The following is a 72,089-nucleotide window of genomic DNA, read 5'->3' on the forward strand; positions in this document are numbered from 1 at the left end:
CAGTCAGCTTAATTCTCCTTAAATGCTAAAGAGAACTCTGAAGAAAATAATTTAATTTTGTACTGATAATATTGTAAATGGAGGTCATTAAGTGGCTCAGTGAATGGAGCATTGGGCTAGAGTTAAGAAGACCTGAGTTCAAATCTGAACTCAGACTTTTCCTAGCTGAGCAAGTCACTTAATTTCTTTTTGCCTAAATCCACTGGAGAAGGAAATGGCAAACCACTACAGAATCTTTGTCAAGGAAACCTAATGGACAGTATAGTCCATGGGTTCATGAAGAGTCAGATGTGACCAAATAATTGGACAACAACAATAGTATTGTAAATGGAGAGGGAGAGAATTGTTCCTCCGTTTTAAGTCCCAGCTCACCCAAAGCCGGGATTCCCATCCTTCAAAATCAAGTTCAATCCCTACGTCCTGGAAGACCAGTGGAAGACCAGGGTCAAGTTGCTGCTTCTTTCCTTTGCTTCTCATTTCACTTCACTGATACTTAACTTTTCATCTCTCTCTATGTTCTCTCCCCAAAAAGGTTTTGAACCTCAGTTTATCCCTTTATAAAAAAAAGTGGGGGAAGACTGTAAAATTATAAATCTATTGAAATCTCCTGGAGGGCAATGTAGGACTAAGACTTTAAAATTATCTTTTATATTCCCTGGACTAGGGGAATAGAAATGATCGGTAGTCAAGAGCAGCCAAGTTCAAATCCTGGTTTTTCACTTAAGAGCTGTATGCTTGGACAAGTCACGACCTGAGTCTCATTTCAATCATGTGTTAACTGAGTATAGCACTTATTCCTAATGGGTTTATTGGGAATATGAAAGGAAAGAATGTAGATAAAGTCTTCAATCAATGCCAGCACATAGAATAGAGTTTGGGAATTTGAGGGAAGGAGTAAATGCCAGTTATACTCTTCACATTCCTTTAGTGTGTAAAATTGTGATGACTCATTCATTCACTTATTCACATACTCAGCAAGCATTTATGAAGCAGCCTGCTGTTTCTAAGACCCTGTGCTAGCTCCTGGAGACACAAAGATAGAGATAAGAAACAGACCCTGCTCTATCCTTCTTCCTTCAGACATCCCAAGCCAGACTCATCTCTCTCCTTGTACCTATGACTTCTCTTCTCAAACTACCCTTTTAAATGTCTTATTTTCCATCTGAAACTCCCAAAGAGTTTCAAAATTGAGAGGCCAAAATTGAGTTAAACTTAGAAATGCCAGGCTGTTATTAACTTTGCATTTCTGAAGTCCTTTGCAGAGTCACTTCTCTGAATAATCAACCATTAACATTCCCTTTGGATACCTGATGTGCTACATAGATGTCTCTGAGTTCTTAAGGGTTAAGCCAACAGATGAAAATGGGAAAGATTTTGAATATTATATCAGTAATGAACAGAATTGTCTGTTGTTTGAGGAAGGACTAAATTCAGTGAGGATCATCACCTCCAGGTGATGATTAAAGAAAAATCACAATAACTCATGACATCATCTAGTACAGTGGGGAGAAGACTGGGATTTGCATCTCTGCAGGGAAGACCTTCCTCAGTTGAACATTAAACATAAGAACAGCTATAATTGTTCTACTTAACACCAAGGAGAATTGAAAGTGGGGTGAGATGGAAAGGAACTCACTTGAGACCCAAACATGGGAGGCTGAATCTTATTATTTTAATTAATTATTCTTGCTCACTATGTGCTCTGCTCATTTGTTCTACAATGTTGAAGGATAAGGAGAGCTATACACTCCTTGGAGGTGCCCTCCAAGCTTTGATGTTCTTGAACAAAGTACCTGTCATAAAACCATAGTTATTCTTCTGCCTTGCAGTGTTCCAAGGAAAAAACTTTGAGTTTCATAAAAGCCACTCTTTATCATTGAATAGAATGTCCCAAAAGTCTTATTAAAGTTACAACTGTACTAAAATTTTTGGGACACCCTGGAGTTTCAGAGTTGGAGACATCAATATAGATCAGGAACATAAAGAAGGGCATTGTGGAAGAGCTGATTCAAGTTTGACTTTAAAGGATGGCTAAGAATTTAGCTTAAATTAGGAGAGACCTTCTAGATAGAGAGAACAAAGCAAATAGTTATGTACATAGACCATAAATTGTAATATATTGTGCTTTGATTTCTGTGTAGACTATATGGGAGGAGTCAGAAATGACTGAATGACTCAACAACATCAACAGTAGAAGATGAGATGGGAAAGATAGAATTGTACCAAATAGTACCAAAGAAGACTTTGAAAGCCAGGGCAAAAAGTTTGAACTTCACCTGGAAGGTAATGTGACCCACTGCAAGGTTTAGAGTACAGGGAGGATAGCAAATCCTAAACATAAGGAAGATGAAACTGTCAAAGATGTTTAGGATAATTAGACACGAATAGAGAAAAAAGTCAGGGAAAACTGTTGGAAATGAGATAGGGTGCATGAAAGCTGCTTGGAAAATGTCAGTACTAATAAGACAAAAGTAGTTAAGATCAGAAGGAAAACAGAATCCTCATATAAAGGCAAAATCTTATATTTATGCACATATGTTTGTGTGCCTGGGGTTGATGTGCTCAGTTCAACTCAATTTATTTCGAGGAGAATTCATCCAGTATTTTTTATATGCAAGACAAGAACTTTAACTAGAGTGGAGCCAAATTACGGGTCCTGCTATTTTACTGGTCCTGGAATAAAAACTCTTAATTAAGCTCTAGGCAGGGCTCTAGGGTAGGTGCCACAGGGGTAAATAAACATGGTCTCCTTCTTGAAAATGGGCTTAGAATCTAATAGGGGAAATGAAACTCACCTTCTTGAGACCATTCTAGATTGAAATAATTGCAAATGGTGACAGATTATGGTGCCCAAATGAGTCATATGGATGGTGAGTGGTAGAGAAGCTGTAGAAGCCAAGTAGGAACCATAAGAGGAGGGGTCACTATTCAACACATTTTTATGTGCAAGGTGCTGACTCTGAAGAATGGTTGGGATTTGAATGAATTGACAGAAAGGGGGAAGAGGAGGATGGACATCAAGAACAAATGAAAGAATGGTACCCTAGCAGAAGCTTAGGATCAGAGTTCTAATCTTTTTATGCCACTTATTAGCAGCTATGTGATTTGGGACAAAATCCTTAACTTCTCAAAGGTTTCTTCATCTGTAAGATAGGGAAAATGATTTCATAAACCTACTGATTTCTTTAGTCCCTTTTAGTTATGAAAATCTATGTTTATAAAGCAGGGATTCTTAATCTGGGATTCATAAACTTAAAATTTTTAAAATAATTATTTCAATGTAATTAGTTTTCTTTTTAATCTTACATATTTTATTTTATACATTTAAAAAACATGATTCTGAGAATTGCCAGATTGACTAAGAGATCTAGAACATCCCAAAAGTTAAGAACCCCAGGTCTGGGAGAAGAATATTTTAAGCCCTGAAAGAAATGACATAAGAAAAATCAGAAATGTAGAAATGAGTAAAGAGAAGGGCTAGACTGGACCAGAAGGTTCCTATAGGGGAGTTGCTTAGATTATGGGACTGAGGCAAAGTCATAGGGCAGAAGCCCATGTGAGCTGGTTAGCTCACTCTGTCCCATGGCTATAGTCTGTATCTTTAATCCTGAGCAGTCATCCTACAAATGCATATCTTCAGTCACAACAAACTTGCAGTCAGAGTTGCAGCTGAGAAGAGAGTATGGAGGACAGTATAAACACTTCCCATTTGTGGGAACTGTGGCCAACTGAGGATCAGTGAGTACTCATGGGCTGTTTTCTGCATATAAAACAGACTATGGTGTATGTTCTACTGGGTGAACATAAATTCTTATAACTTCAGACTAGTTTTATCTGTGGAATCCTTGACTTTGGTATATTATTAAAACATTTAAAATCATTCTTTAAAATCATTTTTATTTTTCAAACAGTTCCCAAAGATACAGAGTTACATTCCTTCCTACTTCTCTATTTGATGGCTCTCAAAGGCTCTCTCCTAATAAATGTTGGCTCTAGGGATAGCTAGGTGGCTCAGTGGATAAAGCACCAGCCCTGAAGTCAGGAGGACCTGAGTTCAAAGCTGGTCTTGGACACTTGACACTTCCTAGCTGTTTGACCCTGAGCAAGTTACTTGATCCCAATTGCCTCAGGGGAAAAAAGTTAGCTCTAATGCTCTCATCTGAGTCTCACAACAATCCTGTTTAGTTATAAGGGCTGACATTGTGATTTCCATTCTACAGATGAAGAAATTGAAAGCCAGAAGAGTTAGATGATTTGATAAATGTCTCACTACCAGTAAAGAGCAGAGCCAAGAATAAACCTTGTTTTCTTTCTTTTTTTTTTTTTTTTTGTTTGTTTTTTTTACTTTTAGTACAGAGATGTTACTGGGGAAGCATTAGGCTGTCTGGATTGCTTTGGCGGGGTTATCCCACTCAATCAGAGCCTCCTCATTTTAGAAGGATGCTCCTTGTTCATCTCATCTTATTAGGTCAGGTTCTGACTTGTTTCTTCCAGTTCCTTGGTGCCTTTTCAGGTCTAAACTACTAAGCTTACTCTGGAGCTGGATGAAAGATTTCCTCAGGAAGGCCAATGTCCTTTCCTGCTAAGGACCATGGAATTGACTGCTCCAATTTATATCAGCCCTTCCCTGATTTTCCATCACTGTCCCATATTTTTACTCATCCAGAAGAACTCCTTAGACTAATGCTCTCTCTTTTGGTTGTCCCATTCTCCCCAATCCCTTTCTATTTCCTCATCTTTTTCCTCTTCCACTGTTAAATGAATCCCATTGTTGTCTTGGTTTTTTTATGGCCCAGTTGGCACCTGTGCCTTCTTGGGAGGGAGAGATCACGTTCCTTCCTTCTTCGGTTCTCCTTGGTGCCAAGGACAGGACTCTATTCTATGTGGGAGACTTGACATCTGCTCTCATGCCTTTAGTGAGAATGACGTGGTTTTCCCAAATCATAATGGACATATCTTCATTTCTCCAAGTGATCAGGCAGTTGCACAGATTGTAAATGCCATGCAAGGAAGGGTCAAATCTTATTCATCAATATTTTTCCCAGTTGCCTACTGCAGTGATCTGTACAAAGTTGGGGATCAATGAATGTTGGATTGAATTCATCATCTCCTAGAAATGGACAGAAGATGCAGGTTATCCCATGAGATCTTCATGTCAATTGACATCTGGAGCAGGCTAACCCAGGAGGCCATTCTGATTGTTCCAGGTCACCAGTTGAGCAGTTCATCAGCAGTCTTTCTCCACATTTATGGCTCTGTTCATTTGTAGAAATGACCAGGGAAGGGGGAAACATGAAGCTTTTATTCTCTGCCCCTGGAAGAGATTAGCTGTCAGTCTTGGCAAGAAGCAGGGATTTGGGAAGGTCCCTCATTATAGTTTCAAGCTCCGCCCCAAGCTCTTTGAAATTCATTCTTAATGATTAAAATAAAGACTTCCTTCTTGGCCAATTCAGACTGGGTGAGGTCTCTGGCAATCCTCATGGGATGGATGGAAGTATTGTTCTCTATGGTTCATCTGCCATAAACCAATTGTGCCAAAAGTTTATCAATTTGTTTCTGTATTTCAATGGATTACTATCATGCTGTTAAGAGTACTTATTGGGACCTAAAGAAACCTGAAGATTTAAGTGAAAAGATTTAAGTCTTGCTTAAAGTCAGAATGGCCAATCATCATTGTGGTGTGATTTTTAAAAGGCACCAAAAAGCAATCCTTTCTCTCTCTCTCTCTCTCTCTCTCTCTCTCTCTCTCTCTCTTCTCTTCTCTTCTCTTCTCTTCTCTTCTCTTCTCTTCTCTTCTCTTCTCTTCTCTTCCTTTTCTCTTCTTTTTCTGCTTGAATTAGTTTGAATATTTGAAAGTAATGGGATTACATTTCTTTAAAATTCAAATTCTTTAGCAATTGCATACTCTTAGGTCTTCTCCCCATGTTAGTTTACAATGAGGGATGAACGCTGAATTTGAAGTCAAAGGACTGAAATTTGAGACCCCAGTCAAAGGCTTACTAGCTATGGGACTAGGGAAGCTAATTAATTTCTACAAGTTTCAGTTTTCCCATATGTAAAATGGAAATAATAATGCCTGAGGTTCCTGTCTCACAGGATTGTTGTAAAAAATTGTAAACAGTGAGATGTCATCAGCATAGGAATTATTGCTGAGTATGCAAATTGAGAACAGAAGAAAAATAAGAATGGGGCTAGATGAAGTTAAATGGAGAAAGATTCCTGACGCAGTGAAATTATCCAGTTGGTTTCAGCAGGTCAGAGTGGTAGTGATGAATCCATAGAGATAAAGGGAAGACTTTCTAAATAGAGAGGCCAAAACTCCTGGGAGGGGGTAAAGAGTAAAGAGGGCTATTGGGGTATGTGGGGGCAGAGGAAGGAAAGAGAGAAGACCAGGTATCCCTCAATTTGAGACACTGAATGAGATTGTATTTGAAAAGTGCTTAGCACAGTGCCTGGCACATAGTGGGCACTATATAAATATTTATTCCCTCCTTTATGGAGAAAGTGTCAAAAAATGTATCACATGAAGTGAAAGCCTCATAGTACTTGTAGCAGGGCACTTGTGAATCTGGACTTTTCAGAGCAACCTGCTGAATGAGATGACAGGTGCAGCAAGTCAGGAGATATAAGTGTTTAGTGGTTAGTGACAATTTTTTAAAAAAGTAGAATAGAATAGATGATGAATTCTAATAGAATCCTAATAGAAGATGAATCCTGGAAAGATTTGTTAGAGGTTAGGGACAGTATCTTTGTATGTGTGTGTCCTTAGGGCCAAAGAGAAAAGCATCTTTAGACGTGGGATGGAAGTGTAGGTAAGACAAAGGAAAGAAGAGACTGAGACAATTTCTTGGAGTCACCAAGGAAAGAACTCAATTAGGAAGAAAATAAGTTCTGAGAAGGACTGGGCTGTCCACAAAAGATTAAGTTTCCTGAGGAGCTGGACTTCCCACTTGGTCTGTTCAGATTCAGATAATATCATGTGGACCTTAGAGGGAGTATCTATCATGTCCCATTCTTTACTGTTCATTAAATTTCCTTAAAAACTTCAATCCCTTTTGATATAATAGTTACGTCTCCACAAAATCTCCTTCCTTATTCCTGCTCTCTCACCTCTTAAATTCTTTGAAAACAGTTAAGATAAATTGCTGAAAATAGCCTTTTTTTTAAATGAGGAAAATGAGTCTCAGAAAGGGAGAGACTGGCAGCGCTTGGAAGAAGACTATAGGCCATCTGATGCACTAGTTCTATGGTCCTACACCTACATCTTCTAAAGTGAATGCTGGACTTGTATGTTAGTGATTAGTGAGTTGGGGAGATAGGGTCACCATGAAGGATTAAGAAAACTAGAGAAATGCTGATACATAAATCCCCAAAACCTGGATGTAAGGCATTTTGGGGATTTGGGGATGTGTCAATCTCTGCTGGAATGTCCTTTTTCTAAAACAAGCTTATTTTCATTGAGTAACCTCAGTAACACAAAGCAATTTGGGAATTTTGAGTGATTATCAAGGTGTGTTACTCGTTTTGGATTCCATCTGTTGCTGGCAGGCAAACCCAACCTGTTAATTCCCTCAATTAGGTTGCTAGCTCAGAAGTAGCTAGCCAAGCTCCCTGGCCTCATATATAAAGGGCTATCTCTGGTCCTGAGCTTCAGAAGGTATCTAAGCATCCTCCAGCCTTCCTCTCCCTAGAGCTCTTGAGTTCATCTTTCTTTTGGAGTATATCATCATGAGCCGCCAAGTCAGTTATGGCCAACAATCTTTCAGGACCTCCGGTGGAGGGCAACGCCAAGGATTCAGTGGCCGATCGGCTGTCGTCTCCAGCAAGAGTCACATCAGCTCTGGCAGATCCACATCTGCTTCCCGATATGGAGGAGGTGGTGGCAGTGGCGGCGGCAGTGCTTCATCAGCCTGTGCTGCCATGGGCAGGGGCTTTGGCAGCAGAAGCCTGTACTCCCTTGGGGGGAACAAAAAGATCTCCATCAGTGTAGCTGGGGGTAGCTACCAGGCAGGGGGTGTAGGTGGTGGCCGAAGCTGTGGCTTGGGGGGCAGTGGATTTGGAGCTGGTGGCATGGGAGGGGGAGCTGGTGGATTTAGAGGGGGAGCTGGTGGCTTTGGAGGGGGAGCTGGTGGCTTTGGAGGGGGAGCTGGTGGCTTTGGAGGAGGAGCTGGTGGCTTCGGTGGCCCTGGTGGCTTCGGTGGCCCTGGTGGCTTTGGTGGCTCCGGTGGTCCTGGTGGTTTCCCTGGTGGCATCCATGAAGTGACTGTCAACCAGAGTCTTCTAAAGCCCCTCAATGTGGAGATTGACCCCCAAATTGGGCAGGTGAAGACCCAAGAGAAGGAGCAGATCAAGACCCTCAATAACAAATTTGCTGCCTTTATCGACAAGGTAAGTCAATCTGAACAATGGGGTAATGAAGAAGCCTGTTATAAGATTATGCATTATTATGTAAAATGTGCTTGACTTGGACTCAGGATACTGGTTCATATACTGACTCTGTTACCTGCCATTAATGTAGCTGTTGGGTCAGTCAGTTCTGTACTTCAATTCTTCATCTGTAAAATGAAACCAGATCTAAAGGATCTGGATCTATTTAGATCCAAAGGATTCAGATCTAAGGATCACCTTTGTTATGCCTCAGTTACTTCATATGTAAAATGAAACAATTTGTCTATTAAATTGATAAGGTCCTATTCAATTGTAAAATTCTATCATTCTACGGCTGTCTTTAGATAGAAAACTAACAGTTTAGCTACAACTTTCAGGAATTTCTCAGTGATCAATCAACTCATCTGACAAATTTTGTTTTCCTTTTCTCATTAACCTGGCCACTCTGCTTAAGCTCTTTGTTTATAGTACTGGCTCAGGGTAGCAGCTTTCCTGTGAGTAGAACTTTAGTCATTTTAGGAAGAGAGAATACAATTCTGTTAAAATTGATCTTTGTCTCCGGCAGAGAGATGATTCTATTCCTAGCTTATGGGAAAAGACAGAGGTAGAGCTGGGGCCACAATGGCAAATATGGATTGATAGTAATGGCCCCTACTTCTAGAAACCTTTACTGTTTAACAAAGTAATTCACAAACCTTGTAAAAATAATTACTTAACTTTTACAGTTGAGAAAACTGAGGCTCAGAGATTAAATGACTATGGTCCCTGGGCTAATAAGTATTAAGGCTAGAACTGTAACCCTGGTAATTTTTACTCAAAGAAAAATTTTTCTCCCACTATACACTCCTTCTAAGACAAGTCCTCACAGGACAACATCATTATTTGTTGTAAAGGGTTGATAATGAGCCCAATTCCTTGGACATCTGAGAAAGAAAAAAAAAATTCCAAAGCCAAAGAGAAATGATTTGGGAACTCTGCTAAAAATGTGGTGTTTTTAAAAAAAGTTTTGAGATTATAATTATTATCATTATCATAAACTCCTTTGATCATATATTTATTCCTTGGGCTGAGGAAATTTTTCTTATTAGGAAAAATGTACACAGGAGGGAGAAATGCCTAGTGCCCCCAGATAGCATTATGCCATTTGAAACCTGCCTCTCTGATGACTAGTCCTATCACTTTCTGCAAGTCACTTTATCTCTTTTACCCTCAGTTTGTCATCTGCAATATGGGTGTAAATAATACTTGCACTGATTACCTTATAAGGGTTTTTTAATGAAGATATAATTAGAACTCACTAGAGATATGAGTCATTACTAGTATGATGGCAAAATAAAAAGAGGGCTAGAAAAACTTTTAGGGGACATATACAATTTAATAGAGTTGGCTTTAGACATAACTATGAAGTAGAAATTTGTTCTTATTTCTTTTTCTTTTTCCCCCTCACTCCCTATAAACTACCCAAATCAAATTGCAAACCTTACATAGATTTGGCATTTTCTACTTCAAGGTGGAATAAAGAGAATTCTGGTTTTGCTACTAATCTAAGATCTATGTCCTCGGACAAATTTCTGGGTGGTCAGTTTCTACCTGTATAAACTAGGGTGATGACTGGATTCTTAATTGCTTTCTGGCTCTAACATTCAAATATTGCCATCCTACTTCCCTATTCCCTTCTCAGGTTGCTTGACAAAATTCATTCATGGACAGTTGGTAGATAGGATGGTAGGTAGAGTATTGGAATCAGGAAAACTTGAGTTTAAATCCAGCCTAAGATACTTACTAGCTATGTGACCTTAAGCAAGGCACTTAATCTTTCTCTGTCTCAGTTTCCTCAATTGCAAAACTGGGATTCTAATAGCATACTGACTCCCCGGGTTGTTGTGAAGATCAAATGAGATGATATTTGTAAAGTGCTTAGTACTGTATCTGGCACCTACTAGTGCCATAAATACTTGTTCTCTCCATACTTCTTCCTTCCCAAAGGATCAGCCTAATATTTATATTGTAAAAGATAGTTGAAATGAGGTAATTTAGGGCAAGTCCAATAGACTTGTGATGCAGAGAGCAATCTGCATCCAGAGAGAGGGCTATGGGCACTGAATGTCTTCTGACTCCTTGAACTATATAGTAAGCAATCACAGAACTTGGCTAGCAATGTTTTGGAAGATCCAAGTGGGTACTGAGAGTCTCTCCTTTTTGGTCCACAGGTCAGGTTCCTGGAACAACAGAATCAAGTCCTAGAGACCAAGTGGCAGCTGCTTCAGGACCAAGGATCCACCTCAAACTCTAATGACCGGAACCTTGAGCCCTTCTTTGAGAACTATATCAGTAGCCTCCGGGCTCACTTAGATATGCTGGTTAATGAAAAAAACAAGCTGACTGGAGAACTGAGCAGTATGGAAGACTTGGTTGAAGACTTTAAAAAGAAGTGAGTTTCACTCACTTTAGGCATAGATTTAGATTTGGAAGCTACATTAGAATATTTACCCTCATCTTCCATTTCTATGACTCTTGAGAGGTCTAGGATCAGAATACTGGACATCTGTATTGGTTTAATTTTCCCCTGGTTCTTTTTGGCCATGGATATGTAGGTGGAGAGAGGACCCATTTCTGGTCAGTGTAATTCACACTGCAACTGGTAAAAGACTGTAATCTTTTGAAAGGCTTTTCTATCATCATGGTGAGAGACAGAGAGAATACACTTATGTACCCCCTATTTTTAGGGACTAAGCCAAAGATAAGTAAAAGACAGTTAGGAAAATGGAATTGAACTGAATTGAGCTGGATTACAGGATAAAAACAGCGGGCATAGGCTGGATAGTAAAATATTAACATCACATAGAAGTAAGCTCAGGGGAAGCAAATTAGGATGAACTCAGTTTGGGAGAAGAAAATGAAAGGAAGTACAGGTTGGGGAAGTGATCCTAATTCCAGGTGATGGAGAGTTCTTCCATGATCAATCTAGGAGGGCTTCTTCGGGAAAGACTAGGAGAATGTCCAGTTGTTAATTCATCACCATTTGGATATTTTTCCTTAGGTCCAATCCAAATCCCATTTCTCTGAAGTAGAGACTTACTGCTATTGATCAGCCTGGTTTTCCTAATCTTTATTAGGACTCTTTAGAGATCCTAGAAAGGTTATGAGCTGAAATGTCTTTTTTTTCTCTACAGGTATGAAGATGAGATCAACAAACGCACTGCTGCTGAGAATGACTTTGTGGTTCTTAAGAAGGTGAGTTTCCTCACTCTTACTCCTCGGGGACCTTATAGTGATCCTTGGGAATCTCATAGTGATGTGTATGACTGGGAGGTTGAAGAAATGCCAACTTTGAAACTGGAAAGACAGGAAGGAATATTAGCAGATATCAGACTCTTATAATATTATACCTAGAAGGAAATGCAGATTCACCAATTTGGTCCAACCTCTTATATCTTATCAATGAGATAATTGAAATCTGAGATGAGAGGACTAGCTTAAAGTCACATAGTAATTAGCAGTGTGGACACTAAAACCAAGTCTCCCAGGGTCTTTCCTCTCCATCAGGGGTTCTTAATTTTTGTGTGAGTTAATGGACTCCCAACATGTGAAGTCTATGGACTCCATCTCAAAATAATTCTTCTAAATGTATGAAATTTGTTTGAAAAGCAGAATACAAGGAAAACAAATTCTATTGAAATACAATTATCCAAATATTTTTAAAAATTATGGACTCTTTTGGAAGATCTGCTTTATACTTTATCACCACACCATTTGAATCTGAATATTTTGAATCTGGAGAGTTGGGGAAATCTTTGTGAGGAGGTAAGATTCAGGAAAATATTTGCTTCTTAGGCAGATAAGAGTTTTCCTGAAGAGGTACTACCATAAGGAAGAGTGTCTAGTATTTAGGGTAAAGATAATTTTTTTTGCTCTCCCCATCCCTCAGGAAAAATGGAGTACTGAGTTTCCTCTCTGAGTCATCCCTATATGATAGGCTTATTGAATTTTCAAATATGATTAGATTTTAAGTCATGCCAGAAAAAAGCAGAAAGAGAAAAAAGTTTTGATATTAATTAATTATATGACTGTGAACACGTTACTTTACCTGAAACTCAATTTACTCATCTGAAAAATAGGTATAAAAATACTTTTACTACCTTTCTTACTGAATTGTAGTATGGAAAGCACTTTGTAAATCTTAGGTGCTAAATAAATGGAATCAATTAATAGTAGTGTTACTACTTTTAGTCAATATTCTTTCTTTCTTTATTCTTGGTCTATCAGTTTAAAAGATTTTAAGTCTGAAGAACTTGGAGAGTTAAATGCTTTTAGTTCATCTTAAATTGGGCCATTCCTGTACTTATCTTCTCAAATTCAAATTGCTCATTTGGCTTTAAAGGCCATTGTGCCATTCCTTGGAGAGGCAGCATGGTGCAGTCAAAGAGTCTCAGATGTGGAGCCAGGAGAGACCAAATCTGAACATAAAGAACAGTTGTGTGATCCTGAGCAACTCAATCTCTGGGCCTCAGTTTCCTCATCTGTAGAATGGGGGTTGTTGTGGACATCACATGAGATATATGGAAAGGGCTTAAAGCTAGATTTGAACTTAGGTCTTCCTGACTCTTCCACTTCCATAAAGTATTATATCTGTCTTAGCTGCTACTGTTCTTTTCCCATCTCTTCTCCCCTCATTGTTATTCACTCCCTATAGACTTTATCAGAGCTAGGCAAACATGCCTTACCTGTCCCCTTATTGTCCCCTTACTTTTGTCCCTTACTACCCACAGTCTCTCTCCTTCTCAGAGTCCAGTTTTGTCCATCTCTTTTCCTGTCTGCCAATTCTCCTTTTTCAGGAAGCCATCCTTAATGAATTCCTCTCTCTTTGTCCCTCAAACTTCTGATCCCTCAACTCTGATACGAGTAATTCTAGATGCCTCTAATCTGGTCTTTGGTTTTGTGTTCACTTGGGTCCTGGTTTCCCCATCAACTTCTTGAAGGTTGAAACTATATTTTCTCTAAAGATGCAGAATTGTATAGTAGGAAGAACACCAACTCTGAAATTAGGGACCTTTGTGACTTTGGGATCTTTTTTGAACCTCAGTTTTTCTTACCTATAAAATGGGCAAACTGTTACTAATTGGCCTCTAGGAGTCAATGATCTGCAATCATTTTCTTTCTACACCTTTCATCCCCTGTGTGTTGGGTCACTCAGAGCATAATTCAGACCAATTAAATTCTTTGACAGGATGTAGATGCTGCCTACATGACCAAAGTAGAACTGGAGGCCAAAGTGGAGAGCGTGATGGATGAGATTAACTTCCTCAAGGCCCTGTATGATGCAGTAAGTTCTCTTCTAACTTCCTATCCTTGTCACCTACTTCCTGACTTCTTAAAAAAGGGCTTAGAGACTTCTTCCAGAGAGACTCCATCTCAATTATGCTGCCCAAGGCTGTTCTCCTGGGCAGGATGATCAGTGATGGCCAAACTTGGGAACTTTTTCTAGCTTCTCTTTGGGTGACCTTCAGGACAGTCCTGTTTTATAATTGCAGTCCCTATTGGTGGAATTCTTATTGTCTCCTCCACATCCTACATTTAGGGTCGTTTTCCAGTCATCTCTGAGTCTTCTTTCTGTTTCCTACTTCTGACTTCTCTCTTCCTCCTCCTCCTCTTCTTCTTCCTCCTCCTTATCCTCTTCTTCCTCCTCCTCTTTTTCCTCTTCCTCTTCTTCCTACCCCAATCATCCTTTTTTCTTCTTCTACTCCTTCCTTGTTCTCCTGTTCTTCCTCCTCCTCCTCTTCTTCTTTCTTTTCCTTCTCTTTCTTTCTCCTTTTCTTCTTCTTCTTCCTCATCTGATGATTTCAGTGCCCATAGACCATGTCTGGGAGTGAATGTATCCATGTGGATTTGCAGGAGCTGTCTCAGATGCAATCAGACACCAGCGACACCTCTGTGGTTCTATCCATGGACAACAACAGATGCCTGGACCTGGATAGCATCATTGCTGAAGTCCGAGCACAGTATGAAGACATTGCTCAGAGGAGCAAGGCTGAGGCTGAGGCCCTGTACCAGACAAAAGTAAGTGATAGTTTAAGAAAGCTGCTTGTGTCCTAGGACCCTAGAGCTGGAACAAGGACTTCATTAAGAGCAGATCCCTGCTTCTGACAGTCCATATATTATAACCCCATGTATTATTACTGAGAGTAGTCCACCTAAGTCCTTATTGAATTCCTAGCATACTTCCTTTAGCATCTGCTCTTGATTCAGAATACAAAAATGCCCTCTCTACCATGTAGCCAGGGGAAATGGGGTAAACCCAGACTTTCTCTGTTGGCAGAAAGAACTCCATGCAGATTCTCCCCAGTTTACCATACCACAACAGTCAGAAATTCCCCATCTTTGATAATTGCACCAATCTGGAATTGAATCTGGTTCTGGGTTCTGAAACCATCAGACTGAGGTGCTATAGGGGTGACATGATATAAATGGTTGTGAGAACCAAGAGATACCAACTTTGAATATAAAGGATATCTTTGCTCTGGGCAACTCACTTCTCTGAGTTGCCCCTGTTTTCTCATCTCTAGAATGGGAGTTATTGTAGAGGTCACATGAAATATATGGAAAGGGCTTTGAGAACCTTAAAGTATTCTATATATTGTTGTTATTTAGTTAATTTGTGCATGGGGTTCAGTCCTGGCTCTGCTGTGGGACTTTGGACAAGTCACCTTCCTTCTTTGAGCCTTAGTTTCTGCATCTAAAAATGGGGGAGTGGGATTTGACCAGAAGATCTCTAAGGTACCTTCTAGTGCTCTGAATATGGGTTTTTTTCTGACTATTAGCTGGGAGAGCTGGAAAACACAGCTGGCAGGCATGGGGATGACCTGAAAAGCATCAAGAGTGAGATCTCTGAGCTCAACAGGATGATCCAGAGGCTTCGAGCTGAAATTGAGAATGTCAAGAAGCAGGTGAGTATATGGAGGTGATAGAGGCTAGACTTGGAGCCTTTGGTTCAAGTCTAGCTTCTGATACTCTGTGACTCTAAGTTACTCTATCAGTCTCAGTTTCTTCATCTATAAAATGGGAAGGCTGTATGAGAAAAAGTATGTAAGAGGCTTTGCACATTTTAAGTATCAGCTATTATAACAATAGCTATTATTATTATTATTATGGCTTAAGCTTAAGTCATAAAACATGGTTATTGAAAGTCAAAATGCAAATACACAATTATCTGTATGGGAAGCTCTTGGTTCAATGCTAGGTACATAGTAAGTATTCAATAAATGCTTGTTAATGGATTTATTGATTGATTATCCAATTGTGTGTAATTCTGTCTGGGGAGCTTCTCCAGCTTAGTACCCACACTCAGGCACTGCCCCATGGAAGCCTGAGGCAGTCTAATATTAGAAATATTACCAAAACATAAAAGGTCATGCAAACATTGAGATAGCAAAGCCAAGATTTAAGGATGTGTGTTGGAGGAACACCCAGAATGGGTGGGTGAAGTGAGATTTTCTTATAAGTTCATGTAAGCTTCTTAGCAGAGAGAGTTTTTTCTTAGTAGAAAGACCATTGTACCCCTAGATCAGCAGATCTAGATTCCAATTCTGCTTCTGATGTTGATTAGTTATATGGAAAATATGAATAAAAAACTTTTATTTACCTGACAGAGTTGTTATGAGAACTGATTTTGGTAAACCATAAAGGAACATATGAACATGAATTGATCATTCCCCTGTTGTACTTTTCCAGACATGAGAAGCATCCATCTGAAGAATAGGATACCACTAACTTCATTATTTTACTTTTCTCTACTCTCTCATTGCCATTCCCACTACTCTCTCCCCCTCAGAACGCCAACCTTCAAGCAGCCATTGCTGATGCTGAACAGCGTGGGGAGATGGCTCTCAAGGATGCTAATGCCAAGATGGTAGAACTCAAGGCTGCCCTGCAGCAGGCCAAGGATGAACTGGCCCGCCTACTTCGTGATTATCAGGAGCTCATGACAGTCAAACTGGCCCTGGACATGGAGATTGCCACATATAGGAAGCTGTTGGAGGGAGAGGAATGCAGGTGGGTCCATAGAAGTTACTGAAGCCTGGTTTGATCCAAGGAAATATAGGCCAGAAGGAGATTTTTAACACTTTGAGTTTGGGGGAGGTGGGGGTAAAGGAAGAGCATTCTGCTTTTAAGGATTCAGAATCACCAGGGTATAGTCTCAAGAGAGGCTACAGAATGTCCTGCTCTGAGGATGTTTATGAAAAGGGAGATGATTTAGATCTAACTCGGCCTAGAGAAAGGTCCTTCTAGGCTATGTAGAATTCCTTCTTCCTAAGAAAGAGGGAGGTCATGGGAAGGTAGAGAATTTAAACATCTGCTCGGGATCAGTAATGTACAGCTGGAGGTTTTTCCATAACAGGATGTCTGGAGAGTGCCAGAACACCGTGAGCATCGGTAAGCACTGGTTTGTTACTTTGGGAAGTTGTGGGAGAGGTAATGAGTAACTACATTTGAAACTAGAGGAATTGTTTGATGTAGATCCATAATTCAGACAAAGAGATCAGAACTTTTTGACCCAGGGCACCTAAATTTTGGAAGAGCGAATATTTAACACATGAACACCTTTAAAAGGTAGAAATTCAGCATAATAACTAATTTCTTTTTCATACGTGCATCATTTTCACAGCATGAATTATAAAATTGGTTTTAGGGCTGCTTACCTTTGGCACCAACATTTCTAGTTATAGCTCTATTGTAGGGTGTGTGTGTGTGTGTGTGTGTGTGTGTTTGTAGATGAATGATGGAAGTGGTTAATGAAAAGCCATGCCAGGTTCCTGATCTCATATGTATTTGTATTTTTTTTCTTTAGAAATGGTCCACAGCAGCAGTAGCAGTAGTGGTGGTTCCATGGGAGGAGGAGCCGGTGGACATGGCCGAGGTGGCACCAGTGGTGGCACTTGTGGCAGTGGGGGCACAGGTGGCAAGGGAATAGGCTCTGGGGGAAGTTATGGCAGAGGAGGAACAGGCAGGAAGGGAATGGGCAGTGGGAGCCATGGTGGAAGTTCTAGTGGGGGGGGCTTTAGCTCTGGGGGGAGCGGTAGTGTTGGAGGCGGGTACTCTAGCCAGTCTGGAGGCTCTGGGGTTGTCAGTGGGGGTGGTAGCAGCTCTATCCAAGTCTCACAGAGCTCTACCCGGAGCCAGAGATCCAACAGCAAATTTTAAAGTACACATGAGTAAACTACCAAAAGCCCAACTGTGCTCATTCCTACTCTACACTAGCCTAGTTTAACCAAATTCTGCATAACACTACATAGTTATAGCTACAAATATAGCTTCCAGTCCTCTTCTTGCTTTTTCCCTTTGCTCTGGCATCCTTCAGCTGTTGAGACCACAACCATGGAAGTTAGAGGGTTTGCAATTTTGGGAAGTATCTCCATAGCAGCTGGGAACATCCCTAGGATATGAGATCCCTAGGCAATGTCCCAAGCCTGCCCTCTTCTTCAGATGACTTCGTTGGAGAGACTCAGCTTTGTGACTCTAATCCTTGGGGGATTCTTTGGTCTCTACTTTATACAGATGTTTTGATTCCCTGTTGAGTGATACTGGACCAGGGGAAACATGCTCTGTTATTCCTCTTCAATAAACTGCATTGTTTAAGACATTTCCGTTCTGGTTTTCATGTTGTCCTGCTGGTTTTCTTCTCCTCCATCTTAGCTTTCCCAGGGGAGATTCTAGCATCATAAGGTCTTTCCAAGGTCATTGTGCCTGATCTATGCTAGAGCCTTCTGAACTCCTACTGGACTGATTTATCGCAGTCAAACAAACACATTGTAACTTGACCCTAACATCATGATGTCCTGGAACTTGGGACCCAGATGGCTGCTTCCTCACCAAAACAAATGGGTTCAAAGTACTCTACAACTTAACAATGAATAGCTTTTGAATTCAGAATTCTGAATTCCAGTGTTGGATCTGCTTCTTACTACTGTGTAACTCTAAGCGTCATTTAATTTCCCTGAGTCTCAGCTTTCTCATCTGTAAAATGGGAGAAGCTGAACTTAATGATCTCTAAAAACCCTTTTCAGAAATAATTTCTATGAATTATCTCCTTGAATCTATTCTATCATAGTACCTCTTCATTCTCTTGGAAAGGAAAGCGTGTCAGAATTTGCTGGCCATAGTCACTTGTAAAAATAAATGAACTACAGTTCGAGCTGTAGTAAAAACCATTGTGATGTCATTGGTTCTCTTCAAGGATGAAGGATGAATAATAACAACAAATTAGAGAATATCAGATATGGAGTCAAGAGCCATAGATCTGAATCCTGCCTCTGACATTTTCTAGTTGTATGACCCTTAAGATGCATTCCTTCTTACGCCTTAATGCACAGAGTGCCATGTTTGGCATCAGGAAAACGTGAGTTCAAATCCAGTTTAAAACAATTCCTAGCCCTGTGATCTAGGGCCAATCACAGCACCTCTGTTTGCCTTAGTTTTCTAAACTGTAAAATGGGGATAATAATAGCACCTATTTCTTAAGGCTGTTGTGTGAGATTGAAATGAGATGTCTGTAAAGTACTTAGTACACTGCCTGGCATATATTCGGTGCTTAATAAATGCTTTATCCTTTTCCCTTCTTTGAATCTAGACCACAAATTTGCACAACTTCACTTATAGGCTGCTGTGTGGAAAGTGCTTCAAACACCTTGAAAGGGCATAGAGGTTGAAGTTGTTATTGTTGCTGCCACATGCCACCCACATGGAGCACATTTTTTCCATGTTCAGTGCCCTGCCCTGAGTGATTAGGCATGGGTGTGGGAGATACAGAGAAGAGCAGGAAGACCGGCCCCTGCCCTCAGGGAGTTTCCAGTGTAATGGGAATATAAGGCCCAGGTTCCAACACAGACACAGAACAGCTGGACAGAACTCTGGAAGTTTTTTTAGTGGAGGTTGGGAAGAAAAATGGTGAGAAAAATGAGGAAGCATGGAAGTGAAGGAATAGACTTACACAATGGTATGGAAGAATCATTTAGAAATTTAGATGCTTCCTGGATTCATAGGATTTTAATAGTGGAAAGAACTTTCAGAGGTTTTCTGGTTCAATCCTTTCATTTTTTTTTCAGGTGAATAAGCTTAGGTCCAGGGAGGTAAAAATAAAGGAAAGAACCTTCTGAGCTTTGAGATGGCCTGGGCATTGAGGTTACTACCTACAGGGAGTTGCTGGAGGTCAATATACTGGGCTCTCACACCTGAAGGGCATCTAGTCTCAGAGAGTACCATTGAGGGTGGCAAGAGATCACAAAGAGACCCTTTTATTGACTTTGGAATGCTCCTTGCCTGACAAGACTAAGTTTGAAAACATAAGAATGCTTTTTCATTGGGTGGACTCCTCCAGAGCTGAAGAAAATGAGACAGAGGACCAAAAGAGAAATCAAGGGATGGATACTGGTGAAAATGGAATCATTTCCTATTTTAGTAGTATGGCCTCCTACAGTTCTTAGGATACAGAAAGTAATTGGGAATTTATCTGATTTCTAAACAAGCCTTCCCCTTTTACCGGAGAAAGGCAACAGCTTCAGAAGACTAAATTCCATCCTCTCCAGTGACCTAGCACAGGATGTTACTGTAAACTGTGACTGCTGAGAGTCATCTCAATTTCAGGGTGACTGATTTGTGGTTCTAATTCTCATTCCGTGTAATAAGGAGTTGTTTGAATTTTGTAACTCATAGAGCTATCCTTTCTCTGTGGAATATGAAGGATTTGACACTGTTTCCTAGAAAACAGATACATGTCAGCACATTTTTATTCATGGATACATTAATGATTGAAATCTATCACCCCTTAGTATGTTTGTATATTGAGGGACTCCACAAGTCCCTAGCTGAATTAAGATTCCAAGTCAAATCCCAAGGGGAAACATGATCATTTTTGATCTCATGCTTTGAAAACACTCTGAAGTCATCCTTTTTGGCACTGGGAAAGGAATCACTCGTTGCTTTCTTTTTCTAAAATCTGTGGCATTCTCTTCCTATTTCTCTAAATATAACTTCATAAATAAGGATCTATCTGAGTCCACATTAACACCTGGGACCCCTGAGAAGATTCTCCATACCTTTCTTCTCAACCAACTTTGGGCAAACAAACACTCTTATATTCTTATGTCCCTCAATCAATTACTTCAATCAAAGATTTAAAGGAAGAGATAAAGGATTGAAGATAATAAATAATACCCAGTTCCCCACTGATCACCCTCATGGAATCCTTGAAAAGGAAGCTAACACACAGTAAAAAATGAGACAAAAAAGAAACCTAGGAAGCTATGGTGCCACAATTCTAGTCTGGATGCAGACCCAGATGACTGCAGTATCCCTCCTTCTACCTCCAGCTGGTTGTTGAGAATATCCTCTAAAAAATCTTTTACACCCTTAAGTCTTTTCTTCTATAGTGCAGACTTTGAGCTATCCTATAGTCCCACAAATGTAGGAAATGAAATGGAAGTGGGGTGGGACTGATTAATTAATTACTAATTTCTTCATTTAAAAATTCCTTGAACTAAAGAGAACCTTTATTTGAAATAGTGCAGTGAATAGCCCTTATTTAGATGTTATCAATTCAATTCACTCATTTCCTTTTTGTGTGGCTCTGTACAAGTCACTTAAAACAACTGGGTTCCAGTTTCCTTATATGTAAAATGAAGGAGCGGGACTAGATGACCTTTAAAGTCTTTTTAATTCTAACCCTATGAAATTTCCTAAACAAACATTTGTTAAATACCTACTATGTTTAGAACACTAGAACACTGAACTAAGCGCAGAGGGCAATGTGCAGTTTTGAAAATATAAAAAACACCCTCAAAACATCCTGCCTTTATGATGCTTACAGTTAATAAGCAAGAACCATGGAACCATTTCTTAGCAATTCTCAAATCTTTATCACCATACGCCTATTACTCTAGTCAGGTTCCTGGCATTCTGGGAACTTGCCCAACCTACCGTAGTGTCTTAATCCCACAAGATCTAGGTGTCTGTCTAGACTCTGCTTATGCACCATTTCTTCTCTACATATATTTAATTTCCTCATCTTTCAAATGAATATAATGATAACAATAATAGTAATAGGGTTGTTGTGATGGTTAAATGAGATAACATCTATAAATTGTTTTGAAAATCTTAAAGTGTTATTTATAAATACTGTGAGGATGACAATGCTGCTGCTGCTGTACTATCTAACTGCCTAAGCAGTGACTTCCCATCACTTCAAGTGTTTGTGCAGAGAGTGAGTACATGATCACTCAGGACAGATATAAGAGAAGATTTCTTATTTAGGTAGAGACTAGAGCCGATGATGTACTTTGTAACTCTGAGATTCAATTCAATTTAACAAGAATTTATTATTTGCCTGTTATGGATCAGATCCTGTGTTGGAAATGCAAAGACAAAACAATCCATGATCATGGGAATTTACATTCTATTTATGATATACCGTGTACTCAAATGTAATAGAAGGTGATTTGAAAAAGAAAGTCCTTACTACTGGGGAGGGAAAAAAGATCAGAGAGGGTTTCAAGAGATTATAATTAGAATGTGAGTTGATCCTTGGAGGACTCAGAGAAGCAGAAGAGAAGGAAGTCTATGCTGAGTCTGGGGCAGGCTTGTTTGAACATAGGGACAGAGGATATAGGTGGAGCAGTGAATAGAGTTCTGGGCATGGAATCAGGAAGACAGTTCAAATCCAACCTCAGGCACTTACTAGCTGTGTATCTCCAGGTAAGCCTCTATTTGCCTCAGTCACCTCAACTATAAAATGTAAAATTATATCACCTTTCTCCCATTATTGTTGTTAGGAACAAATGTGATGGACAAAATTTGTAAAGTCTTTAGCACAATGCCTGACGCATAAGAGGTGGCTAATAAATGTTAATTTATTTCCTTCTGGTTAGCAGTCCCATTTGGTTTTAATGTGTTGACTGTTAAGGGAAGTAATAGGAAGCAAGACTGGAAAAGTATTAGAGCCAGATGGTGAAGGACCAAATGCCAGGCTGAAGAATTTGTATTTTAATTCTATAGGAAATGAGGAGGTAGGGAAAGTTTTGAACAGGGGAATAACAGTTAGATCTGTACTTCAAGATTATTTTGGCAGCAATGTGGAAGATAGATTGGAGAAAGGAGATTGGAAGTGGGGAGATAAATAGAAAGTGCTTAAGGTAATCCAGGTGAGAGGTGATGAAGTACCTGTTTGAGTAAACAGAAGAGGAAGCATTGAGAGATGTTATGATAGTGGAATCAACAAGATTTTGCACCTGATTGGATATTGGATATTAGGAGAAGGCTAGAGTCAAAGGTGACTTTAATTAGGGTACAGGTGGATTAAAATAATGGTGGTGCCCTCAAAAGAAGCAAGAAAGTTTGGAGGATGAGGGAAGACAATGACAAAATGATGGCAGCGGAGTGGAGACATTGTCAGGGGTCCTCAAACTATGGGCCAGATGCAGCAGCTGAGGACGTTTCTTTATTTAAAGGTCCACAAAACAAAGCTTTTGTTTTTACTATACTCCAGCCCTCCAACAGTCTAAGGGACAGTAAATTGGCCCCTTATTTAAAAAGTTTGAAGACTCCTGTGTAGGTGATGAAGAATAGGTTTGGGAGGAGGGAAGCATCAAGAAAATTGAAATGATAGGAGACTGATCTGATAAAGGAATTTCAGAACTCTTGATCATGGAAATGGAGTACTTGTGGGTTAGATGGCAAGCTCAAAGGTGGGACAATTTCTGTTTGCAGCTGAGGTGGAGTGAAGCAGTAGGTCATAGGAGCTGAGCCAATTGAGAAACTGGAAGGCTAGCATATTTTGTGGCTTTTGCCAGATCTTGAGTTTTTGAGAATTCCAGATTATCTCCACAGTATAATGAAGTTTTGAAGTAGTATATTATCATTATAGTTGTTGTCATTGTCATCATCATCACCATCATCCTAAGCATGACTTCATCAGTAGGTAATTCTCCTGAAGTAATTCCTTCTATCAATGCAATTGAGACTTAACAGCCTTAAAGAGCTGTCTAGAAAACTGGAAAGTTAAATGACTTGACCAGGGTCATGCAGCCAATAATGTTTTTAAAACAGGACTTGAACCCAGGTGTTCTTGACTCCAAGACTAAATCTCTAGCCATCTACTGACTTGTTGACTTTCTTTATTGTTACTTTGGCTAATAATACTTTAATTTATCTAGATTATTTTTCATTTTCAAAGGACTGGCATACCTGCCATTTCATCTGATTTGGGGTTGGAGAGATCTTCAACTGGTATGGGATGATCTCACATAACTTCACTGATCTATGGAAATTCTAGAGTCCAACTCCCTCATGTTGCAGGACATTAAGACTCAGAACAGTTAAGTGATTTTCTGAAGGTCACACATAACTACTAAATGTCTGAGGTGGTATTTGAATTCTGTTTTTTTCTAACTTCATGTCTAACTCTAAAAGACTTTTTCCTGGGAGTTTGGGAGTGAGAATATATCCCCTTTAGCCTTCTCATGAACCCCTGGAAATTCTCTCTCTGGAGATCAAGCTCTAACACTATCTCACCAGTCAATTTTGGGAAGGTACTCTCATTATGTCTATAACTTAAGAAATCAAATTGGGATATTGAGATTCCCCCTCCTAAATTTTCTATTTTCCAAGTCCTGATTGAAAATATTTACAGCTCCAAGAAAATGGACATTCTTGCTATAGGGATTAATACTTTACTGGAAATCTGACTGAATATATTCCTTTGCTGGATATTCTTTTGATCCCCTGCTTTCCAGTTGATCTGGCTTCCAAAGTGATGACAGTGAACTAGTGGGGTTATATGTTACTATATGAATAGAAATGGCTTGAGGCATATTTGCAGAAAAGAGGCTTGATCTGCTGAGATAAATGAAGTCATCCTGGCCACTGCATTTTTTAGGTCTTGATAGGGCTTTACTAATGATCTAGCAGCGGAGCCAAAGCTCTCAAATTAAGAAGGAGAAAGAGTTTAACTTTCCATTTTAATAATAAGTTTTTAGATCTTGGTGGAAGAGTGACAATGATATAAAGAGAATGATTAGGATGAATGTGTTATCATCAGATGTCAATTGGGTTAGGGACTGGGAGAGAAGGGTAGATGCTTTTAAAACATTTTCTCATTTCTATTTTTTTTTTTTTTAGAATGGATGCTTCCTGAAGCCTGGAAGCCAGGACAGAAGACTATTATGACTCTTCCTGCCCAATTCTTTGGCTATGCAAAAGTCATTTATCAGAAATGAGAGGGGGTAACCTCCTCCCCATCCTTTAAGGTTCTTTTCCCCTGCAGGTGCCCCTTTCCCTCTATCACACTGTAAATTCTTGAGAATAGAACACTTGTCTATCTTTGCTCTGGATTCTCCCCTGCCTCCCAATGCTTGAGCTTGAACACCATCATGGGTGTTGGCTGCCTAACTCTGCTATTGTTGGCTGGGGACAATGTTTGGGGCCCAGGGCACCTGTGCATTGTTAACAGGGTGGTGGGTCGCTTTGGGGGTACTTGCCCAGACATGCTACAGTTTGTGGGTGTTCTACAAGAAAGGCAGGTTTGAACATGGGAATTTGTGGCTTTGGGGACACAAATCTGTCCCATAGATTTCTGAGGATAATGAGGAGAAAGAACTGGATCTCCCGATTAGTGGGAAGTTCTAAAGGCAAAGGGGGCTGATAGATTAGGCATCTCCTGACCATCACTGTGGGGATGACTCCCAAAAATTACCTAGCTGCCCCTTTCAACAAAAGAAATTTTTCTTTGGAGGAAGACACTGCTCTTGTCAAATATTTTTATGTGTTGGGTAAGGTGTTTCCTTTTTTTTTCTGGAAAGAGTACAACAACTTAAAAGCTGAACTTTCTACATGTTTATGTCATATGAAGACTAGATGAAAGTACTAGGAATATTTAGATTGGAGAGGAGAAGCCTTTGTGGAAGCATGACAGCTATTTTAAAATATGTGAAGGGCTATTACATGCAAGAGGGATTAGAAGAAAAAATAGTTCTGTCACTAGAAGAAGAAACAGTGAGAGCTGAGGAGGTAATTTTAGGTTTCAGGGAAGGAAAGCTTCTGAAAAAAACAGAACTATTAAAAAATGAAATGGGCCCCCTTGAAAGACAGTGAGTTCCTTTTTGGAAATCTTTAGGTGTAGGTTAGAAGACCAATTGTTAGGTATGTTATAGAGTTGATCTGTTTTCTAGGCATGGGTTAGACTGGATGGCCAAATTTCAGATTATTTGATTCATAAATTGGATATTTTTTACAATAGGTATTACTTTGTCTACTTGCCTTACTACTGTAATACCTCAAGAAAAGAATATTTTTATTAAAGCTTTTTATTTCCAAAACATGTGCACAGATAATTTTTTAATATTGATTCTTTCATAGTCTTGTGTTCCAAATTTTCCACTCCTTCCTCCCCCCACCCCCACCCTAGATTCCAAGTTATCCAATATATGTTACACATGTTAAAATATGTTAAACCAAATATATGTAAACATATTTATACATATAAGATCAAAAAAGAAAGAAAACAAGTAAGAAAACAAAAAAGTAAGCAACCACAACAAAAAGAGTGAGAATGATATGTTGTGGTCCATATTCAGTTCCCACAGTCCTCTCTCTGGGTTTAGATGGCTCTCTTTATCACTGAACAATTGGAACTGGCTTGAATATCTTATTCCCATGTCTATCAGAATTGATCATTGGATAATATTGCTGTTGCTGTGTAAAACTATCTCCTAGTTCTGCTTATTTCACTTAGCATCAGTTCATGTAAGTCTCTCCTATGAAATCATCCTGCTGGTCATTTCTTATAGAGCAAGAATATTCCATAACAGTCATATACCATAAGTAATTCAGTCATTCTCCAATTGATGGGCATCCACTCAGTTTCCAGTTTCTTTCCACTACAAAGGGGGCTGCCACAAACATTTTTGCACATGTAGATCTCTTTGCCTCCTTTAAGATCTCTCTGGGATATAGGCCTAGTAGAAACACTGCTGGATCAAAGGGTATGCACAGTTTCGTAACTTTTTGAGCATAGTTCCAAATTGCTCTCCAGAATAGCTGGTTCCATTCACAATTCCTCCAAAAATGAATTAATGTCCCAGTGTCCCCACATCCTCTTCAACATTCATCATTATTTTTAAGGAAAGAATATTTAAAGGACTTTACCCTCCACTTTGTGGGAGCCCCAAATTAGGTCTTTGATATTCTTTTCTTTTTTCCCCCTTTCAATCTTCTTTTCTCCTATGATTTCTTGAGATTTGCCTTTCCTCCCTCTTCCTTCCTTCCTTTCTTCCTTTTTTCCTTCCTCCTTCCCTTCCTAGGCTCCTGACTGTCTTTCTATGTCTCGGTCTCTTGGATTCTGTCTCCCTCTTGCCTTCCTCACTATTTTCCTTCTCTCCCACTTCTTTTTCTCTCCCTAGTTTTCCCCAGGTTCCAGATAATCCAGCTCTGGGCATTACCTTTCCCTGATCTCATTCTGTCTCCTGAGAGCACCAGTACATCTTTAGACTTTAGAGCTTTTGTCTTTCACTATTTTCAGGCTCTCTGGTTACTGAATCACCACTATCTGTAAGTACCAGTTTCCTGTCTCTTCTTGGCCTCTTGAAAATGTCTGGATCTCCGGAGTCAGAGATCCCTTGTATCTAGACTCTGATCATCTTTTTCCTCTTCTTTTGTCTGCTGCCACTACTATTTAACACTAGGTTTCATCTCCCATTTCCCCTTTCACTCTTTGCCTACTGTTATTAAGCCTACCAGAGGGTAGGGAAGTGTGTTATATTGAAAAAAGGATGGATTTGGCATTCTTAGACCTAGTTTTGAATCTCATTTGGGCCACTCACCTGTGTGAGCTCAAAGAAGTCAATTTATCCCCCTCCTACCTTTTCCAGTCTTTTTACACCTTATTCCCTACCATTCACTCTTTTTTTTTTTTTTTTTTTTGGCTGAGGCAATTGGGGTTAAGTGATTCGCCCAGGCTCACACAGCTAGGAAGTATTAAGTGTCTTTCACATTTGAACTCAGGACCTCCTAACTTCACTGCGCCACCTACCTGCCCCCTACCATTTACTCTTTAGAGTAACACTGGTTTCTTGACTTCCATGAACAAAATAGTCCATCTCTCAGCTACAGGTATCTTCTCTGGCTGTCCCCCATGATCTCTCTGCTTTCTTTAAGTACTGACTAAAATTTCATCTTTTGCTGGAAGCCTGTTTTAAGCATGGGTGTTCCCTTTGTTAATCATTTCCTATTTACTTGGCACATAACTCCTCTCTCCTATTATATTGCAATTACACTCTTTGAGGCTAAAGACTGTCTTTTGCTTATTTTAGTATTTCTAGTACTTAGCACAGTGCCTGGCACATAGTAGGTGCTTAATAAATGTTTATTGATTGATTTTCGTTATCTATAATTTTCTTGGTCTAACCATATTTATCTACCATCCTGGCCCCCAAAGAGAAAGGAATCTTCTGCCTTAGAACACATTGATTTGAGATTTGTCCAGTTAAGAAAGAGCTTTGGAATGAGCTCTTTGGTCCATTGAATTGGTCCATTCAAGATAATCAAGATATAATTTGATTTCTGGCCAGGTTTTTGGTACCTCCCCCACATTGTAGCCTAATCATTTTCCTTAACTGCATGTCTTCCCTTCTCCACCCCAAAGAAGGAGGGGAGAATAAGAGTTATCACAAACAATGAATTTTTCTTATCACTTCAGAATTAGAATACAGTGTCACTGGGAAACTTGAGCTATCTGTCACTTTCTCTCCTTTCTTTCACTTTTCTAATTTTTCTTCCTTGTTCTGACCATGGCTCTGTTGCTTATTAAGTGTGACTTGTAGGCAACCATTTCATTTTTCTGACCTTTGGTTTTCTCATTTGAGAGTTGTTTTTCTTTTTCTGCCAACATTGAAGCCCACTTTCTTCAATCCCTCTCCCTTGTCCTTTTTGCAAATTAGAGCTCCATGCCAATATGGCTCCTAGGCCTTGAATGCACTTCCTCTTCACCTCTCTTTCTTAGAATCATTTGGCTTCCTTGAAGATTTAGCTCAGATGCTATCTCCTAAGGAAGCCTTTAATACCTAAGGCTCTCTCTCTTTTCTCAAGTACTTTGTACTTAGGTATCTTTTTGCATGCTGCATCCTTGTGTAGAATGTAAGCTTCTGGAGGTCAGTCTTTTTTATCTTTATGTGGCCAGAACCTCATACTTTGTAAAATGTTTTTGGTTGGAACTGGTCCTGTGCAGTTCCCTCCCCTGATCCAGATTGATTCAGAAAGCCTGCTGGCAGAGGTGGACTTGTAAAATGTGTTGGATGAATGATAGTTAATCACATCATCAGCTTATCCTGAACCCCACCACCTCCTGCCACCTGAGAGTGTGATCTGGGTGAATGATAGCTGCCTAGGGCCTCACCCACTTGGCAATTCTAGGTTTAGGACTTGGGAGACGGGCTGGACAAGTTTGGGCTCTTAACTGACTCTTAACTGGTCTCTTATCTTTTCTCTTTTCTATGGTGAGAGTTTGAGGTGAGGCAGGGGAGAGGGTGTCTATATAGGAGCTAGTGAGTTGGGTTTCAATAGCCATCCATAAGCCACATCATTATAACTGCTTCTATCTTTGACCTGAAACGAATCTTATGGGATTACCTCAGATCTGGTACTCACTAACTCTGTGACCTCTTCTTCGAAGAATTGTTGTGGAGGAAGTGCTTTATAAATTAGAAAGTACCATGTCACTTTGAGTTACTATTATTATTATGCCTGTTATACCTTACCTCCACTGTCAGCCCAAATGGATAGCTCTGAACTTAAATATTTCTATTCTGTTCCTTTCTGTTATAAATTCTTAGCAACAACAACAACAACAACAAAAAGTTGTCTCTCCTATTATAAACACATAGAAATCTCCTTTGTGAGATTTGATCTCACATAGAATTGATCTCTGATGAAATTCTTCCTTCGATCCAATTTAAATCCCATGTGCTACTTCCCATTCCAGCTTATTTTCTTGTGGAGATGGAGAATGACTTTTCCAAACTGGTCAGATTATAGTTATGCTGGTAGCTCTCTTATATGTCACTTTATGAGTGACAGCAAAAATGTGGATATTTTCTTCTTCCCTCCCTATCCTCTGTCCCTTCCCACATAGGAGATTAAGGGCAGTGAGTGTGGTATATGGAATCTTAAAGGTGAGAAGATCTCCCACTAAGCAGAGAGCAGGTTAATATCAAATAGGTTTGTTCTTTGTAACTTTTACTCTTTTATACTCCAGGCTAGAGCCCGAATTCTGGATAAGGGTGACCTCCAAAGTTTCTCTTAGCCCTGCTTTATTTGTTTAACCCTGTCACCTGACATATGATGTCCTAGGAATGTTCAAGCATTGATATAAAACAGTGTAGTTACATAATATTTTCATGATGACAAAAATTAATATCTATATAATTCTTAATATGTGCCAGGCATTATTCTAAGTACTTTACAAATATTATCTCACTCAGTCCTCATAATGACCCTAAAAGATAGTTTCTATTATTATTCCCATCTTACAGATGAGGAAACAAAAGTAAAAAGATGTTAAGTGACTTACTCTGACTAACACAACTAGTAAACATCTGAGTCCAGATTTGAATTCAGGACAGCATTATCTTTAATCCTGAGACTAATGCCAAGTATCAGACTATGCAGAACTCCCCTTTCTCTAAACTTTCTGAGAGTTGAAAAGTGACAATTGAGTATTTTCTGTTTCATGAATCTTCTCTTCAGTTTCTATAAGGGTACAAGTGAATTATTATTGTGAGGGAAGGTGGAGTTAATGATGTGGTCATTTAGAGGAGCATTTCTTACCTAGAGTTATTTTTAGCAGAGTAGATCATGTCTATAAGGAAATAAAAATGTTTATTATTGATCAGTCAATAGCTGAAAGTTGGTTGTGCAACGAGACATTGTTTCCCAGATTTGTGGCGTTTATTAACTTCAATGAAGGAATATTAGACAATAAAAATAGTAGCCTCTATTCATGGGGAAAATATACCCCAGGTTAAAAATACCAATGTTTGAAAGACCATGTAATTAACTACATATGGACTCCATAGTTACATGATTCATGTTGGAAGAGTACAGTAGATTACATGGATAAAATCTGAACTTTTGAGGACAGGAGGAAACAAAGGTATAGTGGAAAGAATAACACTAGGGTCAGGATGTCTAAACACTAATTCTGGCTCTGGTACTAATTTATAGTGGAGTGAACTTGTGTTATGCCCTGCCCCCCTCCCCCCTTCCTTGCCATTAGGACTGGGAGAATTGAGTCAGGAAAAACCTTGAAGCTCTGACCACTTTATATACCATTATGTCATAACCTCCAGGTGTATTATCTTGGATAATTTGAGTTTTGCCCCTTGCCTCAATGTCTCCTGCCCTTGACCTTCTTATCTTAACCTCTATCCTCTCAGGATCAAGTTATGATCCTTTCCTGGAATTATGGCTTATCCACCCACCCCCTGTCCTCCCCCCCCCCCCCCCCCTTATCTGCCTTTGTTTGGCAGATTGTATACTCAGGTTATGTATTCTGTTTGTAAACCCTAGTTAGCTAAAACCCTATATAAGTTCCCTGCCTCCTCAGGGCTGGAATGATTTGTATAAGAGTCCCATCTGGTCAGCTAGCCTAAACGCTCCACATTAAAAGATTAAAAACCAATCTCTGTCTTGCCTCAGTTTCTCTGGTATTACCCTTGGAATAGTCATTTCACTTCTTCAAGCCTGAGTTTTCTCATTTGTAGAAAGATTACCTATAAGTTAACTTTGAACTTGAAAATTCTAACATCTATGATTTGTCTCTTTTTTTTAGAAAAAAAAAAACTAAAAAATACTACATCTGTCTGCTGCATCTGGGGGCCATCTTATTAATTGTAACTCAGTGCAAACATCAGAGTGACTCTGTCCATGGAAGCTTGGAATTCTGGAGCTAAAGAGACATGGCTCCTTTTCAAGATTTAAGGATAGAACATTTGGAAGACAGAGACAGGAGGTCAGAAAGACATCTGAAATCTCATTTGCCTTCTTGCCTGGGATACTATTACCTTCACTCTCCCCACCCCCAATTCTGCCTTCCTATTCATTTCTATCTCTGGAAAGAATTCTGTCCAGCTATTCTCAGGATGCTCATCTGGGTAATCAGGGCATGTCCTTTTATTGCTCTCTAAATTTTTCCTTTTCTTTCCTAGTCCAGCATTCAAGAATAGCTTTATATACATGGAATCACAAGGATATACTTGATTTGAAGAAATTGCTACAGAGCAAGGTAAGCAAGTCCAGTGTTAAAAAAGAAAATGACAATTTAGTATTGCCCATTGGTACAGACCTCTCCTTTTCCTAGGATTATGTCCCCTTTTCACCTGTGTTTAACCATCAAGATTCCTTCTTTCCTGAAGTCTGCCCTTTATCTCCCTTCTGCATCTTTGCTCAATAAATCCTAGAATCTTAGCATATTAGAATTGGAAAGCACATTTTACTTTTTTTTCAGGATTTTTTTAAATGTGGGAAGTAATATAAAACAAATTTCTATATTATATGTGTTGCACAAAAGCAAGAAAAATAAAAAGGTGAAAAAATATGTTTTGATCTGCATTCAGATTTACAAATATTTTAGATCATTGTATTGATTAGAGTAGCTAAGTCTTTTACATTTGATTATCATTACAAGATTGCTATTTCTGTATACATCATTCTGGTTCTTTCCACTATATTTTGCATCACTTCATATAAGTTCTCCCAGATTTTTCAGAAATTATCCTCTTTATAAATTTTTATAGTGTAATAGTACTCTATCACAATCACAATTTATTTGTAAAATTGATGGACATGCTCTCAATTTTCAGTTCTTTGCAAATAAATTTTTTTATGTATGGGTCATTTTTCTCTTTCTTTGATCCTTTTGGGATACAGACCTAATAGTGGTATTGCTGAGTTAAAGGATATGCTTGGTTTTATAGTCCTTTGGTCATAATTCCAGATTGTTCTTCAGAATGGTTGGAGCCGTTCACAATTATGCCAATAGTGCATTAGTGTCCCTATTTTTCCACATGCCCTCCAGCATTTATTATTTTCCTTTTCTATCATGGTATCTAATCTTATAAAAATTAGGCGGTATGTCAGAGTTGTTTTAACTTGTATTTGTCTAATAAGTAGTTAGAATATTTTTTTCATGTAAATATTTAAAGCTCTGTTTTCTTTTTAGAAAACTGCCTGTTCATTTTCTTTGACCACCTGTTTACCTAGGGAGTGGCTTTTTTTTTTAAACAAATTTGGTTCAGTTATCTACATATTTGAAACATAATGCCTTTAGCAGAGAAATTTGCTCTAAAATTCTCCTGCCCCTACGTTTTGTGCTTTCCTTCCAATTTTGACTACACTGATTTTGTTTGTGCAAACCCTTTATGATTTCAGGTAATCAAAATTATCCATTTTACCTTCTCCACCCTTTGTTTGATCATAAACTCTTATCTATAGATCTCTCAGGTAATTTTTTTCCATGCTCCTCTAATTTGCTTATCTTTTATGTCTAAATCATGTGTCCATTTTGACTTTATCTTGGATTATGGTATGAGATGTTGGTCTATGCCTAGTTTCTGTCAGTCTGCTTGGAAAGTAGATGTTGGTCCAAGCCTCTGACTCCTTTTCTAGTTTTATAGATGAGGAAAAAAAAGGTCCAGAAAGGCACACTAATTAGCCCCAAATTTACTGACGACTTTTCCAGTCTTCTTATACTTTATTCTCCTCCATGAACTTTGTAATCTAGTTAAATTGATATGTTTGCTGTTCCCTGAACACAACATTCCAACTCCCATTGCTGTGATTTTGCATTGGAATTTTTTTTCTTTCTCACCATTGCCTCATGGAACCATTGTATTTCTTCAGCATTTAGCTCAAATATCACTTTCTGCGGGAAGCCTTTCCTGGTCCGCTTAGCTGCCAGAATCTTTTCTTCTAAAGTTACCTTTTGTCTACTCTGTATGTTTTTTGGAACATTCCTGTTTATATACATGTTATCTCCCTCATTAGAATGCAAACTCCTAGAGAACAGGGTCTTTTGCTTGTAGCAAAAGACCCTGTTCTCTAGGAGTTTGCATTCTAATTTATTTTTAATATTTATTTTTTTTAATAACTTGAGGATTGCTTGATTGACTTCTATGATCTATGCTAATGGAAATGCAAAACAGTGAATAATCAAAAAGAGATTTCTTTTTGGTTTGAAAACAATCTACTTGATTTTTCTACTAGCAGACTGACCTTCCTAATTTGATTTGGCTCATGTGGATTCTAGCATAAACTTGTATTTCCTTGAATTTATACTGGCTGATAACCCACTAATAATGGTTAAGGTTTCAGATAAGTGATATATGGATCTTACTGCATGTTAAAGGGAGACAATGAATTTATAAGGACTTCTTTACTCAGCATTCTGAACAGTTTATCATATGTAACAGTTTCTTATTGAAACTGACTGAGTGGAAATGGAGATTGGTGGTTGGACTTAATGAGAACAACAATCTTAGAGACATCAAGAGCTATTCTAAAGCTTATAAAGAGACGTCCACATAGAGCTGTGTCTGGTTACAAAGTATATTCATGCATATTAAATAATTTTACCTTTCCAATAACCCTGTGGGAAGGGACAAGATGTTTTTATCCTTATTTTGGGAATGAGATGACTGAGGGTCTGAGAAATTAATTACTTGCTCCAAATCATATAGTTAGTGAGGGAGCTTAGGGTTGATTCCTCCCTCTGTTCCACTACCCTACTTCTAACTCATCTTGTTCAGGACTCCCTATCTTTTATGGGATAAAAATCTAAAGCTTTGGCAGTAATAACAACACAGGACAGGAGTGGTGTGGGAAGGAGAGCAGAGAGGACCTACCAAATAGCTCCAGGATTCTTGTTCCAGAAACTGCCCTCCAATCCCAGCCTTAGCCATCACAATGTGTTGGAGGATGACCAGGCACCCCCAGAATTTGCCCCAGATTTCAAGGCGCATCTCTAAACAAACAACTCTCTTGAGGAGTTGCTTGGAAAAAATGACTTAATGTTTAGGGGGAAATGATAGAGGAATTTTTAGCAACCCGATCCTGGGTGATCATTGCAGTTGAATCTCTAAACAGGTAGAGAGAGATGAAAGATAAATAATCAAGTTGGGGAAGTTTGTCTACAATGGAGTTTTTGCAACTCCTAGGTATTAGTTTTGAACCAGACTCATTGCTGGCAGGTAAACTAAATATTATTCTCCTCCCAAGGGTTGGAGAATGTACCCAGCCCAATTGCATATATAAGGGGCAGTGCCAGTTTCTTGTCAAAGGAGTTGTCTCCTTCCCAGTCTGATCTTCTCTTCCTTCCTGACAGAGTCTCTTCTTCTTCTACCTATCTCTCTGAATGCTTTGAGAAACAATGAGCCGGCAGTTCAGTTCTAGGTCTGCCTTTGCATTGGGGAGCAGGCATGTTTACAATGTCAGCTCCTCTGGGGCCTTTGGTGGCAGAAGTCAGGGCAGTGGATCTGTGTGTCGCATAGGTGGGAGGTGTGCAGGTGGTGCCAGTGGTGGTGGTGGCTTTGGAGGCTACAGTCGACTTAGGGGCAGCTACACCAGCCAAAGCCTCTATAATCTGAGTGGGCACAGGAGCCTCTCCAGCAGCCTGGTGGGGGATGGAACCAGTGGCTTCTGGCAGAGCAGAGGAGGCAGAGGTTTTGGGGGTGGTGCTGGTGGGCGTGGCTTTGGAAGCAGAAGTTTAGGGGGTAGTGGCTTTGGCCTTGGGGGTTTTGGTCCTTCCTGTCCCCCAGGGGGCATTCGGGAGGTGACCATTAATCAGAGCCTCCTTCAGCCTCTTGGGGTAGAGGTGGACCCTGAGTTTCAGAAGGTGAAAAGCGAAGAGCGTGAGCAAATCAAAGTTCTCAACAACAAATTTGCTTCTTTCATTGACAAGGTGAGTGACTTGCTGCTAAGTTCAAGGAATGATAGAGGGAGGCCCCAATTTCTGGGTGCTGGCTAATCAGCATGGCTGATTAGGGAGTCAAAGCACTGGCTGCCCCACAGTGAACAAGATTGGCCTGTTGTCCCAAGGGCAGGCATTGTCTTTTGCCTTTCTTTGTATCCCTAGTGCTTAGGAGAGTACAGGGCACCCAACAGAAGCTTAATAAATGCTTATTGATTGATTGACTGACTGACCATTTAGCTCTAGTTTAATAATGGATTCTAGAATCCTGGGTTCAGACTTAGTGGGGACTTTAGAAATCATTGGGTACAGCCCACTCATTTTATAGATCAAGCTGTGAGAGGTTGTGTGGTTTGCTCAAAGTCACCGATCTAGGAAGTGTCTGAGGTAGTATTTGAACTCAGGTCTTTCGGATGCTAAATCTAATATGCCTGATTCTCTACCTCAGAGTTTGTGACCTGAGGGGAAGCAATTCAATTATGTAAGATGACTCCTCTAGGAGATGCTTTAGTTTTGCTCCTCCCCCTTCCCTTGGGGAGAAACAGCCATAATCTATGGGGACACTGGAGTCATCTCACATCTCCTTCTCCCTTTCCACTTCTGTAAAATAAGAACTTTGGACTAGATGAACTTTGAACTCTTTCAGTTCTACAGCAAGTATTTTTTAACCTGGAATCCATAAGCTTATTTCTTAGATTTTTTTTTGGCAATTGTATTTTATTATAATTGTTTTACTTTATACTCTAATATATTTTACTTTATGCATTTAAAAACATTGTTCTAAGAAGGAGTCCAAAACCCAGCCAAATTTAAGGATCCCTGTTTCAGGGATTATGATGGTCTGTCGGAAGGAAAAAAAAGGCTCTGACTTCCCACCCATATGCTCTTTGTTGCAAGATTGGGAAGCTCTGATGGAGCAGGTGCTTCTGGCTGTATGTAAGAACTACCAGATCCAACAATGTGGAGAACTACAGGGAAAGGGAAAAAAATCTCTTTTTTTCTATATCCTTCCTTTCCTTCTAAGACTACCTATTCTAATCCCATTTTCTGCCTGGTTCTAGAGGAGAAATCATTAAGTACTTTGGCAGCCTAGCAACAGCAAAGGCCCTTCCTTTTCCCTCCTTTTCCACCCTGTGAACTGGGACTCCACATAGGAGCTGTTGCATCACTCTTGGGAGGATTCCCAGAAGGTGGAGATGAATTTCTTTTCATCCTCCTGGCTATAGTGCAATGAAGAAGAGGTCTAGAGAGGTTCAATCACTTCCCAGAGAAGTTCAGCCACTTTTCCCGGGTTCATATAGGATGGGAGTGTTAGAGACTAAATGGAGAACCAAATCAGTCTATTAACTGTACCTGGAAATGTGGACATTCCAAAGAGGGGTGTTGGAAGAGAGGAGAGCAGACATTGAGAATAGGACAGAAGTGATTGTGGGAGGACATAGGAATACATGGAAAGGAAAAACTTGTTGGAAGTGGTCTTCTTAGTTACTTTGGGTTTCTACTGGTGAAGATTTCCTCCTCCTCTTTATGCATTTTAAGAACATTATTCTGAGAAGGGGTCCAGAACCCAACCAAGTTTAAAGACCTCTACTCTAGAGATTGTGATGGTCTATCAGAAAGAAAAAAAGGATTTGATTTTCCTCCTCTTCTTCCTTCCTCTTCTGTTTCTCCTCCTGTTTCATCTGCTCTTCCTTCTTTTTTTCTGTCTGATTCTAGAAAAGAAAATTTCCTCCTTCCTCTCCTCTGTTTCCTCCTTCCTTCCTCCTCTTCTTCCTCCTCCTCTTCCTCTTTTCCTCCTCCTCTTCCTTCTCCTCCTCTTCTTTCTTTTCCTTCTTCTCTTCTTCCTCTTCTCCTCCTCCTCCTTTTCCTTCTCCTCTTCTTCTTCTTCTTCCTCCTCCTCCTTCTCCTCTTCCTCCTCCTTCCCCTCTTCCTCCTCCTCTTCCTCCTTCAAGTTTTCTCCTCTCATACATGATAAAATTGTAGACAGAGCACAGGTTAGCCTTGCTTTGTGAAAATGCTTTGTAATCAATGTCCCAACTATTGGATATTGGCCAAAACAATTAAAAAAATAAATTCCTTATTTCTTATCATCTACTTGATTCTTACCCACTCCACAAATATTTATTAAGTGAGCACTGTGTGCAAAACCTTGGGCTAAGTAGTGGAGGAATGACATCCTAAGATGAACTAGACTATAAGATTCTTGAAGCAGGGTTTAAGTCTAGTCTTCTTTATATGCATCTCTGTTCTCATTCCTTACCTTAAGCTTCACGCAGTGCTAAGCATATTGTAGAAGCACAGCAGCAGTTTTGTTGATTATATCTAATCTCTCCACTCATTAGGAAAAGGGTTGGACTTGGACTTCTATAAAATGAATCTTTATTAAAATCTTTGTCATTTACAAGTTGAGTGATGCTTGGCAAGTCTTCTTGACCTCTGTCTTCTTCTCTATGAAAAGATAGAGGATTAGATTAGATGATCCTGAAGTTCCCTTATCAGTTTTTATGTTCTTCCTGTGAGTAATTGCAGGATAAAAATAGGTTGTGGAGAACTAGAATTTCTCACAGAGTATCTTTGTGAACACTCTCCCATAAAAACAGGTCATACTGACACCACCCTTGAAAGCCTCTTGCTCAATCTCTTTTCCCAGTGAAATAAACAAAAAAGGGAACCATGGGAGATTTTCCTGTCTGGAATTTTTTTTGTTTTTTGTTTTGTTTCCAAGCCATAATCAGTAAATATCTAGCCCTTCAAATATAAAGGGCTTGAGATTCAGGGGCTTCCAGAGCCTAGAAGTACTATAGATTTTTGTTTCATATGGGTATCATCATTGCCACTTTGCAGCAACCCTTTAACTCAGCAGCCCAATAGTAAAGGAGCCCTTTCTTTCAGGAAGAGGTGGTCTGATGCTGGAAGGGAGAGTAATGGGGATTGGGAAGAGCCTAGGAGACAGAGAAGTGGTCAATTGCTGCTCTGTCTGACACAGAGAACTAAAGATGAGTTAGCAAGGGCTGGAGATAGCCCTAAATACAGAGTTAAGAGGAAAGAGAAGAACTTGGTAGGTATTCAATGAAAACAGATAATATGGACAGTTATATGTTTCTTTATTTCCTAACTATTTTTCTCACAAAAACCTAATTAAGGGGAGTATTATACTCTTTTTTGTAGGAGAAGAAATCAATCAATGAATGAAAAATCATTTATTACATATTTACTATGGGCCAAATGATGTACTAAGCACCAGGGATACAGACAGAAAAGTGAAACAATCACTGATCTCAAAAAGCTTTTAGAATGTGTTTCAGGGGTTTAGCTGTAGGACTGATGGCAAAGTCCAAGAGTTCAGGCTATAGTAATTCTTTTGGCATTCAGGTACGGTTCCTGGAGCAGCAGAACCAGGTCCTGCAGACAAAATGGTACCTGCTGCAGCAGGTGAGGACCTCCGCCAGGCGCAACAACCTGGAGCCCATCTTGGAGTCCTATATCGCGGAGCTGAGGAGGCAGCTGGATGGGTTGAATGGAGACCGGATGCGCCAAGACTTAGAGATAAGAAACATGCAAGACTTAGTAGAAGACTACAAGAACAAGTGAGTATGGGAGCCTAGGGTGGGAAGAGGTGGGGAATGGGACATGTTAGGAAAACCTGCCAGAGTGAGGAAGGAAATTTGGCTTTGGGGAAGTAATAGCTATGTGACCTACTTTCTGAGCCTTAGTTCTCACCTATAGAATGAGGATAACTTCCTGTCTTACCTATCTCTATCTCTTAAAGTACTAGCTCTGAAACCCCATAACATCATGGAGGTTACCCCACATTATCAGTGCAAGTCTGTCAATTGCTACCAAATTAGAACAACTTTGTGTGTTTTATTAGATACCTTTTTCCAGGCTGACTGGACCAAAAGTTTTTCAGTCAAAACAACACAGAAACCATCTACTTGGGGTGGAAGGGTTTTTGATGTGTATTGGTGGATACTATTCCCTTACAGGACTTGTGAGGCAGAAAGACCTGAATTAAAATCCTGTCTCAGCCTCTTAATAGCTGTGTGACTCTGGACTTCTCTATCTCAGTTTCCTCATCTGTGAAATGGGTATAGCGCCTCTCAGGGTTGTGAAGATCAAAGGAGAAAACATCTGTAAAGAGCTTTGCTAATTTTTAGGCAGCATATAAGTTATTTATATAGTTAGTTAGCTATTATAGCTAGCTATTATTATTAGTCTTTTAAGAGCTATGGTAATGACAGCACAGTAATACCTATAAATGACATAATTATCTAACATTAATCTCAGACTAATTTTCCCCTTTAACTTGCCCCATTTCTGAACTAACCTCTATGATGTGTACTTAGGAAACTCATCATAATATATGTCCCAGAATGAGATATATAGCTGTATAGTGTGTCATAGTAGTAATAATAATGTATTGGAGTGTTTTATTACCCAATTATATATTACTAAAGTAACTCAATACTTTCCAAAACTATAATTGACATTACAGTATGTTATAGTGGAAAGAATGCTAGACTGAAATGGATGGATTTATAAAAGAAGCATTTAATAAGTTCCTGTTATGTGTCTTATACTGTGCTGTAGGCTCTGGGAATCCAAATATAAAAGTATTATAATCCCTGACTTCAATGAGTTTATATTCTAATAGAGGGAGATGTCACACATATTGAGGAGGTCTGATATGGAGAATTACAGGGATGGTGAGTGAAGCCCCGATTTCTTTTCTCAAATGAAATATAGATTTGAATATGGTTTCCAGAATAACAGTGACTTGCCCAGGGTCACACAGCTTGTAAGTATCTGAGGCTGGATTTGAACTCTTATTTTCCTGACCTTGGACTTAATCTGGAATACTACCAGCAATCAGTCTGGGGGAAAATGTTCAGTCTCATAAACAAGTGTGCATCTGACTGTTTATACTTGAAGGGAACACCTCAAGAATCCAAGGTTTGCCCACTTATGTTTTTCTTGCATCTTTCTCTCTGTAGGTATGAGGAAGAAATCCATAAGAGGACCGATGCTGAGAATGATTTTGTCATTCTAAAGAAGGTGGGTGACTAGAAAGGATTAAGATGCCACTTAGAGACTGAAGGGAATAGCCAAGAGTGAAAGTTATTCACTGAGTAATTCACTGAGTAATAAATTCATAGGGTTTGAGGTAAAAGGGACCTTTGACATCATTTCCCCTACATTACAAGGAATGGAGGGGAGTTCTGGGATACCCTTAGATTCTGACTCCTTTCATCCTCAATGATGCCAGATGCTTGGAGGTAGGGGAATGAACAAGTTGGCCTCTGAGGTATTACTGACATCCAAATTATATCATCACTTTAGACGAGAAAAGTTTAATCTGAAGGAGGAACATATGAGAGAGACTGTTTTAGATCTCTTAATTGTTATCTCCTAAGAGTTATATTAAAATCATTAATGATCTTTTGATTATTCATGATCCAAAGAGGATGGAAACTGCCCAGCTAAAGGAGAATTAGGGTGAACTAAGTACCGTGGTTCGGCCAAGTCAGTGTTTTGCTTTTCTATTTCCCATGACCAGAACTTGGGTCAGAACTGTTTACAAATAACTGTACTGACAAGACTTCAGACTCCATTCCTTTCTTGAGCTTCTTCTACCCTCAGCTAAAAGACCAGAAGGTAGGAAGTTAGGAAGACAAGGGGCCACAGTTTACCCATCAATATTTGAAAAATGGTAAGGAGGCTAAAATAACTCTACTTTTTTCAGGATGTAGATGCTGCCTATATGAGCAGAGTTGACCTGCAGTCTAGGGTGGACACAATGATCAAGGAAACTGACTTCTTGAAGTTCCTGTATGAAGCGGTAAGGTCAATCTATAGGAAGTCAGTTTTTTCTATTGTTTAAAATTATGAATGTGGCATGATTCTCTGGAGAAAATGAGTCTCAGTCTTTAGGGCCTTATCTACTCTTGGGGGGGATATTACTGGAATTGTTCTTAACAGAAAAAAAAACTCAAGAAAAACTTTATGAGTATTAGCCTAGATATTAGGATTAGGGTGATATTTTTGCTTTTCTCTAGAAATTTTAAGGACCTAAACAAAATATTAAATCTTGGATAGATTAGGTGTGGTTCTGTCTACTAGTCATTGATTTATTTCAATTTAAATTCAATTTAAAAACAAATATGTACATGTATATTTTATATATAGTTTATATGACACACATTTCCCATTATATTTCTCCCTTCTCTTATCAGTGAATCACCCCTTAGAACTAAGAATAAAATCAAGAAACATTTATTGAGTACCTCCTATAAATAAGGAGGTTAGGCATCTATACAAAGAGATGATGGTGCTCTTTTATGAGAGAATTAATATTTTATTAAGGGAGAAAAACATGGACACATAACAATGATACATGGGAGAGTGGATAGACTCTGGGAGACTGGAAGAAAGAGACATCACTTTTTCCTTTGAGGAAAAGTTCAAAGAAAGTATCATGGAGGAGGTGACCCCTGAATTGAGCCTTGAAGGAAAGGATGGATTTGGACAGATTAAAGATGGAGAATGGTGTGACCCAAAATACAGAAACAAAAGAAGATTGATTTAGAACAGGAGATGGAGATAGTCTCATTTGGCTGGAACACAGAATATGGTGAAAGAAGATAGCATAAGGCTAGAAAGGTAGGTTGGAGACAGATTGTATAGGGCCCTGAGTGCCAAGACCAAAAGTTTATACTTTATTTGGTAAGCAATGGGTAGAGGCTTCCCAATCGTTAAAAGTCCCTTTTGCAGATCTTTTTCTCTGTTGTTGAGGTAGGGTTACCAATAAGTGGCAATATAATTCTTGCCCTCTGGGATCTACCTTCTGCTGAAAAAGGTGGGACACACATTAGGTTAGAGATAGAGAAAATTGACCATAGATAGGTAACACAGCAAAACTCTACAGAAGAGTTTATGTACTCTTTGGAATACTGCTGACAGGATTGGGGAAACTGGGATCTAGCTGTGGAAAGCTTCCTGGAGAAGTATGGAGAATTTCCCTGGAAGGATGATGGTGGCAAAAGCTGAACAACTCTCTCTGTCTCTGTCTCTCTATCTTTTGGTCTCTGTCTCTCTCTGCCTCTCTTCCTTCCTTCCTTCCTTCCTTCCTTCCTTCCTTCCTTCCTTCCTTCCTTCCTTCCTTCCTTCCTTCCTTCCTTCCTTCCTTCCTTCTTTCCTTCCCACCCTCCCTCTCTAATTCTCATATTCTCTCTCTCTCTCTCTCTCTCTCTCTCTCTCTCTCTCTCTCTCTCTCTCTCTCATAGGAGCTGTCCCAGATGCAGACTACCACCAGTGACACTAATGTCATCCTCTCCATGGATAACAATCGTAGTCTGGATTTAGATAGCATTATCCGGGAGGTCCAGGAACAATATGAATTAATTTTCCAAAAAAGCAAAAGTGAGACTGAAGCGAGGTACCAGGATAAGGTGAGTGACTCCACAGCATTCTTGGGCTTAGCCTTAGCTTAACTCCTTTATACCTTAGTTCAAAGCTCAAAGTGGATCGGACTCTTTCAAATGCCCTTTAGGTATATGCTTAAGGTGGGGGTCAATTTGACGAAATTGTACAGAACTTAAATATGTTAAAATAATAGAAATCCAAATTCCTGTTATAAATACTGGAGGAGATGCAGAGGGAAGAAATCTATAAGTTATTTTTGGGAAGCTAATGGGCTAAAGGAGGAGATGCTATGTTGGATACAGACATAAGGATACAGAAAAAAAGAAGAAAATGAAAATTAAGTGCATTGGGGTTTATAAATGCAGAGGATAGGGAACTAGTGACTTGACTAGTCATTTAAGTTAATCAGGGAAGGTTTCTTGGAGAAATGAATAATAAGCCTGGGTATAAATTTGAGAGGAGGGACATCTTAGAGGAATGGTTGATCCAAAAATGGGAGAGATTAGGTGAAGGTAGATAGAGGGAGCAAGTTTGCCTGACTGGATTAGGGTTTGAACCCAAAAGTCATGGGATAGAAGACTATTCAGATGGGCCATGAAAGGCAAAGGACAATTCTAGGCTGAAGGCACCTTGGCTATTTAGGAGGTTATTCTTTAGAAAGACAGGCCCTGATTCTTAGGCTCAGGCTTAAGGTACACAAGGTGAGCCATCATTGAATGTGATGTGGTCTTTGACCCATAGTACCAGGAGCTCCAAATTACAGCTGGGAGACATGATGATGACCTGAAGAATACCAAGATAGAGATTTCGGAGCTCAACCGGACTATCCAGAGGCTACAGTCAGAGATTGGAAATGTGAAGAAACAGGTAGGAATGTCCCATTCCTGCCTCACTTCCTCCAAGTAATTTCAGATTCAAATTTCCTGTTGTTCTGATATCCTTTTCCTAGAGTGTCTACCCCAGAATAATGGGCTTGGTCCCAGAACAAGAATTGAGATGAGTTAAGTCTTGCTCTTCAGGATAGGATTTGATGACTTTTCCTTTCAACAATCTATTTCAGATTGATGAGTATTATTATTATTTTTTAGGGGCAAGATAATATTCTGTCTGATACCACTAAAGTAATGACCTTGTAAAACAGGAGGGAGAGGAGCCAAATATACAAAGGCACTACATGAAGCAATTAATTCTTAGTTTTTTTCTATGAATGTGGTAGGTCATAGAGGATCCCAAATAGAGAATGGCAAAATATACCTATTTCCATTGGGGGCTGTGGTTTTGTCTTCATGAATAAGGGAGGTTTAAATGCTGTGGGAGATCATACCTCTTTAAATAAGAGATAAAACCATTTTATGGAGGCAGTGAGTGGATTGGTAAGGATTAGAAAGTCAATAGAGACCTAGTGTCACCTACATCTCTTTATTCACTTTCCTCCCACTGACTTTGCCCTTTGAGATGGAAATAGACAGTTCTCTCTTTTAGGAGCATATAAAGGCAGAGATGCTTTCTTCTCTCTGATTATTTTACATTTCACATTTGGAAGCAGAAAGGAAATAAAGTATCCAGTTATCACATCCCTTTAATCTGTACAGGGGAGAGAAGTAGGTGCAAAAATAAAATAACGAGCTAGGAGAAGAGAAAGTGTATAAATTATCCTTGCCCTCAGGTTTTCTGGATGTAAATCCAATCTGAGTCTTTTCTCCAGGTCTTCCTCAGACATTATACAATCTTGAGTAAATCAGCTGTTATCTCTGGCCTTCAGTATCCTGCCTGTGAAATGAACATATTGAGATTGGTGACCTCCAAAGTCCATGTAGTGCCAAGAACCTAGAATTCTATGAATAATGCAAGGGACTATATTATTGAGTCCCTTTCTGGATTTTCTCTGGTACAGATTGGCCAAGTGAATTCACTCATTTTGGATGCTGAGGAGAGGGGGGAGCAAGCCCTCCAAGATGCCCAGCAGAAACTGCAAGACATGGAAGAAGCTCTCCAGCAGAGCAAGGAAAATATGACCCGTCTTCTTCGTGATTACCAGGAGCTGCTGAGCACTAAGCTGTCTTTGGATGTTGAGATTGCCACCTATAAGAAGCTCTTAGAGGGAGAGGAGTACAGGTGGGTGTGAGGTCAGCCAGAGATTTAACTCAGCCAGCTGGGTGTGCCTTTGTCCATTCCTCTGCCTTCAAGCTTTCCAGTTGTAAGACATTTTTTCTAGTGTCTTATGATACCTGAAGGCAGTGTCAACTCTCTCACACTCTGCAGCATTCTCTAAAAATTCTTCCTTGTGTCCAGAGTCATCTCTTCCAGATTTAGGATGAAGACATTTTTCTCTTCGTCTCCAGAGCTGCTGAAAAACAGCAGCTTGAACCTACATTTTCCTGGCTGGGAATGGGGGTAGGGATGCATACTGAACAAGTTTAACATAGGATGTTCCAGAATATCAGAGAAAGAACACTCAAGGGGATAAGGAGACGTGGTTCTATTTATTCTTCTATCACTAACTCCCTGAGCCTCAATTTTTCCATCTATAAAATTAGGAATTTGGACTAAAGGATGCCTAAGTTCACTTACATTTCATGATTCTACTCTGAGCCTTATTTATTTATTTGTTTGTTTCTTGAGAAGCCAGGAAAATCTGGGCCTTGATGCTACTTCAAACATTTATTAGCTGTGTGACTCCAATCAGCTTAACCATTAGAAACCTGTTTTCCTTTCTATAAAACAGGGATAATAATGTGATCAATAGGGTGTCATGGGGATCAACTGATATGTTAGGTATTTTATAAAACAAAAGCACCACGTATTTGTGAGCTATTTTTTATTTCAGGTTTCATGCCTCTGGTTGACATAGCTCTCTTGTTTTTTAGGATGTCGGGAGAATTTCAGAATCCTGTTAGCATCTGTAAGTAGCTTTCTCTCTCTCTCTCTCTCTCTCTCTCTCTCTCTCTCTCTGTCTCTATCTCTGTCTCTCTGTCTCTCTCTCTGTGTCTGTCTGTCTTTGTCTCTGTCTCTCTGTCTCTGTCTGTCTCTGTCTCTCTCTCTTTCTCTCTCTTTCTTTCTGTCTCTCTCTGTCTCTGTCTCTGTCTGTCTGTCGGTCTCTCTCTCTCTCTCTCCCTCTCTCTCTCTCTCTCTCTCTCTCTCTCTCTTTCTGTATGTGTATGTGTAAGATTTAAGGATTGCATGGCGGTGCTTCTAGTGATCGATTAGTGTGAGAAGAGGGGTACCAGCACACTTAGTGGCTTCTCTGCAGACCAACTGTAACAAGCCCTTTGGTTCTTCCTTTGCAGCGGTGCAGAGCAGTAAAGTCACCATCGGCGGCGGCAGCGGCGGCAACTACGGCGGAGGCAGCGGTAGCTACGGAGGCAGCTCTGCCTTTGGCTCTGGAAGCTTTAGCGGCGGAGGGAGTTACGGGGGCGGCCGCAGCGGCGGGGGTGGAGCGGGTTCCAGAGGGGGTGGGGGAGTTTACGGGGAGAGCAGCAGTGGCGGCTATGGAGAAAGCAGCAGAAGCAGAAAAAGTGGGGTCAACTCCAGAGTGCAAATCATCCGAACCTCTACCAACACCTCCAGGAGACATGTCATCGAGTAGTGTGACAAAGCCTCTGCCCATCCAAGAACTCCACGATTCCTGTTGCCAGTTTCTGATCTCACTCGTTCTGCAAATCTTTCCCCAGTCCCTCTCGTTAGTCTCTTCCCGATTAGCCTCAACAATTTTGTAAATACATTCGAGCCTCTATTATGTGTCAAGTGTGGGAGTTGAGATCGATGTTCGTAGAATTGAGCTGCTGGATGGAGGTGGGCTTGGACAGAGGAAATAAGTTAGAGAAACAATATGATTGGTCCCAAACCATAGATGATCCAAAATTCATTTATAACTGGCTCAGGCAGCCAGACAAAAAGACAGACACACATATAACATCTCAGACATATATCATCAGTCAGGCCTGATCTCACCATCTTTCCATTTGAACTCTTCTGTTGAGATCTAGGACCTAGTTTTGTGATGGAAAAGAGGTTTATGGAATCCCCAGTGCAGTTGACTGAGAAGTGTCTCACCTCCAGAGGCTGACCCTCAGCTTGTATAGCAACCTGTCTCAGGGCACAGGCATGAACACTTATTTCTGGGGAGTAATTGTAAGGCAAGGGAGTTTAGGAAGAGAGTATCTAATATTTCCAGAGGGATTGCTATAAACAGTGCTTGGATAGTAATTGATTAACTTCACCTCCTGGGGATTGTAGAATCTCCTACCCATCCTAGAGACTGACAGTGATTTAAATGAACGTCCTGATCTTGGGATATACTTTGGTAGAGGCAATAATGTTCTCATGGGGGAGAATCCCAGAGGTCATTGGTATTGGGTCTTTCTTCCATAAGGAAGAATTTGTGTTGCGAATAGAAGAGTTAGATGTGGGAGGAAAGAAAGCAGCAGATACCAGTCATTGGGTCTTATTTCTACCTTGCCCTCTAGTTATATCCCTATAGATAACCATAGTCTCAAGATAGCCTGTTAGAAGTTCTGTCAATGTAGTTGGTATTTTGAAACCACATCTTGCCTTCTAATTGCCTCTCCTGCCTATACCACCATTTTTCAGATAATAGATATTTATATGCTTACAGGGAAAGTTTTAAATGAGATTTTTGAAGCAGTCATGAGGAACTATGAGGGACTGAAGGTATGCACATACTGACTTTGAAATGGGGAATGTGGTTTAAGTCTCAAGACCTTCATTTTCTTTCTTATTGTAATAAAACACTGAATCCTTCTACATGCATGTCACTCCCAGCTTTGAATTCTTTTCATTGATGCTGATGGGGACAACATGGCATCAAGGTACACTCTACTCCTTGGGAGAGAGAATGGCTAATAGTATGTTGTCATTGGCTCCATTTGTTGTTGAGGCTTGGTCTTTGAAGGCCTGCTTTTTGGGTGCTTTTCCAATAAACTGTTCTATGTATCAGTTTTTTTTTGGCCACAAGCAAATCCTGCTTTTAAAATTCCCCACTGATCTCTGTATTTTTCATTTCTGAGTATCCCTTTTTGATCTGAAATACTTGCAAGCATAGTCTCAACTATTGTTGAATAGTCAATAACCTTTATGAAGTATTTTCCTTGGTGCATATAACCCTGCTGCTCTGTCTACTATAATCCAAAGATAGGGGAAACAAGTAGTCTTCACTTTTGGGAAGCTTCTAGTCTGATATCAGAGATGGGGAATGTTTTAGGCCATACACATACATAAAAAGACAGAACTGAATGAAACTCTTAGATTTTAGTCCTGGGGAGGGAAGTTAGAGAAGACTGGGCTGAATGAGAGGTTTTATGCAGATTATGAAAAGAAAGGAAGGACAGAAATGACTAGAGAGAAGTGGGAAGGGTATACTGAATGAAGAATAGGTAATAGAAAGGTTCAAAGTGAACAGTGAAATGTAGGCGACAGATGGAGAGCTATTGTTTTGGGGAGAAGGAAGGATAGTGTCTGTATTGAAAAGTCAGTGAGTTGAAGAGTAAAGAGGTTGGTCAGTCAGTTTTCCAGAAAAAAGTATTAATATGTATTCACTATCATTTAAGTTTAGACAATTAGCAAAAAATAAACCAAGCCCTGATTTTTAGCACCTCTCTCAGCATTTCAGTGCATTCACTGAAAATTTAACAATAGCTAGAGCTGGTTCAAACTGGCTCCAGCACACCCCTAGATTGAAGGACTTTTAAATCCATATTCTCAGAGAAGTAGTTATCTACATTCAGGAAGGGAGAGGTTGGGGATAAGGAAAGCTCCTTTATACCATATCTTATAGCCATTGTGTTGGCCCACACTATTATTTTGCATACAGATGAAAGACACAACCTACTTTTTTTCCCCAGAGGGAAAATATAAATAGAATTTGGGTACCGAATACACCCCAAACAGAAACAAAATTGATATTGATAAGATATTTTATTCCCAGACACACCTCATCATACTTCCAACTACCTAGCCTCCCTGAGTATCGTCTGACTCAACAACAGGTCTGTGGGAGTAAGATTTGAAAATGGAACTGATGGGCAGGATGAAGGAATGAATAGGAATACAAGTGAGGGTGGCTCAAAGAAGAAAGCAGAGAGTTTACTCAAAGTTAGCTAGAAAACAAGAGTTAAGACTGGAATTTTCTGCTGCACTAAATTCAATCAAGATATGGAACAAAGTTCCAGATTAAAACTTCATTCTAATCAAACATCTCCAAAATAGCAATGAAAATAGTTTTCTTCAGTTTAATACTTCATGTATTTCAAAGTGCTTGCATAGTTATTATCTTACATGATCCTCATTACAACCCCCTGTTAAGTGAGTTTAGCAGTTTGTGGAATCATAGACAGAGCTTGAAAGGATCTTGGAGAACATATTTAATGCAATTGTCTCATTTTACAGAAGAGGACACTGAGGCACAGATCAATAAGTGATTAAATGATTAGCTACTACAAGTTGACATTATTATGAGAGGGATTTGAACTTGATTTGAGCCTTTGAATTCAAATCCATGGCTTTCTTTCCCCATTGTGTCTCTCCATTGTGTCTTATATTTATTTTACATTAGGGAAACAGACCAAGGGAGATCAAATGACTTTTCTAGAGATTCTTAGTGAAATGATAGTAGATCTGGGACTAGAAAGCTATTCTTTTGATGACTAATCTTAGAACTTTTTCATTATATCACAAACAAAAATATTTTCAATTTCTACCTTATCCACTTCTCTCTGTATTTCTTGGCTCCAGCTTTAGACTCCAGGGTAAGTTAGCAACATCTGGTTAAAGTGGGGCCAGGAAGGGGTGGAGGAAGAGACAACCAATCAATGCCCAAACCATTTGCAATATCAAGTTATAGGCTGAGCAGCAGGAGGAGAAAGCCCAAGCAAACAAGAAAAGGAGTGCCTAGACGGAGAGAAGGAAAGGAGTGGGGTAAAGAAAGGACACATAGTGATGTGAGGGAGAGAGTCAGAAACAACTGCATAGAGAATCCTTTTGTACGCTTCCTTTTTTAGTCAACTACTGAGTGCCTCCCTCCCCATCCAAAAACATTCCAAATGTGGTGGAGAAGAGAGGCAGAGAGTGTGCAGAATCTTCCCCTGTGCTCTCCACAGTAAACATCTTCAGGTATGGCAAAGCCCCTATCTTATTGTTTCTGATAGAAGGTGAATAGTCATGCATTGGGTGACAGATGGAGATGAAACAGATTTGAGAAAAGCATTGGCTAAAGTCATAAAATAAGTTCCATCTTTTTAATTTAAATACCCCGAAAATACATGAGGTTAGATGCTTATTTTGTTTCTCTGGGATGGAGTGGTGGGAGGAGGTGCATAAGTTAACCCAAGCTTATTTTATCATCCCTCTGTTCTTAGATAAGGTGTCATGACTGCCCTAGAAATTGATGTCCTGCCAACTCCATTATGGTGGGTAATTTGGCAGACAGTAACACCTGACTGGCCTTACTATGGAATACAAAGTACATTGGAAGAGGTGTTAAGAACTGAATTGAGTGAAGTGAAGATAGGAAAATTAGGAGAGTTTGAGGCAATGTGACAGGAGCTGAAAGCACACTGAATTTAGAATCAAAAGCTAATAGGACTATAAGATTTAGTTATTTCTTTATTTTGCTGAGGCATTTGGGGTTAAGTTATTTGTCCAGGGTCACACAGCTAGGAAGTATTAAGTATCTGGGATCAAATTTAAACTCAGGTCCTCCTGACTTCAGAACTGTTGCTCTATCCACTGCACCACCTAGCTGCCCCTGGACTGTAAGATTTAGAGCTGAACAAAAGGAATTTAGAGATTATACAATCCATCTTTTTTATTTTTTACAGATGACAAAACAGAGGCACAGACAAGTTAAATGATTTGACTAAGCTCACACAGGTAGTGAGAAACATAGTGAGGATTTGAACAGTGTAATTCCAAATTTGTGCAAAATTTCATTACTGTTGGATTAAAATCCTGACTCTGCAAATTTACTACATGTTTGGTCTTGGTCTTAGCTTTTTGGGACCTCAGTTCCTTCTGTAAAATGAGGGGCTTTACATAATCTCTACGGCTCCCTCTCAGGCTCAGTTCCATGATCCCTATAATCAGGGAAGGGAACCCCCTGGAGTGCGAAACTTGCATGGAATGGTAGACATGAAAAAGGAGACATTACAATGTCCTAAGGAAGGGAGGATCATAAGAGTGTTTGAGGAAGGTGATTTATCATGCAGCTGCAGGATAAATAAATAAAGCAGAAGCTAGCCAGAAGACTTTGCCATTATCCAGTATGAATTAATGAATTTCCCTCTTGATTCCTTCAGCAGTAAAAAGGAAAAGACCCCAGGAGAAATGAATGAATGCTCCTGTTGAACACTGGAGTTTCCATCCCCCATCTTCCATCATTTATAAACCAATACAGATGTTACAAGAGAGAGCACCAGGAGGCCAAGCCCATAATTCATATGGGAGGCAGACAGTGCCCAGGGCAGCATGAGTCCCAAGGCAGAGCTTGCCAATTGCACCTCCCTGTCAGGCTGTTCTTGGGGAGGGGCACTCTGGGAATCTCTACCTTTAATTCTATTAACTCCCCAACCGAGAGAGATTTCTATCTTCAGAAGTGATTTCTAAAGGGAGGAGTCCTTGTCAATTTGTTATATGTCCAACAACCTTGGACAAGATTTTTCCTTCCTTGTCTGGGATATTTCTAAATAGAAAGAAGAATCTCTAAAAATTCATCTTGTCATACATACAAGTGACCATTTGGTCTTGGTCTGGTCTTCAAGTCACCAAGAAATGTTTGGTGGGGCTGGCTGCTTCTCTGTTATTACCAATTTCTCAGTCTGAGGAGGAAATAGACACAAGTTCATGTCAGTGGTGAAGGCAAAGATCCCAGATAGTTGGGCTCTGGACCATCAAAATGAATCGATTCTTGCTGACCTGATCTTAAGCCTAAAAAGGGACTGCTAAAAAGAAGTCAACAAATCCTAGACTTCAAACACATCTTTCCATTAAAGCATTTCAAGCAAGTGAGATCCTGTCCAGATCTCCAAGGTTTCCAGGGAATCCATTTCATAGTCCTTCATTCTTTGGTTTCAGTCTGCAATAGAAAGAAGTTTTCTCAAGTGCATTCGGTCTCCCTCTGGCTCTTATTTGCATTTGTTTTAAGATGGGGATGTATTACAGTAAGGTGATGATGATCCAGTAAGTGAAGATTGTAAATAGAAAAGTTATTCCACTTCTTTCAAAGTTTATAGTCAAACCATCTCAACTCATTTTATCTTCTTCATTAATTTTTCTTTTCAGACTTTCCATCACATCTATGGATTTTCTTGAGTCCTCCATACATTTATCTTTAACTGGGGATTCTAGGTTTTAGAAGTTTCTTTACTCTTCTCTATCTCTCATCAAGCACTAGAAGTATGAAAATAATAAAATGCCAACTCAGCATCTAGAATGGTACAATGGATAGATCAGTGATCTTGGAATTAGGAAGATCTGAGTTCAAATAATGCTTTACATATTATCTGTGTGATCCTGAGCAAGTCACTTGTGACTTCTGTTTCAGCCCCAATTTCCTGATCTGTAAAACAGGGAACTCAATGATCTCTAAGGTTTCTCCCTAAATTTATAATCCTTTGTTCTAAATAAACTGTCCTACTTTCTGTTTCCCATAGTTGGCATCTCAGCTCTTACCTCTCTGCCTAGATTGGATTTTCCGCTTACCTCTGCCTCTTAGAATCTTTAGCTTTCTTCAAGGTTCAGTGCCACCTTCTACTTGAAGTTTTTCCTGACCTCCTTACTTGTTAGTGTTCTCTTCTTTATCAAATTGTCTTTTATTTACTTGTATCTGTTCCCTTTGTAGGTATCCCATGGGCACTCTCATAAGGACTGATTGAATTGAATTGGACCTTAACTGCAACCCATCATAATCCTTAACTAACAACCATAATAACCTTAACACTGATAACAGATATTAATTCAACTTGATAATACTAACTTTGGTGGCTCTAAGCTTGATCTAAACTCTGTCAACATTAAACTGAAGGTTCACAAGACTTCCAAGACATCTCTTACATCTTTCATTAATCATTCTATTGATCCCCAAAGCATATCTGTCCACCAAAAATTGAGATATTTAATCTTGGTGAATAGTTTGTTTCAGTATAAGCTTTTTCTCAATCCTTAAATCAGCCTAAACCTTTTTTTTTTAAAAGCAAAAGATGCTTCCCATTTCTACATTTCATTCTTGATTCTCTGTTTCTGTCTTTCCCTGTGTGCCTTTATGTTTGTCTATCTGTCTCTGTCTATCTCTCCTATTCCATCTTCCTCATTAGTCTTTCAAAGCTTCTTTTCTCTCTGCACTCCTGTTGAATGCTCCCCCCAGTTCTGTGCCTCTGTTCTGACAACCCCTTCTTTACATAAGAAGTCTTAGCTCCTCCTCCTCTAGCTGTCAGCTTTCAACATCCTTCCCCAGTCTGGCCCTCCCTGCCTTTGTCTTTGACTCCCCTCTACTCCACCCTAATTTCATTTTTCCCTGTTCCTTGTTTGTTACCTTCTCCCTACCCCGAGGCTGGGCCCCATTGGGTTGAGGTGACCTGCTAGTGCATGTTTCTCACCCCATCCCTTTCCTCAACCTCTTCTCTCAAAATATCCCTCAAACTATCACCACACCTATTTATGCCCATTCCCAAAGTCTCAATTTGTTGCATCCCATTCAACAATGCCCCTATGTTGAATGATAAGCCCTGGGGATGGGAGGTGGGAATTTCTCTAACCTCAGCAGTTCTGTCAACCAGCATTGATTGAATACTCATCGCATGCCCTATGTTAGGTATTGTTGGTGGTGACAGTGGCAGTAATGGTGATGATAGTGACAAAGTAAATATAACTTGTATATTTTTATTTAGATGTATTGCTTTATTTCAGAGATGTGAGCAACACTGAATCAATGAAAATCACAGGAAGGCAAATGGTTAGTATAAGTAAGAACCTTCTAAACCTCAGAATTATTCACAGTATCATGGACTTATCAGTTCATAGGGTTGGACACAAGATAGTGGAAAGAACACAATCAAGAGTCCTTGGTACTAATCTCAGGTTTACCATTAACTCATGTGTGAAATTATATTTCTCTGGGATTCTGTTCCTTCATCTGTAAAAGGATGGAGATTGATAGATGACATCTAAAGTCCCTTCTAACTCCCAGATTCTTTGAATCTGTAAATCTGCAATTAGTCTAGTGAGTAGAAAGATCTTCCTTATACTGAACTGTCATCTCCCTCTTTAGAACTGTCAACTGCTGTTCCTGGTTGCTCCTTCTGGAATCGAGCCTACAAAGGAGTGAATTGCTTCATGAAATAGTGTATCCCTCATCAGTGGTGCTGGAGCACAGGCTAGATTACAATTTTTTGGGGTTATCTGAAGAGGGGATGCTTGCATTGGTAAAGGAGTTGGACTAGATGATTCCAAAGTACTTTCCAAACTATGAATCTCTATGAAATAAAAGACCTAGATCTTACTTTCAAGATGCTTATGATCTAGTCAGGGACATGAATTGAGCACATACAGATAAATATCATGATATATTTCAAAGTTCAAATACATTTAGAACTATTTGTGTAATGAAGGGATGCAAGATTAAAAGCAGAGCCAAGTCACCAATTGGGCAGCTATAAGTCATGGAAGTCTTCCCCATATGAAATGAGGGATGTAGATTGGTAAAGTGAAGCAGAAGGAAGCATTCCCAGGTAGGGGATATACATATTTAAAACCAAAGAGAGAAGGTAACGATTATAGATTAGGGGAAAGAAAGGAGATATGGGTAGGTAGATAAATGGGACCTCTGAAATCATTGCTGGGTTCTGGAAGTGGAAGTAGGAGTGGCAGAATCTGTACTTGGCAGGATTAAGAGGAGGAAAGATAGGAAAGAGTGGAGTTATTTTAGGAAAAGTTTCTTAGAAAAGAGAAGATTGTGGAATAAGATTATGAAGATTTATGAAGAAAACTTCTTAAAAGAGAGGATTGTGGAATAAGATTTATGAAGATGCAGGAATCCTGGGCTTTATGTTGAGCAGTAGAAGTCATGTGGAAAATTGTCCTTGTGGCTCTGTACAGGCTAGATTGTAGAACAATTCTTCTATAGGAACCTAACAATTACTGGGTGCAACAGATAACCTACTGCAAATTGCTTAGCTTCTCAAGGAGAGATGAGGAAAAGTAGAGAGGGAGAGAAGAGAATTTGGAACAAAAATTTATTTAAATAAATGTTAAAAACTGTTTTTAGATGTGATTGGGGAAAAATAAAATATTAAATTAAAAAACCCTACAACAACCATTGAATACACAGGGAAACATGAGATCATTAATTCACAACTAGATATTATCTTGGAGATGATCTAGTCTAAGGCCCTCATTTTATAGATGAGAAAACTGAAGCCCAGAGGGATTAATGACTTGCCTAAGATCTCTAAGTTAATATGTAGAATGATCTTAGGAAATCAGGCAGTTTTCTCATTCTCTCTTCCTCTGTTAGACATATTCATTTGAGCTCTTTTTGCTTATACATAATTAACAAATAGATAATTCTACTTGTAGTACCTATCTCATATAGTTGCTTTAGAATTAAATGAGATAATGTACAAAAAACACCTTACAAATCTCAAAGGATCATGTAAATATCAAGTTTTGTTATTATTGTTTTTTCCATTTTTTTTGTTTTGATATCTCATCATGATGCAGCTGACCCTGGGTTCCTCAATGATTCTGTAAGTAAAGAACAAATTATGATGGGCTTTACCATCCAGGAGAGGTTTCTATTTCAGGGTCCTATAGGTCTGTCTTCTGAGGATTATTTTCATCAAGAGTGGAGAGGCTCATCCTCAGAAGGTCGGCCACCAAGTGCAGGATACTTCTATCTCATGAGATAATTGACTTCCTTGTTGCTTTCAATTCCAGATGAAGCCATTCAGGAATGTCTTCCTTGCTGATGCAAGGGAAGTTCTAAGGAGAGAGATGACAGCTCAATACAAGAAAGTTGTTTCTATGCACTAGACTGCTCACAGGCTCCTAGGCTCAAAGAATTTCAGTCAGAAGAGGCTTTAGAGATTCTAAAGTTCTAAGTCTCATTTAAGTATGAAGAGTTTTGCAATGGAAAAAGAGGGAGCTTTAACACTTATAATGTAGATGATCCCTGAAGTACTGGGGATTTTTAATTTAATTCAATTCATTCCTATCTAATCCAATTCAATCAGCATTTATCAAATGAATTTTACTATCACTGGGAAATAAAAAAGGGTAAAAGAACATTGATTCTGGAATCGTTAGACCAGAATTTAAATTTTACTTCTGATGATTAGCCTTGTGACTTTGGATAAGTCTTTTAATCTCTTGAGATGTCTCAGTTTCTTAATCTGTAAAATGGAGGCAGGAGTGGGATAGGACCAGATGGCCTCTGAGGCACTGTTCTATGTGCTGGAGTTACAAAGACAAAAAGAAATAGAAACAATCTTTGCCCTGGGGAGTATATATGCTAAGGGTATATACCATGTGTAAACAGATAAGTAAAGCCAAAATAATTCGAGAAGGGGGAGAATAATAACAGCTACTGGGATGAGGGTGGAGAGAATCAGAAAGGACTCCACTGGAGGAAGGCATTTGAGATGAGCATTGAAGGAAGCTAAAAATCCTAAGAGGCAGAGATGAGCAGGGAGTACATTTCAAGCATGAGAGACAAATTATGAAAAGGCAAATTGGTAGTAAATAATGGAATGCCAATTTCAAAAGTTCCAGTTGTAAGACAGCATGATTCAATACATTCATGTGCAGCATGGTTGAATAGATGATGGTTCTTGATGGTTCTTGTCTATACCCTCTTCCATACTAGCATTTTTCTTTTCTTTGCATTTCATCTTCCTCCCCATCTCCATACTTGGGATCAGCCTTATAAAGTGGGAGCTCAATCAATCAGTGGCCATGACATGCCCAGATATCAACATGTGGGTCTTAAGATTTGTCCATCTTCTCAATGATAGTCTACAGGGATGGGAAAGTCCAGATTTAGCAAAGAAGCAGAATTGGTGGGAATCCTTCCTTTTTCTTCACAAAGCTTATTTATAGGGGGTGAGATACATATAATCCTTCAAAAGTGCTAGAAGGAACTTGATTGTTTTCAGTGATATGTATCATTAGGGAGTATGCTGAGCTGAAAGATATTTGGTCCTATGACAGAAAGAGTGATGCAAGAAAGGTTGCCACATCCAGGGTATCCTCCCAGGTCTCCAGTGTAACAAGATGGGGGCAAACTCTTGAATTACTCATAATAACCAAGAGAGAGAGGATGGCACAGAAGCCATCCTGTAGCCATGATACAGAGACACAAAAACAAGGGCAGAACCCATGATAATTGTATAGAGTTCTAAATATCAACTCCACCTAAATGGGGAGACCTTTTTGGAGAAGAGGAGTTTTGAGTAGCTTTTAGAAGGAGGGCAAAGACAGATTTTGGTGACTAGAGGTGGGGAAGGAGAGGAGTGACATTTCTATGTCTGGGTATACTTAACATAAGAGAGTCACTTTTGCTTTCTGAAGTCAGTTTACATTTATGTAAAGTGAACAACAATATTTGACTTGCCACCTCATTAAAAGTACAAAAGAAATGGGACTTGTTTTAATTTTTAGATTGGGCCCTATTAGTTTGCATATTTGTAATCCTAGAAAATTGTCTTCTCTGATAATCAATAGACAGCTCTGAGACAGCAGGCAACTCTCACGGGGCTCTTTGAAATCAGCTGAATTTAGCCTTGGTTGCTGTATTCTGTTGTGGATGCATACCAGTCTAGTGAAAGCATCAGCTTTCCAAGAAAGGCAGAATAATAGGAGCCTGCACAGACTTCTGATCTTTCCAGATATCAGTGCCTCTTTTGTCTATTAACATCGATCCATTGTTGCTCTCTCTACAAAGGTCCTTGTAGTTTTTCAATGCATTCATCTTTCAATGGTATGTAAATAAGCCATAGCAAAAACCTCTTACCAGGTTCTCTGCTGGTATCATTCAAGTTGGGACACAGAAAGTAAAGATTATCTTTGTCAAAAGTTGTTTTGATTCCAACTCTTCCCTCATATGTCAGGGAAGAGATATCATTTAATAATTACTTACTAATTGCCTACTATATGCCAGGTACTGGGGACAAACAACAAAAAAGAAATAGGTACTGCTCTCAGGTAGATTATATTCCATGGGAGGGATAGAGGTGGAGAGGAGGGAGGACAACATGTACACAGATAAGAAACACAATGAAGAAACAATTTGTTTCACTGGACACTGCTGGAATAGGGACAAGATCTGACATTTTATTGGTGTAGGGAATTTGGGAGATGAGGAAACTTCTAACAATACAAAATGGCATCATTTTTGCAACTAATACTCTTAAGACAATTGTCGACAGCACTGAGACAAATGACTTGATCTGGGTGATGTGTCAGAATGTCAGATTCAGGATTTGAACCCACTCCTGATTTGGGTATTTTTTCTCTATTTACTAGTGGGTAGAGGGGACTCACTTAGAACTCAAATTTGAGCTCTTCAATTGCATTTCAGAGTATCTCCAATTAAGCTTTGGGCTACCTTCTCCCATGATTGAGGTGTGGGGGAGAGAACCACTCCAGCTAAGGCTACCTGTTTTTTCAATAGCTCAAATGAAATGTGAGTTCTGTCTTTCAAAGTTCCCAACAGGGTCGTTTTTCAAGTTCTTCAAGTCCCCTTCATCTCTTTCCAAACCTTGCTCTGGAAAGTCTACCATGTTTTACTTTCTTTTCATTAATCAATATGACTTAAAATCCAATTTAGAGTCTTTCTTTTTATATGTGCTTGGTGCTGCTTGGGTCAGTGTCTACCATGAATGTTTAGCTTACCATGAGTCAGTGAATAGAGACAAAAGAAGAGCTCAGCTTCTTGTTTACAAAATTGCAAAGCTTAGGGTGCTATCTTTCCCATAAGATTTATAATATATATTTTTATAGACTCAAGAGCCATTTGCAACTTATTATTTCAACTAATTATTAATATCTCTTGTATGGGAAAAGTCTTCTAGTAGGAAAGTCAGAGCTTCCTCCTGATGAAGTCTTTTGGAAAACTATCAGAAAACAATTTTTCTCACAGGTCAAAGGTCAGAGAGCCCTGTATTTGTATTTACCTCTCTTACTCTGTTTTATTCCTCCCTTCCAATATCTGCAATTCTTATTTAATCTTAACACACACCAATTTAAAAGTTATTTTAAAAATTAAACAGTACTTTAATTTGTGAAATTTCCTAAAATATACAAAATGTTTATTCAAACATCTTTCTTTAGTAACCAGGAAAGAGTTAAGCTCCAATCCTTGCTTTACCTTGATTTTTCCCCCTTTTGTCTCTCTGCCAGAGACAGAGGGAGAGAAAGAGAGAAAAATGATTTTTCTTTTTCTTGAGAAGGCCAGAACTAGTCCCCAAATTCTAAGACCAATACATTCTGAGCCACTCTGAAAGAATTACTACTCTGAATGAATTCCAGTTCCCACAATTCAGCCGGATATTTTTCTAAACCTTTAACACAGGGGTTGAACTCTTATCTTTTATGAGCTTTCTAACTTTTCACACAGAACAAAGGCAATGCAAAGCAGACATATACAGACATTCACAAAACTCCATTTCACCTTTTACATACAATTTAAGTCTGATATACCAAATAGTCCTGGAATATACAAGCTCCCAGTTTTCTTCCCTTTTATATGAAGTTCATTCGATCTTAGATTCCTAGCTAACATCCTAATTACAAATTTTGGACTGCTTCTATACCACCCTGGACCCAATCCAGGTGTTGGTGGAGAGCCTATGTACCCTCACGCCCCACAGCCACCCCTAGAGAGCTTCCTTAGGAAAAGTCCTTTATCATTAGGGTCAACAGCAGTCCACAAAATAAATTTAAGAGCTAATCCCTCAGGGTCTCCCTTTGACCCATCAATAAACTAGACTTCCTTTATAATATATATTTTATAGACTCAAAACCATTTACAACTTATTATTTCAACTAATATTAATATCTTGTATGGAAAAGTCTTTAGTAGGAAAGTCATTTCTAGTGAAGTCTTTTGGAAAACTATCAGAAAACAATTTTGTTGGACAGAGAAGGGCTACGGTCTAGACATGCAAGCTCATTGGCACAAGGCCCAGGTAAGGGCAACTGCAGTGCTTATTATCTCTATACATTCTAGTAAGGTATCTCTGGGGAAGCCAGGAATAGGCAGAATATAGTAAAACACATGACTCAGGAAAAGATATTTACTTCTAATAAACTAACCCCCTCCAACTGAAAAATCAAACTATATGCAACTAGTCCTTATTTATGGTTTCATTAGAATAACAACCATCAATTTATCTTCCTTGAAACAGAAATTCTCAATATTAAAACAAACATTTTAAGTAGGAAGTAAAATTAGAAAAGTAAACTGTACCAAAACTCTTAGAAACACAATTAACCTTTCTAAAACCCATTAAAGTTTAAAACCCATTAAAGTTACAAAACCCCATTAAATACTCAATTTATTTAATCCCCTACCACCTTAAGCAAAAGAAAAAGCTTCTATTTCTACTTATTTAAAACTGAAAACAGCAGAATCTATATATATAAATAATACATAGCTTCTGAAACGAAAATATCAAAATTTAAATCTTAAGGAATGAAAGAAAAAGTCTATTTTGAATACTATTTCTCCTCTATAAAAATCCCACTAAAACATTTCCCTATTATCTAAAACAAGACAATCACATAAAAATATAAAATCCCCAACAAAAAAGCCCCACAAATAAACCCGTAAAACAACTTTAGAAAAATTTTAATATATGCTAGGAATAATCATTAGAAACTGTCACATACACCACAAATTCTATATGCCCAAGCCAAAATAAAAAATCATACATAATAACTACATTTACTGCACTCTTTGAAAATTTGCAAAAACACTCTCTATATTTTATCTCATCAAATCTTCATACTAACCTGAAAATAAGTACTTCTACTTACTCCTACTATTTTTCCAAATGAGAAAAGTAGAAAAAACTGAGAAAACTAAGCAAATGAAAATGAAATAAATTTAAATCATAATTTGCTCAATTTCTATTTAATACCTTTTCATCATCTGAGAATGACAAATGGCCCAGGCTTAAGTAGAAAAACTGCAACTCTGTCTAACTCTTCTGCTAGTCATAAGCACAAACCCCTAAGAACTGAACCTCTCCCCAAACTTCCCTTTAAAAGTATCCCTTAATAACAAAAGTAGAAACACTTACTCTCACAGGAATGAAAATCAAAAAAAAACATGCAAATAACTATTTAGACAGAAAAACTTCTAAAACAAAATTTAAAAAACCAAAACAAGAAAAAGCCAAATGAACTGGCCAAATTAAAAACTTAAAAGTAAAAGTAAAAAAACAAGTTAAAAAACATAAGAAAAATAAAAATATCCCTCCTACCATACAAAACTAATACATAAACTGCCAAAATACAACTTTCCACCTGTAAATAAAAAACAAACTCTAAGGTAAATTTACATAACTCAAAAATTAAAAACCAAAAGCAAAACAATTTTAAAATCCTACTTCCCTACTTATCAATGAAATTTGACGAGAAATTTCTTTAATAAACTTAATGTACTTGAAACAAATTTTGCAAAACATATTTCCAAAACCTCCTAAAACTAAGTATATAATATTATTATGTGTAGAAACTCATAAAAATCTTACACATAGCTACAAAACAAACAAACACTAGGTGGTCTAATCTACACAACTCCATAGAAGACAAGCAACTCCCTCCATCTATATAAGAGAAATCCTCTACTACTAGTAAAAGTACTTAACTCCCTTACTCCCTTAGTCCCCACCTCCTTTACTACTCACTCCCCTTCTTAATTCAACACCCAAACAGCCCAATTTCCAAATCACAACTATCATGCCGTATGGCCATGCCACTCCAGCTCCACTAAATCTCCCTCACCACAAAATGACCAACACTCCACTATCCACAAAATGCAAATGGCCAAATGCACAAAACTGCTTAGTAGTAAGCCAATGGTAATTTTGCCCGTCAATTAACAAACTCCCTAAAAATCCTGCTCAATATTACTAGAAGAAGGCCTGAAAATTTAATGGCCAGAAAGGCTAGTAAGAAACACTAGTAGTAGTAAAATTCAGCACTATAGCTAGTAGCCACTTTGGCCAATGCCTATAGTAAACATAATTTGCAACATGCATACTTTAATAGTAAAACTTTGAAAATTTAAAAGTATTTAGCAGAAAACTTACTCTGCTCCCCTAAACATCAAGAAAGTAACCATCAACAAAATCTTCCACCCCTCAATATGAAACCAACCTAATAATTAAAAAAGTAAAAGAAAAAGAAACAAATCAAGAACCTCAACAACAAATTTTACCTTCATTAACAAAAGTAATACCCCATACTTACTATTTACACAATAATGAATACATTCCAAACACCCAATAAACAAAACAAAAAAGGCAAAATAAAAGAAACAAAAGGCAAAACAATATAACTCTAATCTCTAACTCAGTATACCATACTTACATTGACAAAAATAACACAAGTCAAAATATCTTCTTGAACAACAAATGCTTACAAACAATACTAATACCTACATAACCTAAAGCAGAAAAACATCTAATTTTAGTCCCTAAAAAACAATGCAAAAAACAATACTCTTAACAAAACACTTTTAAGGCACAAACTCCAAATATTTCTCCATTAATTTTTAAATTATTTTTAATTTCTTCTTAGAAAGAACTATATATATATATATATGTATATATATATATATATATATATATACTAGGGCAGAAACAATAGGTGAAGTCTGTAGAACTTGTGTTGTATCTCTACTTTAACACCTAGTAGATAATAACTACCATCTCCACCTATCTAATTTCAAATTCTTCACTTATATAAAAAAAAATCTGCCCTAATATTTATTTTATTTTATTTACTTTTATTTTATTTTATTTTTAAGCAAGACCCAACTCTACTATGAAAACAGTATATTGAAACCCCTTGAAAATTTATAATGTATTTTACTAGTAGCTGCATTAAATTTATAAGAATAAAAAAGCTGGCAAAATAGAATAAAAGTACAAGAGAAACACAGAATCTAGAAATAGTTTTAGTAATCTAAATCAGAATTCAAAGAAGAAACTGAACAAAAGCCCCAACCTAAACATTTATTAAGCATATGATCTTAGGCAAGTCATTTAATCTGTCTACCTAAGTAGCTCATCTATAAAAATAAGGGTAATATATACCTGTCTTCAAGAAATTTGTGGCTAAATTAAGCAGATAATATTGTAACATCTTTTACAGATCTCAAAGTCTTGTGTTTTATTTTTCATGATCATTATTACCATTATTCAAATGTTTATCTAAAAGTGTTGAATTTCTTTCTTGTCAATAACCCTATATATGGAAATAGTGCTTTCAGCGATTTGTGAATATTTCTAAGCTAATGTCAACAGGTGTCTTCGAGTAAATTCTATAAGATGAGTATAGATTTTCCTCATTTTATCAACTATGAGAATAAACATGTCTTCCTCGGCTCTTAGTTTGAGTATCAATACAATCAACTCCCAATTGTACTTTGATTTGAAGTGTTTCAACTTAGTTTTCTCCAGCAATGTTTTTCTGTTTTTTTGACTTCTAAAAAGCCTTGGGGATGTCCTTAAGAAAACCAAAATTTTCGATAGTTATTCAGGCAAAACCCACTGTAATAGAAACAACAATGATAGCTGCTATTAACATAGCTCTTCATAAATTTTTACCTATCAATTTATTTATGTTATACCATTTGAGCCACGAAACACTGCTGGTAAATGAGTACTGCTTATATTATTATTCCCCTTGCATAGAAGGAAAAAAAATGAGGATCAGAGAAGGTTATTCACTTGTCCTCAGTCATACAGATTATGTGCTTAGTGATTTAAAATTTTTTATCACTTATTTTAATTTTGCAGTGCTATAGAAAGTAATTGTCATTCAATTGAAACAGTAATTTATACTGATCAAGTTGATTTTAGTTTTGAGGGACATGAATGTCAAATTCAAATTGATTACAATCACTAGTGTTGGGGAATTATCTGAATGGAAATATAGAGATTGGTTGATTATGGATATGAATGAATGAAGAAGGGAAGGAAGGAAGGAATGGAAAAAGGAAGGGATAAAACATTTATTAAACATTTGGTAGAAGCAAAAGGCTGGAGGTACTACTGGAAAAGCAAGATGGGTCCTGTTCTCAAGAAGCTCCCAGCTTCAAATGTGCCAGCTCATTCATACTGTTTTTCCTTTGCTTGCCTTCATTGAGAATGATGGAAGAACAAGGATTCCCTGTCTTGTTCCAGAGTCTCCCTCTGAACTGTAACTTGGGGACCAGCAATTCCTAAGAACACATCCATGAATAACAGCACTTTAGAAGTCTTGGCATTTCAAATTGCGATTCCTGGAGCAGCAGAACCGATGTACAGACCAAATGGGAGCTGCTGCAGCAGGTGGACACTTCGACTCGCAGCCACAACCTGGAGCCCCTCTTTGAAGCCTATGTATCTACACTTAGGCAGAAGCTAGATTCACTGAAGAGTGACCGCTCAAGGATGGAGTCAGAATTGAATAATATGCAAGACATGGTAGAGGACTTCAAGAAAAAGTATGCACCCAACTATCCTTCCCTCAGTCCTCAGTGACCAAACCATTGCCCCTAGAAGTCTTCCCAGATAATAAACTGAGGGGACTAAGTATCAGGGAACAGAGAAGACTAATTGAGTGGCATTTTCCCGTCCTGAAAGACAGATGGGAGTCCAATAAACTTGTCTGAGAGTGAGGAAGAACTGAATTCCAAGCCAGGTTCAGGCATATATTAACTGTGTGATCCTGGGCAAGTCACCTAATGTGTCAACTCATCAATTTAATCTCAGTTTTCTCATCTACAAAATGTGGATAACAATAGCATCTATTTCCAGGGTGGTTTTGAGAATCAAATGAAAGGATATTTGTAAATCACTTAGCATAGTGCCTGGAACATGTTGATGATGTTCTTCAGTGGGTTTAGCCATGCCTAATTCTTTGGAACCCCTTTTGGGATTTTCTTCACAAAGGTATTGGAGCTGTTTATCTTTTCCCCATCCATTTCATTTTAGATAAGGAAACTGAGGCAAATAGGGTTAAGGGCCTTTTCTAGGGTCACACAACCATAATATGTCTGAGATAAGATTTGAATTCAGGTTTTCCTGACTATAAAGTGTGGCACTGATGTGATTTTACACAGAACTCAATTCTAGGTCATATCCTTTCCCAAACCTCCTGAATTCATCTTGTCTTTTTTCCTTCAACAGATATGAAGATGAAATCAACAAACGTACAGATGCAGAGAATGAATTTGTGACCATCAAGAAAGTGAGTCAAGGGAACAGAATGAAAGTCACATTTTTATCCAGAAAAATAAGCACTGGTTCACTATATTAGCCCCCCCAAAAGCAAGAAGAATCAAACTGTAGGTTCAATTTACAGCTGAGGAGAAATCTTAATATTTCTTGTCAGTGCATCATCCTTCTCTGGTTCTCTGGCTCTTCAAATAAGTTTCCTTCCTTGTATTTCTGCCTGCAATGTGGAGCATGGAGAGCCAGAGTATCTCCCCTTTGCAAGTGAGGGGAATTCCCAAGACTCAGAAAGGGTGGGTAGTGTAAAGAGAAGTATATTTCAGAAGTCAAGCTTCTTCATCCCTATTATCTTGGAAAAGTGCAGAATTCTTTTTAGAGTAGAGTTATTCCATGTAAGCAGGGGCAGGGTGTCATCTTCCTCTCAACGGATAATCATTCCCGACTTTTTCTTCTGATTTCACAGGATATGGACAATACTTATATGAGCAAAATTGACCTTCAGGGTAAGACGGATCTTTTGCAAGATGACATCAACTTTTACAAGGTGTATTTTGACACAGTAAATCAGCTCCCAATCATTCCCATGAACCCACTTTTTACTCTGCATCAAAGAGACTCTGGGAATATCCATGTATGTGATTCATGTTTTGTCTCTGGAAAGCAGAAGTCACAATGTTGTATCTTGTAGGAACTATCCAGATACAGACTCACATCAAGCAACACCAATGTCATCCTCTCCATGGACAACAACAGGAGCCTGGACTTGAGTAGCATCATTGATGAGATCAAGGTCACTATGATGAGATTGCCCAGAGAGCAAAGCGAGAGCTGAGACCATGTACCAGCACGAAAGTAAGTGGATACAGAGCCTCTCCCAACAGGCCTCTGCTTCCTTGAACTTTGTGCTAAGGTTTACCTAGGGTATGTCAAGATATACTCCATCTCCTCTCTTGCTCTCTTGCTTTCAGTATGAAAAACTCAGGTGACTGCTGGGAAACATGGAGACCAGCAGAAAACACAAAAACAGAATTTCTGAGATAGACCAGATAGTTCAGAACTGAATTCTGAAATTGATTCAGTGAAGAAGCAGGTACTGGGTTCCTTCACGCTCCTCCTCTGAGCTACCATAGGGTTATTGAGTGAGGCTTTCTTGATTTGGAAAATGGCTCCAGTTTGGCGTAGACTTTGAGGACCCCATAGAAGTGTGCCTTAGAGTAGGGTTTCCTTGAGAGAACCTTGTGGTGAAGACCTAAGGCTTACGATTTCTAGTGCTCAAGCTGCAGAGCTGACAGATGGGTCATTGTCTTGTGAGTTAGAAGTTCTCTGTCACTGGAATGCTTGACAGAGGCTAGGACTACTCATTGAGGATGTAGAGGAGTATTTTAGAAAGTTCTGAGTAGTATTAGTGTCTCACTTAAAGATATATTGCCTAGTGAAGATTCCTATATCTGAAGGTGGAAATATGGACAAAATGTCCTTAGTCCCAGGTGTTTGTTTTTTCTTTAAAGTAGATAGAGATGCTGGATTTGTGTTTGAAACCTGCATTAATCTTTTCTCGATGTGTGACCCTGGACAAATTGTTTTTACCTTTCTCTTCCTCAGTTTTCTTATTTGTCCAATGGGGATCAAAGTAGCAGCCATCTTGCAAGTTTGTTGCAAGGATCAATTGAGAGTCTTTGCAAACTTTAAAGTGTTGCCTAAATGGTAGTTATAGTTACTACCTTTGTTACTTTGTTTGGGAATTCCCCTCACTTGCAAAGGGAAGATTTTCTGGCTCTGCTTTCCACATTGCAGTTACTACTTTGTTACTTTGTTACTACTACTTTGTTATTGTTACTCTATTATGGGAACAATGTTCCTGATTGAGTCTTTGGGTAGAAATAGTAATTTGGGTTCAGGATTCCCAGGAGGAGTGTGAGATTAGTCGTGGGTGGTGGTGGTAGTGAGTGGGAGACAGAGGACTTGATCTTTGTACATGATTTGCTGTCTTCTGTAATTTCCAGCTCCAGCAAGCCACATTACTGATGCAGAGCAACGTGGGAGAATGCCCTGAAAGATGCAAAGGCAAACTGGAAAGACCTGGAGGATGCCACAGAAGGCCAAGGAGGACATGGCCCGACTGCTGCGTGACTGGGAGCTCTAATGTTAAAAGCTGACCTTGGATGCTGAGATAGCCACCTGGGATGCTTCTGGAGGAGAGAGAGGCAGGTGAGGGATGAGCACTGAGGCTCTGTTGAACCACACTCAGGGGAAGGCAATGAAACATCCTGTGATGACAGGATCTTTGAGACTGAATGATGAGGAATTAGCACTCCTGTAGCCTAGCACTTGTTATAAAGGAGTATAGGGCTAGAGGATCTAGAGGTGAATGAAACCTCAGGGATCATGGAGTCCAACTTTCTTGCATCAGAAACGAGGCCCCTGGGGACCAAAGGCCTTAAATTTCTCCCCTAAACTTTCATAGGTAGTCAGCTGCAGAGGCAGTATGTGCATCCAGATTATAGAAGCATTGATTATGAAATGAAAATGGACCTTAGAGGCCATTGTATCCCCTCTTCTTCCCTAGATAAGAAAATTGTGGGTCAGGGTGGTTAAGTTCATGGTCTGAGCCATTAACTGGCAGAAATAGTATTAGAAGTGGGGTTGGGTCAACCCCACCTCTCCTCCCATCTAGTATGCCAGAAATCCAGTCTTCAGCCACCATGGAACTGTTTCCCAGGCCCCTTGAAAGAAGTCTTTTAGTGCCAAAAAAGCGACAGGAAATTAAGCTAATTATCATGATTTCTGGGGAATTGATTCCATGATATTGAAATGGGAAAAGGTGTAGATTTAGAATTGAAACGATGAAAAGAACAGCTTAGGAAAGTTCAGAAATATCAAATATGGGAAGGAGAATGGGTTGGATTGTATTGAGTCACAGAACTGTCTTTCCATCTTCCTTTTAGAATTGTCTGGGGTATTTCCCCAACGTGAGTGTGTAAGTATCAAAGTCATTTTTAGACACTTGAAAGTTTCTTGGATGGAGGGACTTTGTCAGTGAAGGGTATTCCCAGAAGTAACAGCAGAAATTTCTTCACAGCTGTGAGCACCAGCCATCTCTGTGTCTGGTGGTGGAGGAGGAGTTTGGAAGTGAGTGGTAGCTACAGTTCTGGAGGTGGAGGTGGCAGCTACGGTTCCAGCTCTGGAGGAGGCAGATATAGCTCCAGTGGTGGAGGTGGCAGCTATGGCTCTGGAGGAGGCAGAGGTTCTGGCTCTGGAGGAGGCAGAGGTTCTGGCTCTGGAGGAGGAAGGGGCTCCGGTTCTGGAGGAGGCAGCTATGGATCCTCAGGAGGTCGGGGCTCCAGCTCCGGAGGAGGAGGCAGCAGCAGCTCTGGTGGTGGCTCTGGGGGTGTCAAGAGCTCCAGTGGCAGTTCTAGCATGAAAGTCACCTCTACCAGTTATTCTACAGCCACCAATTAAAGCCAGAGCTCCCTACCCTGCTAGCTGTCCTTTAGATCAATGTCTGTGTTTGTTTTCAGTCAATTCTTGAAGTCAAAGACTTCAACTTTACTTGAGGAAAATAAAAAGTAGTGGACTGCAGCAGTTCATCTTGTTTTCCTAAAGCCCTCTAATTTCTTTCTCTGATCTTGATTCTTAAAGGTTTTTTTGAGTTATCCAACCAGTGGGCACCTCCACCTCTTGAGTTCCACTGAGCTTCATCTCTGTGGGTACATAGGAAGGGTTGCTGATGATCCTGGCCTTTTAGAGCCATGTTCTCCCCATTTTTCCCTTTGGTAGCTATTCTCTATCCTGGCCTACATCATCAGGTTTTCTCTCCTCCTGTGTCTTGACTACTGAAGCCATATCTGAGTATGAAAGACCACTTCCCTTGATTAATCATGAGGCTGCAGCTTGAAAAAAATCCACATTCATCACTGCCCACTCTACATTTCAAAAGTTTTCCCCAAGCCAAACAGGAGAGCCATTTCAATCCACCCCAGGGAGTGTGTCTCCATCGTATAGCAACAAATTCTGTGTTGTTGTTGTTGTTTTTGTACAAGATGTAACCTGGTTGGATGACTTTCCTGGAAGAAGTCTCAAAGTCTCTGTTTTCTTGTGTGTCTCCAATAAATTGCATTTAAAATTTGCAAATTTGTCTTTTGAGTATTTTTCATGAGAAAGCCATCTCTCTCTTAAGACTCACTGGTAAACTGTGGTATAAAGTCCCTAGTAGAGGCATGGCTTATAATAAAGTCTAAAAGACAGAATACACTCAATTGAAAATACAGGAAAGTTTGTACTATAACATCAAACATAGCTGATGAATGTAATACAAGTCAGGTTTAGATATACTGAGGGAACATTGAGTAAATGGAATTGAGCTAGGCTAATTAGAATAGGCTTACAAGTTGTCAAATGACAGAGTGTATAGAGCATTTAATTAATTAAGGAAGACCTGAGTTCAGTCTTAAACACTTACTAGCTATGTGTCCCTGGGCAAATCATTAACCCATTCCCCTAGTTTCTAAAAATGTAAAATAATAACAGCTAGCTCCCCTGGCTCTTGTGAAGATGAAATAAAATAATACTTATAAAGGGCTTTGCAAATCTTTCAATTCCATGCAAATTTTTTTTGTATTTGAAACGGCAGGAAATCTCAACATAATTTATGTTGTTTATTCATTCTATCTTCAACTGCCTTTTAGTTATCTCCAACTGAATGATCCTTAGACTCCTTAAACTCACCTTGTGCAAAACTGAGCATGATCTTTCCCCCTAAACCTTCCACTCTCTCTCACTTCCCAATTTCTGTCGAGGATACCACCATTATCTCAAGCATCTAGACTCACAACCAAGAGGTTCTTCTTCAACTCATTTTCTCCCTTCCAATCAGTGGTCCAATCAGTTCTTTCATTTTTACCTTCATAATTGCTCCTTCACTTCTCTAATACTGTAACCATCTTAATGAAGGTCCTTAGCATTTCACATGTAGATTACTGCATTCACCTTTTGGTTGATCTCCCTGCCTCAAGTATCTGCTGACTCCAGTCCATCTCTCACTTTAGAACCATATCACAAGAAACTTTAATGGCTTCCTGTTAGCTCCAGGAGCAATAAAAAGTCCTTGTTTGGCATTCAAAGCCCTTCAGAATTTAGCCACCTTCTTCCTTTCCAATCTTCTTACATCTTTACACAAGTAGTCTTCCACACACAACATTCCATTGGCCATCTCTGGATATTGTCACTGTGTTCCCCCAGACCTGAGATATTCTCATTTGTGATTTCTGCCTCCTGCATTCCTTGGCTTCATTAAAGTCTCAGCTGAATTGTCATCTTCTCCAGAAGTCTTTTTAAAATGTCTGTTAATCCAAGCACCTTTTCTCTGTTCATTATTTTCCATTTATCCTGTTTTCTTACAGTTTACTCCATGTTTTCTCCTTCATTAAATCATGAGTTTCATGAGGACAGAGACTGTCATTTGTCTTTCTTAGTATCCCCAGTGCTTAGCACAATACCCTAGCACATTTAGGGGGCAAATATATGTTAGTTATCTGATTGACATCCTAATGTCACAGAGTTTATTTATTTATTTTTAATTGCTTTTTATTTACAAGATATATACATGGGTAATTTTTCAGCATTGACAATTGCAAAACCTTTTGTTCCAACTTTTCCCCTCCTTTTCCCCACCCCTTCCCCCAAATGGCAGGTTGACCAATACATGTTAAATATGTTAAAGTATAAGTTAAACACAATATATGTATAGATGTCCAAACAGTTATTTTGCTGGACAAGAAGAATCGGACTCTGAAATAGTGTACTATAAGCCTGTGAAGGAAATCAAAAATTCAGGTGGAGAAAAATAGAGGGATTGGGAATTCTATGTAGTGGTTCATAGTCATCTCCCAGAGTTCTTTTGCTGGGTATAGTGGTTCATTATTGCTCTACTGGAACTGATTTGGTTCATCTCAGTGTTGAAGAGGGCCACGTCCATCAGAATTGATCATCATATAGTGTTGTTGTTGAAGTATATAATGATCTCCTGCTCCTGCTCACTTCACTCAGCATCAGTTCATGTAAGTCTCTCCAGGCCTTTCTGAAATCTTCCTCCTGGTCATTTCTTACAGAACAATAATATTCTATAACATTCATATACCACAGTTTATTCAGCTATTCTCCAACTTGTGAGGGATGTAGAAGACCCTCATCCAAAATGATTACTCAGAGATCACTCAGTAGAAGGCAGAAAAGTTGTTTATTGAAAACTTCCAGAGGATGAGCCATCCCATCACGAGATAAGAAAGCAGAGGTAGGAGACTAAAGTAGTAAAAGATGTGGCTTTATATAGAAATTACATCACAAGTAAGAGAACATTGAGAAGGGAGGGCATCTAATTGGTTGTTGGTATTTGGGGAGATTGGAATGGAAAGGTTTCTGTTTCGCTGAAATCTCCCTGATTTCAAGAAACAGAAAATCAAAGACTTCAGAGCTTAATCAAGAAGCAGACAGCAGTCCAGCTAATAGACTAAATATTGAAAATGTCAGTGCAATAAGTGTCATCAGCTTAGAGTTAGAAATAATATGTTTCTAGCTGACCAAGGCTCAAGTAGATATGACCTGCATATTCAATACAGGTCATAGGGGAAACACAGAAATAATGAAAATAAAATACAGAAAAAATTCATATATCCTATAAGTTCTTCACCTTATCTCTCTATTTACATAATTCCCCCCTTGTAATATAACAAATAGTTTTATCATATTTCTATGAAGAACTTACACATATTTCGACATCAGACAATATATATACGTTTATCAAGTTCACAATCAAGATCATCCCT

The 72,089-nt window shown here is 39.0% G+C and overlaps 2 protein-coding genes and 1 pseudogene across 2 annotated transcripts; all 3 read left to right on the forward strand.

Moving 5' to 3' along the window:
- Nucleotides 1-7,728: 7,728 nt before the first annotated feature.
- Nucleotides 7,729-17,586, forward strand: LOC100931075 (keratin, type II cytoskeletal 3-like). The gene is made up of 9 exons (XM_023505566.2): nt 7,729-8,388; nt 10,599-10,819; nt 11,562-11,622; nt 13,616-13,711; nt 14,281-14,445; nt 15,207-15,332; nt 16,217-16,437; nt 16,784-16,818; nt 17,234-17,586. Exons 1-9 carry the CDS (start codon nt 7,729-7,731, stop codon nt 17,584-17,586), a joined length of 1,938 nt encoding a protein of 645 aa, XP_023361334.2.
- Nucleotides 17,587-34,753: 17,167 nt separating this feature from the next.
- On the forward strand, nt 34,754-47,767 carry LOC100930808 (keratin, type II cytoskeletal 1b). The gene is made up of 9 exons (XM_031937821.1): nt 34,754-35,380; nt 38,762-38,976; nt 40,384-40,444; nt 41,133-41,228; nt 42,673-42,837; nt 43,553-43,678; nt 44,706-44,926; nt 45,679-45,713; nt 46,099-47,767. The coding sequence occupies exons 1-9, from the start codon at nt 34,850-34,852 to the stop codon at nt 46,395-46,397; spliced, it is 1,749 nt and encodes a 582-aa protein (XP_031793681.1). The 5' UTR covers nt 34,754-34,849; the 3' UTR covers nt 46,398-47,767.
- Nucleotides 47,768-59,979: 12,212 nt separating this feature from the next.
- LOC116419517 lies at nt 59,980-65,368 on the forward strand (annotated as a pseudogene).
- The last annotated feature ends 6,721 nt before the right edge of the window (nt 65,369-72,089 follow it).

Source organism: Sarcophilus harrisii, chromosome 5 (genome assembly GCF_902635505.1).
Source record: "Sarcophilus harrisii chromosome 5, mSarHar1.11, whole genome shotgun sequence".
Taxonomy (NCBI): Eukaryota; Metazoa; Chordata; class Mammalia; order Dasyuromorphia; family Dasyuridae; genus Sarcophilus; species Sarcophilus harrisii.

Excerpts from the sequence above, each read along its gene's own strand:
- LOC100931075 (XM_023505566.2), top strand. The coding sequence starts at position 7,729 with ATGAGCCGCCAAGTCAGTTATGGCCAACAATCTTTCAGGACCTCCGGT. Across the intron at positions 10,820-11,561 it reads GTTGAAGACTTTAAAAAGAA|GTATGAAGATGAGATCAACA; the intron begins GTGAGTTTCACT and ends TTTTCTCTACAG. Across the intron at positions 13,712-14,280 it reads TCAAGGCCCTGTATGATGCA|GAGCTGTCTCAGATGCAATC; the intron begins GTAAGTTCTCTT and ends GTGGATTTGCAG.
- LOC100930808 (XM_031937821.1), top strand. The coding sequence starts at position 34,850 with ATGAGCCGGCAGTTCAGTTCTAGGTCTGCCTTTGCATTGGGGAGCAGG. Across the intron at positions 40,445-41,132 it reads ATTTTGTCATTCTAAAGAAG|GATGTAGATGCTGCCTATAT; the intron begins GTGGGTGACTAG and ends TACTTTTTTCAG. Across the intron at positions 41,229-42,672 it reads TGAAGTTCCTGTATGAAGCG|GAGCTGTCCCAGATGCAGAC; the intron begins GTAAGGTCAATC and ends TCTCTCTCATAG.